The sequence below is a fragment of the Denticeps clupeoides genome, chromosome 1 (assembly GCF_900700375.1).
Source record: "Denticeps clupeoides chromosome 1, fDenClu1.1, whole genome shotgun sequence".
Taxonomy (NCBI): Eukaryota; Metazoa; Chordata; class Actinopteri; order Clupeiformes; family Denticipitidae; genus Denticeps; species Denticeps clupeoides.
In genome coordinates, this window is record NC_041707.1 from 1,053,438 (window position 1) to 1,114,385 (window position 60,948).

General features: G+C 43.7%; 11 protein-coding genes across 11 annotated transcripts; 1 reads left to right on the forward strand and 10 right to left on the reverse strand.

The window, feature by feature from the left end:
* Positions 1–8,288: 8,288 nt before the first annotated feature.
* Positions 8,289–25,784, forward strand: LOC114788610 (codanin-1-like). The gene is made up of 27 exons (XM_028977342.1): positions 8,289–8,411; positions 8,597–9,297; positions 9,370–9,573; positions 11,355–11,545; positions 13,731–13,838; positions 14,249–14,327; positions 14,394–14,514; positions 14,600–14,709; positions 15,935–16,024; positions 16,190–16,265; positions 17,344–17,549; positions 17,673–17,808; positions 17,987–18,130; positions 19,170–19,336; positions 19,416–19,494; positions 19,570–19,650; positions 20,112–20,166; positions 20,260–20,393; positions 20,491–20,594; positions 20,671–20,820; positions 21,558–21,621; positions 22,359–22,437; positions 22,594–22,769; positions 23,136–23,243; positions 24,438–24,501; positions 24,583–24,746; positions 25,129–25,784. Exons 1-27 carry the CDS (start codon positions 8,334–8,336, stop codon positions 25,294–25,296), a joined length of 3,837 nt encoding a protein of 1,278 aa, XP_028833175.1. The 5' UTR covers positions 8,289–8,333; the 3' UTR covers positions 25,297–25,784.
* Positions 25,785–26,438: 654 nt separating this feature from the next.
* Positions 26,439–27,634, reverse strand: LOC114790989 (olfactory receptor-like protein OLF3). Its single transcript, XM_028981452.1, is given in 3 exon segments — positions 26,439–26,456; positions 27,073–27,138; positions 27,140–27,634. Coding segments are annotated over 3 exon segments (579 nt in total).
* A 3,991-nt stretch (positions 27,635–31,625) lies between these two features.
* LOC114791014 (putative gustatory receptor clone PTE01) lies at positions 31,626–32,556 on the reverse strand. Its single transcript, XM_028981504.1, is given in 2 exon segments — positions 31,626–32,448; positions 32,450–32,556. Coding segments are annotated over 2 exon segments (930 nt in total).
* Positions 32,557–38,226: 5,670 nt separating this feature from the next.
* On the reverse strand, positions 38,227–39,165 carry LOC114791070 (olfactory receptor 51G2-like). The gene has a single exon (XM_028981599.1). The coding sequence runs from the start codon at positions 39,163–39,165 to the stop codon at positions 38,227–38,229; it is 939 nt and encodes a 312-aa protein (XP_028837432.1).
* Positions 39,166–41,062: 1,897 nt separating this feature from the next.
* Positions 41,063–42,010, reverse strand: LOC114791090 (olfactory receptor 52D1-like). Its single transcript, XM_028981630.1, has one exon. The coding sequence runs from the start codon at positions 42,008–42,010 to the stop codon at positions 41,063–41,065; it is 948 nt and encodes a 315-aa protein (XP_028837463.1).
* Positions 42,011–43,124: 1,114 nt separating this feature from the next.
* Positions 43,125–44,091, reverse strand: LOC114791138 (olfactory receptor 142-like). Its single transcript, XM_028981708.1, has one exon. The coding sequence runs from the start codon at positions 44,076–44,078 to the stop codon at positions 43,125–43,127; it is 954 nt and encodes a 317-aa protein (XP_028837541.1). The 5' UTR covers positions 44,079–44,091.
* A 2,624-nt stretch (positions 44,092–46,715) lies between these two features.
* Positions 46,716–47,675, reverse strand: LOC114791180 (olfactory receptor 142-like). Its single transcript, XM_028981802.1, has one exon. It carries the CDS (start codon positions 47,673–47,675, stop codon positions 46,716–46,718), a length of 960 nt encoding a protein of 319 aa, XP_028837635.1.
* Positions 47,676–50,723: 3,048 nt separating this feature from the next.
* Positions 50,724–51,672, reverse strand: LOC114791197 (olfactory receptor 10J1-like). The gene has a single exon (XM_028981841.1). It carries the CDS (start codon positions 51,651–51,653, stop codon positions 50,724–50,726), a length of 930 nt encoding a protein of 309 aa, XP_028837674.1. The 5' UTR covers positions 51,654–51,672.
* Positions 51,673–53,241: 1,569 nt separating this feature from the next.
* Positions 53,242–54,200, reverse strand: LOC114791284 (olfactory receptor 51I2-like). The gene has a single exon (XM_028981991.1). The coding sequence runs from the start codon at positions 54,184–54,186 to the stop codon at positions 53,242–53,244; it is 945 nt and encodes a 314-aa protein (XP_028837824.1). The 5' UTR covers positions 54,187–54,200.
* Positions 54,201–56,415: 2,215 nt separating this feature from the next.
* Positions 56,416–57,699, reverse strand: LOC114791309 (olfactory receptor 142-like). The gene is made up of 2 exons (XM_028982057.1): positions 57,693–57,699; positions 56,416–57,384 (listed from the first exon to the last, which is right to left on the reverse strand). Exon 2 carries the CDS (start codon positions 57,358–57,360, stop codon positions 56,416–56,418), a length of 945 nt encoding a protein of 314 aa, XP_028837890.1. The 5' UTR covers positions 57,361–57,384; positions 57,693–57,699.
* Positions 57,700–58,665: 966 nt separating this feature from the next.
* Positions 58,666–59,842, reverse strand: LOC114798154 (olfactory receptor 142-like). Its single transcript, XM_028993598.1, has one exon. The coding sequence runs from the start codon at positions 59,831–59,833 to the stop codon at positions 58,889–58,891; it is 945 nt and encodes a 314-aa protein (XP_028849431.1). The 5' UTR covers positions 59,834–59,842; the 3' UTR covers positions 58,666–58,888.
* Between the last annotated feature and the right edge of the window lie 1,106 nt (positions 59,843–60,948).

Genomic DNA, 60,948 nt, shown 5'->3' on the forward strand with positions numbered 1-60,948 from the left:
GAAACCCCGGACCTGGACGAGGCTGGTTGTCAGGGGAGACCCTGCAGACGCCGAATAAAAGAATGCAATTTTTTCCGTTCATTAGATGAGGAGAAGGTACGGAGCAGTTTCACTTCAGTTCCTCATACATATGTTCTATCCCTGCAGTGCACATTGCATTTTATTCCCCCCGGTGGGCTGACGCATCCTCTCGCTACTACACACCACACCCATTTTCACACCCACCTCCGTCAGTCGATCATTTTATCATAATTCAGGCTAGAACACCTCCTCTGCCAGTGCGGCCGCTGTTTAATTCAGCCACCGTAACAGAGAGCTCTGGGTGTGGAAATGCCGGTTAGAGCATCTAACAAGAGGGGAAAAAGCCCTTCTGTGTAATTCCAGGAAAGGGATTGCAACAACAAAACTTTATTCCTCTCCTAATTGTGTGCTGAAAGAACAGATGCATTCGGCTAACAGCTACATTACCCCAACTCTTCCATACAAATAGGGCTTGTAATGGGACACCGAGAAAAGCGCGGTAAATTGAAGCCTGCGTACGGGAGCCAATCTTCTCTGTAATGAGAACAAATTCAAAACGGCTCTGCATAGGAACATGGCACTGAGGTGCTGAGACACTCTTTCTTTAAAGCCGCTCTTACCTTTTAAAAAATCTGATAAGTATCTTTAATAAGTAAACTCTCAGATATGCAATGTTTGCCATTTGTTCTGTTTATTCGGCTTTTCCATATTCATTGGCCGTTAAGTTCAGTTCATTTGTTTCTGTTGACACCTCCGTAATTGTGTTTGGCTCCTGCGTTCGCTCTGCAAATCCAAAACACCTTAAAAAGAAAGTTGCTGTGAAAAACTCTTTCTAGTGGCATTCGAACAATTGTGATTTACTCAGCCGGATGTTACGTGCACAAGTGGAGTTCCACAGGTTTCCATTATTGGTCCAATGCATTTTCTGTCTGTGGAATATACTGTACTCTCTCACAGATGCAGGACCAGGAACATCAAAGTGATTAAGGCCAAATCACAGAGCACTCAGGACTCCAGAGCATCAGGACCAAGGCCATGACCAAGAGACTCAGGAGGAGGCCATAAGGATGCAGAGCCACACCTCACCCCTCACACCTGAAAGTTCACTGTTGTCATCTGATCATCTGTAATCACCCTGCAATCTGTTTCTGCTACACTGGTCAATTCACAATGGACTTTAGTTACCACCAGTACTATTACCATAACCACTACCCAATGCTGTCTGTGTCTTTTATTCTATTTATTCTGTTTTATTTTCCCCATTATTCTACTCCATAACTTTAATTCTTTGACTATACACAGCCATAACAGGACGGTTCAGTATGCATTTCTCTGCTTGTTGTACTATCCATGGGACAAATAGACATGTTGAATCTTGAACATATGCGAGCACCTCTGGAACATAACAAACGCACTTTATTCAATCAATTGCAATTACAAGGAAATCTACATCTTTGCAGGTTAGTTCATCCAATATGTAAAATAATTGTTAAGATTATGTAAAAACTGTATAATAGGTTTACTGACCTAAATACAACATGAGTGCTATAAATCCTCACCTGAAAAGAACATTATTCCAGATCTTTCTGAGCGAAGAAGTCAAGATTGATTTTATTTAAAGAGGCAAGATCCTTGAGGTGCTGAGGGGCATCGCCCATTTAAGGGGGCGATTTTAGTAATGCTCAGAAAACATGTTTTCCCCCTGCTATGAATGTTGTTGATTGATCCCAGCGCTGTTAGCTTTAAAATCCCCTTTATCCTACCAGCAGCCGAGAGACTCGGTCAGGCACTTAACCTTTCGGCCTGCTGATCTGCTCCATTCCATAACGCTGTAGTACTGCACTCGCATTACTACATTATGAAGTCATTTTCCGCAAAAAGAAACTGATATTCAAGCAATTTAGACCTGGTTTATCCCAGCTTTTCACACGTTGCACGGCGGTGCTGATGTTACATTGAGAGAAGCGAATTGGCTATTTAATCTTTGCTCGGTGCAAGATTGATTGCCTACAGGAATTCAATCATTTAATCCACTTAATAAGAAGATATTACTGGGTCCGCTGCGAACCTTTTCAGCAACAGGAACATACGTCCTTCTTTTAATTCTGTCATTCTGCGAACTAATGATGGGCTGAACCCAGTTCTGAGTAGCGTTAAACTGGTGAAGGGCGCAGCGGTTATTATGCTGTAAGTCTGCAGCCATTCAACATTCACGAGAGACTTAAATCATATGAAAAGGTCGTCTTGTCACTCGGATAATATCACCATTCTGCTAATGGAATGATGATTGTTTTATTTTGAGTAAAATGCAGATTGCTCGGTACGTGAGCCTGATTTGCATACGAACCGCTGCATAGCTTCTGTTTACTGTAACAGACGACGTGAAATTAAGATACCTGGTAATTAATCACTGCTGAACTTCCCAGGAAATGTGATGCCACGCTTACTATAAAGCAGTTAAGACTAAATATTTTTTGAATAGGGAGCTTCATTAAAGTACTTTGTAGTATTGGGCTTAATCCATGAACAGGAAACTCACCCTTAGTTTTGAAACTTTAGAAAGTTTGTTCTACTCTTTCCTCCCTGTTAGAACTTGATCTGTTGGATCCGATTCGTAGATCTGTGATTGGGCCTTACCAGTCCTTACCGGCCCAGGTCCGGACTGAGCCCCACAAGCAGAGCTTTTTAAAAGCCCGACATTGATTGTGGCGGCAGAAGCCAGCCAACCTGAATGTACCAGCATGCACTGCACATTCTACGAGTGCTAGACTTAGAGGTCAAGGAAATGAATGGGTCGGATGTAAATAGTTGAAATATGCATAATGAAATGTGTGTTACATGTGGATTAAACAGAGTTTAGTGAAAGTGGGAGGTTGGACACCGTCTCCATTGCTTGCGTCCAGAGAATAAGAGCAGCTGCGTTCTGGGTGTGTTGTACTTTTGACTCCCCCTACCATCAAAAATCTCTTATTCCACATTCGTGCTGATATCCTTCCGTCCGAACTGAACGTTGTAACCTGTAGTGTTTACTCCAGTTTCCTTTTCTTGAGTGCCAACTGTTTCCTCCTCTTGATTCGGCAGAGAGAAGCCTTCGTTTGACCTCCTCAGCTTCCATTTTCACATCTAAAGGTAGAAATATACTGGCTGTGAGCTACATATGTGTATCTGTACAATTGTTAAAATTTGTGCTGATATACTTCTGTGTGAACTGTACGTCGTAACCTGTAGTGTTTACTCCTCACCACCAGGTGTCAGTCTCGCACACCAAATAAATGAATGAATACCTGTATTTTAAAATAGTCATGTGTTGAGAGCCCCTAAAAAATAACGCAGGCATTGTATCCGTATCCGAGTACGTGCACAAAAACTGACGAACAGAACACAGAACATACGTACGAAGTCAACAGCAAGTATACTTCTGCCTGTACTCACGCTAATCAACCTGACGTCTCATTTACCTCGCAAGCCTCAACCCACCGGGTCCAGTCAGGTTCAGAGGTCAGGGGTCGTTTTACCGAAACATTTCACGGCTACCACATGTAACCCCAGACCAGATCTTGCAGATGGAAGCATATCGGGTACTGACACCACCACCCCCCCCGTCATTTTCTATAGTTTTGACCGTACTTCCTGGTTACGGTGCATAATACCGGTATACTATTGAAGAAACGGATACCCCTCAAGCTGTTTGGCAAAAGAAAAGAAGACCAATGGACCAAGCCGCTGCTCTGGCATCTTCTGCTCATTAGTTGACCAAATAGCTGAAGCGTCCCCCCTCCCCGGTAATCAGGTCCTCTCAGCCGAAGTCCGACTCTGTGCTCTCATTCATTCTGCGGGGCCGCCGGGCCCTGAAAGGGGGTGCCGAGTGATCTGAAGGTGGCGTGGTGCTACGGGGGGCTGCCAGGTGGCCTGACGAACGCAGACACTCATTTACCGCCCATCCCGAAGGCTGGAGGTGCGACTGGGGCCGCGTATCTTCAGATCGACTTCTGAGATTCTCGCACGAGTGTGGCTTATCACCGTGACAACACGCAGCTGCTAATTACCTGGGTTACGGCGAGATTGACAGGCCCGAGGTGGGAGGGTTGTCACCCTTCATTCCGTTACCATCTGTAATCTAACACACAAAGCGAGGACTCGTACTGTAGGTGTGTGTGTGTGTGTGTGTGTGTGTGTGCGCACTGCCTTTTCACTTCCGTCTCCCTTGAAAAAAGCCGGTGTCCTGGTGTCACCGAGTGTCTTGGCAAAGACACAGAATCTGGCAGAGCAAGTAATTAGAGAGGAATCTGCCTTCAGCACACACACACACACACTGAGAACCATGAAGCTGTTAGAAAACTAGTCCTGACTGGAGAGGATGAAGCTAAAATCCCATTAACACTCACAAGTACCACAAACACTTATGTGTTTAAAAGCATAATTTAATGCAAACGCGGGCTAATCCGAGTCAGAAAATATAAAGCCATGTGCCCCCATATCCATTAGCCAACTGAAATCAACCCAAAAGAGCATGAATTATAATGACAATATTCATATTAGCAACAATAATACCGTAACTGTTGTAAATCACGAGCTGTCTTGTCACAGTAAAATCAATTTTGAAATTTTGACACCAAATGCATACTTTGAAAGAGTAAAAATTAGTTCATAAAAAGAAACGAATTTTTGCTCTTTAAAAGTATGCATTTGGTGTCAGAATTTCAAGGGCCCAGGAATTAATTAGCCACAAATCCCTTTACTTCAATGTGATTCTGCTCAAATGCCACAGAAAATGGTTTGTTCCATTTTTTCTGAAGAGAATTGCTTTAGAATGTGTTGCATCACTTTGCATATTTCTCAAACTGGCCCATCTGCTTCCATCTCTGAGCCTGTATGAATGCATGAGCATTATACTTTATGAACACACACATTTCGTGTGGAAATGGACATGTTGTGGCTGTAGCTGGTCATGCACTGAGCGTGAAGCACGGCACACGGTGACACGGTGAAATGTGTCCTCGGAATTTAACCGTCACCCTGGGTGAGCAGTGGCGCCCGGGGAGCAGCGTGTGGGGACGGTGCCTTCATCAAGGGGACCTCGGTGGCACCTTGGCGGGTCGGGGTTCGAACCAGCAAGCTTCTGATTACGGGTACCGCTACACTGATGTCATGGCAGCTGTCATTACTGTACTGTCTATGAAGGATCGAACAAATGACGTGCAGAAACGTACACCGACCTGCCCCTAGCTAACCGAGTCTGGCTCTGCAGATACATATACACATGACCAGAATTTCAGCTGAGCTTTTTACGTTTGGTAGTAGCCTAGCGGGTAACACACCTGAAGACCCAGGTTCAAATCCCACTTACTACCATCGTGTCCCTGAGCAGGACACTTAACCCCGAGTGTCTCCAGTCGCTCTGGATAAGGGCGTCTGGTAAATGCTGGAAATGTAAATGTAGGTTTGCATGTACCATTTAGGCCAGATTGGGTCTATTTCAAGGCCTCGGACCTTTACTATACTTACCAGCTAGTATATCTGGGGCTTCAGTCGTTTTGGTGGGACTGTCCTGCTGCATGAGGGTTTCTAGTGGGGGACCTCGCAGTCACAGACGTACCCGGAGAAGCTTGCTCTACTCCCTGCGGGGCTTTGTTTGCCTTCTGACGTTTCTCTGGCATAAAATATACACGCCTTGCGAGGAGCGACTGTACTAAACACTGGCGTCCTGCCTCCTGTCCTACCTTGTCAGCTTCACTGCTGCGTCCTCAACCACTTAAGCGAGCGGGCGCAGCCAAAAAATGCGTCTTCGGCCGGCAGCTGGGATCTGTCATCCTTTTTTCATGAACCCCCGGGGGCCGGCTTTACTTTATCTCACTCCTCAGGCCAAAAAACAAAGACAAGATGCCATATATAATAATGCCCTGTTTGTTCTGTCCCATTTCTTCTCTGCTTTCCAACAAATGAAACACAGAGGGGTAAATTATCCATGCAAATAAGCGCATGGATGGAATGCATGGATGGGAGGGCGGAGGGCTTGTAGATAAGCTGTTAAATGTAATAATAAGGCCCCCTGGCCGCTGCTGCAGGAATAAATGTCTACAATGGCGAGTCCCCCCTGCATGCAGTTGCGCTCTGGCCAGAGTGGCCAAATCCTCAGATCCCCTCAAGAAGCCTGAAGGGCAGCTCTCCAGATTTGGACGCCATGCCTGAGGGCCTACAGCATGCCAGGCCGTGGCACGTGGTGCCAGCATGATGAGAGCGCTGCCCTTGATGCTGCTGATTTGGCCCCACCGTGCAGCTGCATCTCAGCCCTCGGGGGAGAAGCAGATCGGCCCACCTGTGGCTCGGCCGTTCGGGCGGAATCAGGGAAACTCTTCGCTCTGCCGCCACCCCCTCATCAGTGCCCTAAGATCTGGTGGGCACCAGCGCCCCCTGGTGGTGAGAACATGCAGCATCCTTTAATTCACGATGTGCATTTCTGTAACAGAGAGTAGGTTTTTCTTTTTATCCCTTTAAACTTGAATCACACTATGGAAAATGCTACGTGTATCTAACAACAATCCATCCTTCTTTGGTGTTATGTTCTTAAATGCACCAGCATCCATGACTACGACCGACTACGACCAACTGAGACGTACCAGCTCTTTTTTAGGGTTCCTTTCAACTAACTAATAATGTTTAGTACAGGGCGTTAGTAAAATGGTCTAAACAACAGAGGGTGATCAGCTACTTATACTAGTCATACTAGTTCTACAAGGGGGCCTGGAAGTGCTGTGATTATTTCAACATGATGAAACCCTCCGACTTGTTCAGTATTGTTGCATTTGTATGTCTCACGTAGCGAGAATTCCGCCCACTTATTATGTCGCAGCGTATCGTGGGCCTGAGGCAGCACTGTGGAAGCGAATGAAAAGCGAATGAATGGCCTTTTCGATTAAGAGGTCAGCTCAGAAACACATGCCCCAGCTCTCTATGGTCAAAAGAGCGATTGCGCAGCAAGGCAGAGACTTCAACCAGTCCTTTCCGAACCTCTTCACAAAGACCAGAGTGTCATGCACTGAGCGTCAGACACACACATTTCGACAAGTTCACACGCCATGCATGCCATTTCTCAATGGTAGAAATTATTAGCTTTAATAATTACCGTAACAGCGTGCAAGAGAAGCGCGGCTTGGAAGTGTCAGCCGTGCAACGTTGGCCTCGGCTTAGAACCTGAGAGGAGCTACAGGCCCAGGGCTGTTTTTTGGTGTTCATATTAAACATTGAAAATATTGTATGCATCTTTTTAAGCGTACAGTAAAGCAAAATACTTTCCATATGAAAAAAGGGACAAAGGCACATACAAATTTAAAATTCTAATTTTATTTGTCCCATACACAGTCGTAGACGGTATGATATGCTGTGAAATGCTTGTGCAACTGCTATTGACCTCAATATTACAAATATTGCAAGTAATTACAAGTGTTAAAAATATGCAAATATTGCAAATTTATGTTTTTAAACATAAATTATATGTAAAGAGTAAGACGAAGGTGTGCAAATGCGTAAAGTGTGTAAAGTGAAGCTGTGTAAATGACTGGGGGGATAGAGTCCAGAAGTTGTTTGAAAGTGAAAGTGCTGGAGTGTATTAGTGTTGTGGTTGAGATACTCACACGTTTAATGCTCAAACAACAAAATAAATCCATGACGTGGATTTAAAGGGTTAAAGACGTGAACTTGTAAACTTCAGAGCCCTGCCACGATCCGGAGAGTAACGACCTTCGGCGCTCTCATGAATCGTGACCTCGTGTTTCATTCTTCAACCGCGAAACTTTTCCACCAGCGGGTTGTTGCCAGATCTCGTATGAAAATTACACGTCAGTTGCAAAGATAGAATACGTGATTTGGCTGACCACAGGATTCGCTCTTTATTCTTTTGAGAATGTTTTATTTATATATATCTCCCTCTCTCTCTCTCTCTCTCTCTCTCTTTCTCTCTCTCGGAGGTCGTTCACAAACAAACCCATCAGCCCTTCTTTTTTTTTTATTATCCCCGAATATGTTGAAAAGGCATTAACGGGGGGTAAACCCGTGCTGGTTGGAGCTTAAGCTTAACCCCAAATATAAAGAGTTGGCTCGTGTTTTAGCTCCTAATTGATAACATAATCTGGCGTGACTATATATATTGTCACACCAGATTATGTTATCAGTTAGGAACTAAAACACGACTCTGGCCACGAAGCAGCCCTGGACGATTTGTTTTAAAATAAGCGAACTTGGCAACACGCACGCAGTGTTTGCCCCGCCCCTCTGGCTTTGACGCGCTGGTGCGCAGTGCGCCTGCGCGGGGCAGAATGGCGGCTCTTTTGGAATCGCTGCTGCTGGGGAAAGTGGAGGCCGGCGAGGCCGCAATCTGGCTACGAAACGCGCAGGTGGGTGCGGCGCTCGGCGCTCTGCGGCGCCGTGTGTGCGCGTAAAAAAGCGGCCGCGTTTCCCGCCAGCGGCGGAGCTCCATGCGTTCCGAGGCCCGTTTCGTGCATAGAACGTTCTCCCTCCGTCTCCGTTTTAGTGCAACCCGAGCTGTCGTAATGTCCTCATGCTTGTGCTTCATCTGCAGGACTTGACAGGCCAGACCTTCTGTAAGCCTCTGGAGTTCGTGCCGTTCCTGCTGAACTTCTTGCGGGACCAGTGCAGCCACACCCTCGCCCATGGCCCTGCCACGCCCGCCAAGATGCCCAGCTGCCCCAAGGCTTCCCTCCGCCCCTCGGGGGGCTCTGGCGGTCGCGGCCGGGGCTCGGGGCTTCGCGGCAGCAGCCGGGTGCAGCTCTTCTCACCCCCGGCTTCGCTGTCGCCCCCGGGTGCGAGCGATGTGGAGGCGTGTGAGGCTGCGGCCACGCCCACCAGGGGCGTACAGAGCCTGAGCGCCTCCAGCAGCCCCTCCTTCAGCTCAGGGTGGAGCCCCGGCCCTCGACAGGCACATCACGAACGTCGCTCCGCCCAGCGCAGTTGCCTGGGCGACTTCTTGCCCCTGTCCCCGCCGGAAGCACAGCAGTCGAGCCCCGCCCCGGCTGGAGGGCATCACCGCGGCGGCGGCCGTAAGCGCAGTGGCGGGAGTGCACCTACGTCCGGGGGGAGGCAGGGAGGGCTGCGTGGACACCAGCAGGATGGAGCTGTGGCATGCTGGGAAAATGTGGGCCAGAGAGGCAGGGGAGGAGGTGGAGCCAAAGGAGGCGAGAGGCAGTCCCCCCCAACACGGGTGCAGGTCAACAGCCTCGAGGACTTCCCGCCGATGAGTGCCACGCAGCAGGCCACGCCCGTGTAAGTAGAGCAGCACCACTCCCAAATGTATTTATTCCAGACTGATCGTTCAAAAGCAAAATGTCCTTCCAGAGCGACCAAGCCTTCTCGCCGCATCAACCCCACCCCGGTGAATGGAGAGCGGCCGCACTCCCGGCCCAAGAGCTGTTTCACCTCCACACCTCTGAGCAAGCCGTGCAGCCCGCCAGCCTTCCCAGAGTGCACTGGGGCAGCGGAGGCCAACGTTGGCAGCCCCCTCAGCCTGCGGGAGGAGAGGGAGATGCTGAAGAGAGAGAGGTAGGGAGGTGACGGGAGGTGACCGCCTGGCAGATGTGTATTTACGTCGGCCTTGTTCTGTGTCTGAGGTCACTTTGATCCAGTCCCAACAATGAGGTTTCCCAGGATGCACCATTTCTGTGTCTGTAGCTTTAAATGCTAATGAGGAGGAGAGGGGCGGAACGAGGAGGAGAGCGGCCTATAGGAGTTGAGGGGGCATTCGAAATGACATCATCAACCCCTTTCACCAAACATAATGTTTGGTATAGACAGGAAGTCTGTACCAAAAAATGAACCCGCTGGTTCAGTCTCGTGTGACGGAACTAAAACAAATTACATTTGAGCTCATTTTTACATCCAATCACCGAGCGACTTCGATGCTTCGCACGTTTGGAAGCTGTGACGGTCGGTGGAGATCATGTTTTAGGGGAGGGGCGGGTAAATCTCCGGGTGGAAAAAGCATGGGAAACAGGGAGGTAACGTTTCCCCTTATGACGTCATAAGGGGACAAATTCCACATCCGACGATCTGAGCTGCCGCTCTCTGAACGGTGAAGCAGAACGACCAAAACACTCTTTATCGCCATTTCTAGCCACTGCAGGGCAATGGACAGGCTGGGGGACCTCGTATTAATGTTACAACCCCAAATCAGAAAAACAACAACAACAACATGTATTTCTTATATAGCCCATAATCACATACAGTATGTCTCAATGGGCTTTGACAGGCCCTACAGTTGACACCCCCCACACTTGACCCTTCTGCACACAAGGAAAAACTCCACACAAAAAAACTCTAGGAGAGAGAAAAAGAGAAAGGAAGAAACGTTGGGAAGGAGTGATACAGAGAGGGACCCCCTTCCAGGGTAGAGTGAGCCTGCAAATGGTGTCAGTGCAGGGTTGGGGATGATATAATAATAAGTCCTACAGTTGTAGGGTTGGAGAAGTCCAGGATGTATTCAGTATCATGGTCTAGATTACGTGTCCATAATGATGTTACTGGTCCATTTGAAGATCCCTGGAGCTGTAGTTGTAATGGTGGTGGTGGCTGTGGTGACCCTCTGGTTTGTTTCATGTTTTGTCCTTGTTTAGCAGTTGTCAGGAACCAGGATTTATTTGCTGGTCTGATCACTGGGGTCTGCCAGTAGTCTGGGTGCTTGATTCCGTGTCTCGGAGAAAAACAAACAGAAGCAGCGGCAGACGGTTGGACTGTACGACCAATACTGAAAAAGTTGGGACAGGGTGGAAAATGTAAATAAAAAAATAAAGAAGTAATTCACAAATTTCCATTAACTTTTGTCATTGCAGACAGTATGAACATAAGATAATTGGTCAACATCATTTGATTTATAAATAAACATTCATGGGAGAAGAATGGGACAAACTAAGAGCCGAGCCTCTTTGTCACGTGATTTCTTCAGTGCCTAAACATCAAGTGTTGTTAAAAGACAGGGGAACTGTACAAAGTGGTAAATGCTGTACTGTCCCAACATTTTTTTGGAATGGATATTTATTCACAAATCAAATTATGTTGACAAGATGTTGACATTTTCCACCGTGTCCCAACTTTTTCTGATTTGCGGTTGTAAATCATCTCACAGAGTCCCTTTTTCATGACAGGGACCTTTAACGCTAGAAGTCCCAGGTTTTTCTGACCCCTCAGCTCTAGCAGAGGTAGGCCAAATGGCCCCTTCCAGTCAATTGACTGTCCTGTGGGTTTTATAGGTAGAAAAGCCAAATGGCTGCTCTCTGGGACTTCTAGTGTTAAACCTGTGTGTTGTTTCTTCACTCGTCCATCTCCAGGACCAAACTGGCACAGCAGATGGGCTCCCCTCTGAAAGCCATGCTAGATCCCTGCACGCCAACCAAAGCTGGGACTCGCCTGGACTCCAGAGTGACCCCTGACCCCCCAGCTCCCTGCCCTGACCCTGCTCAGGTGACTTTGGTGGCAGAGCTCGACTTGCTGGCTGTGATTTACTGCACCTGTATTCGAGGTGAGGAGCAGTTTTTCTTTTGCTTTGTCCATTTGCCTAAAAGGTCGTAATAATTTTGTATGTAAAGGCAGTCGTATAAACTGCTCTCACATTGCAAATAATAATGAATATTATTCACTCGTTAAATTAAATCCCTCTTTAAATATGGACGTTTGAACGGGGTTCTTTTTGGAAAAGTCATTGGAATCTTTAAGTGAAGTGATTGACACATGTGATACACAGCAGCACAGCACACGGTGCACACAGTGAAATTTGTCCTCTGTATTTAACCATCACCCTGAGTGAGCAGTGGGCACCATGACAGGCGCCCGGGGAGCAGTGTGTGGGGACGGTGCTTTGCTCAGTGGCACCTCAGTGGCACCTTGGCGGATCAGGATTCGAACCGGCAACCTTCTGATTACGGGGCCACTTCCTTAACCACTAGGCCACCACTGGCCCAGATTCTGCCCACAGAATCTGATTGACGCCTGAATGTATATTGACGTACATGGTTACGTAGCGTTTTTTCATTTCTGTATCGTTTATATCGCACTTCTCTCTTCAGTGCATTTCAACCGTCTCTTATCTTTGGTACTTGTATTCGGGTTTTCAACAAAATACATTTTCAGATATTCAGAAAATGTACTTTCGGCGTGAGCACGTGGAGGGGGGGGGCAGTAGAAATGGCAGGTAGACCCGTTGCGGGGCACAAACAGCGGTCCAGCGGATCCGTTCCAGGTGCGGCGGCCGAACAGGATTCGTGAGCAGCATGACAAATTTAGCGAAGCGTTTGAAACGCCACCACTCGGAGAGGGGGGTAAAGTTGGCGTACTGTTGAAGTAAGTATCCGCATTGTACAGTTATGAATATTTTTCTCTTCTGTGACATGAGAAGTGAGGTGTCATTTTTTTAGTTTGTTATGAATATTCTTTATTCATTAAAAAAAAATCGAGATCTTTTTGAGTGTAGTGACTAGTATAGTATTTTATTCTTTAATTGAAGTATTGCAGTGACTGTAACCCCCTTCACTGTTCACGGTTGAGCTTTGCTGTTGGGACCTGTAGTCCGGGGGGGACGTGACTGGGATGACATTTAAGCTTTACTTACTTACTGATAATTGGTGGTGATGGTGTTGGTAGTGGGCGTGGTCACGTTAGGAGTATACAGTCGTGGCCAAAGGTTTTGGGGTGGTGGTAGCCTAGCGGGTAACACATTAGTCTATGAACCAGAAGACCCAGGTTCAAACTTACTACCATCGTGTCCCTGGGCAAGACACTTAACCCTGAGTGTCTCCAGGGGGGGACTGGCTCTGTCCCTCTAAGTCGCTCTGGATAAATGCTGTAAATGAGAGTGTTTTGAGAGTGACACAAATACACGATTTCACAAAGTTTGCTGCTTCCGTTTTTATTACGGTAATTTGCATAAACTCCAGATCGTTATGAAGAGCGATCAGATCACAGGCAAGAATATTGCTGCTACTAAGATTGCATCAACCATTTATCAGATCGTCAAAAACTTCAAGGAGAGAAGTTCAAGTGTTGTGAAGAAGGCTTCAGGGAGACCAAGAATGTCCAGCAAGTGCCAGGACCGTCTCCTAAATTCAGCTGCAGGATCGGGGTGCCACCAGTACAGATCTTGCTCAGGAATGGCAGCAGGCAGGTGTGAGGGCATCTGCATGTCCTGGTGTCAAGAAGGGCAGCAAAGAAGCCCCTTCTCTCCAAGAAAAACATCACGGACGGACTGATACTCTGTAGGAAGTACAGGGACTGGACTGGAGTGAAGACATTTTCTCTGATGCAGCCCATTTACGATTTGTTTGAGGCATCTGGGGAAGAAAAGGTGACGCCACCATCAGTCCCGTCTCGTGCCGACAGTAAAGCATCCTGAGACCGTTCATGTGTGGGGCTGCTTCTCGTCCAAGGGAGTGGGGTCGCTCGCAATTTTACCCCAGAACACAGCCGTGAATAAAGAACAGTTCCAAAACTTCTTCTGACTTCTCCCAACCATCCAAGAACAGTTTGGTGAAGAACGGTGCCTTTTCCAGCAGGATGGAACTCCAAGCACGGATTATGAAGGAACAGAAGTTGGGCAGTAATGCCCACACACCCAGAACATGATTAAAGTTCATCTTCTGGTTATTAGGCAACAGAACAGTGCTGGGTGGGTAGTAGTATTTCCGTAAATCTCTTCTGTCCCCTCTGCGTAGAAAACCTGGTGCCCAGCGTGTTCCTGGAGCTGTTCTTCACGCTGCAGCTGCTGACGTCTCGCAGTCCTTCACCAGCAGAGGGAGACAGCGTGGGTGACAACGACGCAGGTCTGTCTGTCCCCGTCTTTATTCATTCACACTCAACTGTTTAATGTCATTGCACGCGTTGTAATAGACTATCTACGGTGGATGATACCTTTTGTAGGTGTTCCCTAAATGACCATTTTTTGCAGCGTTTGTTTAAGTGACTTTATACCCCTTTCACACAGAGTAAAAATTGGCAAAACCAGATATACCTATTAGGAATAGAAAATCTTAGCTTAATCAATGGGGCCAGATGGTTATTGGGGATTAAAAGGTTTTTTGTTTTTTAATGTGAGGTGATTATGTTGCTGGTGGTTAATCCGAAGGAGATCGCTGACCTCGCTCTCTTGTTCGGTTGATTTGCACGGCGCCTGGACTCCTCTCCTCACCGCTCCGCCGCCGTTCCTCCGGAACGTTTATCTCCGCTCCTGCAGACGTGCTGGAGAGGGGCTACTTCCGGAGCGTCCACAACTGTGTGTACTTCGCAGTCAAGGTTCTGGAGGACCTGTTCGAGTGAGTGCTAATTCCCTCTAAAGGGCTCCGCCCTTTCTCTGGTAATTTGACGTTCATGTCCCTCAGGCTGCTGTCCCACATGGACAAGTGCACTCTGCGTCTGCTGGCAGAAAATGAACGGGTGGGCCTGTTCGCTCCCGCGCTACGCGAGCAGCTTTTGAAGGCTCAGGACGTCAGCACAGCGAAGGTGAACGCGCCGAACATCTTGATCGAGCGCGTTGATGTGATTTGTGAATAACCGTGCGTGGTTTTCAAACTCCCTCCACATGCAGGTCTCTTCAGCGCCGCCGTCCTTCGTCCATTCTGTGTCCTTCCAGCCTGCGACTGACAATCGCTCCAACTTCAGCAGTGATAAGGCCTTCCACATTTTTAAGAAGCAGAGGTAATCTGAGCGTTAGACCGTCCCGGTGTGGGAGGGGCAGGCCTGGGGTCAGACCAGCATGTGGACAAGAGATATTGTTGAGAATGGTGTGATGGAACAGAGAGGAGAACAGTAGATAAAAGATAAAGTGAAGTGATTGTCACATGTGATACACAGCAGCACAGCACACAGTGCACACAGTAAAATTTGTCCTCTGCATTTAACCCATCACCCTGAGTGAGCAGTGGGCAGCCATGACAGGCGCCCGGGGAGCAGTGTGTGGGGACGGTGCTTTGCTCAGTGGCACCTCAGTGGTACCTTGGCGGATCGGGATTCGAACCGGCAACATTCTGATTACGGGGCCGCTTCCTTAACCGCTAGGCCACCACTGCCCAAAGTAGGGGTTGGGATGCTTTTTTAATCACTGTATAATCAGGCTGCAACTGATGACTTTTTATTTTTATATGAACAGTACGGGACAAAAGTCTGGACACATCTTCTCATTCAACGTGTTTTCTTAATTTTCATGACCATTTACGTTGGTAGAGTCTCACTGAAGGCATCAAAACTATGAATGAACACGTGTGTGTGTGTGTGTGTGTGCTGTGTGTGTGTGTGTGTGTGTGTGTGTGTGTGTGTGTGTGTGTTTTTTGTTTGTTTTTTTTGTTTAATATATATATATATAAAATCTCATCTGTCATCAAGTAGTCAGATTGATATTTGGCTCCTATTTAGCTACCAGTTTTTACATTTAGCAAAAGGTTATTTAAATTATGTGGCAAATAATAAAGAAGAAAAAATGCTTCACTCAAAAACATATTTTAATACATCTTTGCCAAGTTAAAAAAACATTTTCAAGCACATTTTATTCATTTTATGGAACGTCAGGTCAGGCTTGTTCTCTTCTGAGAGCAGATTTTTCCCTGCTGCAGACCAGATTTGCTCTGATGGGGTGCATGTTGCAGGAATTAAAAAAGATCTTACCGGGTTCAACGGTGCAAGAGAACACCATCTGAGAGGGACTTCCTTGTTGAAGAATGCTGGCTCTGTGACTAACTGCTTCACTTCTTTTAAAGTTGCACCTTTGCCTTATCTAGGGTGAAATGGTCCCAATGGTTGCTGCTGTGCTTCTACCTGTTGCTGATTTTTACTGCAGCTATTATTACACATTTTCGACTATTTATACTATTTTTTTACCATTTTATACTATTGTACAATACAAATACTTGCATTGTTTTTTGCACAGGGACATTTTTTATGAGCTCTTGAGGGACTGGGAGGACTTCCATAAGGAGCCGGGCTGGCAGTTTGAAGCTGCTCTGGGTGGCCGAGTCAGGTGAGCCACGGCATTGTCAGTATTAGCGGGCGTGGCTTCACTTTAACATTGCTGACGTGTGGCCTCTCCGGTCCCGTATACGGTTGAACTATGTCAGGGCAGCATTGCCAGGGAGCACCCCTACACTCGTCCTGTAACTAAACGTCCTGTACCTTGTGTCTGAAGGGCGATGGTCAGTCAGCTGACCGCTGCAGGGAACCACGCGCACTTCGCAAGGCTCTTCCAGAAGCAGCTTATCCAGGTGAGGTGTGGTGGTCTGGTGTGAACCTTCCTCTCCTCATATCTCGCTTCTGCTTCTTGTTAGACTTCTTTTTCTTCCCTTTGTTACTGCATTTTTACACAATTCATACATGAGTTCAAAATTAAAAATGAAATTTGGTAACAGGCCCATTAGAGGAGTTGGCTGAGGGTGAAAGCACTACACTGTACGCCAGGGGTGGGTAAACTATGGTCCGTGGGTCACATCCTGCCCGCCAAAGGTTGGTACCGAATTGCCCAAATAATGGGTGTTAGTAGCCTAGTGGGTAACACACTCAGACCCAGGTTCAAACCCCACTTACTACCATCATGTCCCTGAGCAAGACACTTAACCCTGAGTGTCTCCAGGGGGAGACTGTCCCTGTAACTACTGGATAAGGGCGTCTGATAAATGCTGTAAATGTAAATGACCCGTAATTATAACTGCATGCCTGGCGTTACAGCAGGTGGAGCTGAAGATCTTCGCCCAAAATCCAACGGCAGCCATGTATGGCAAGCAGTCGTGACTCGTTTTTATAGGTTACAACAGAACGGCGCGTATAAAACACCATCTGGTGCCGGCCCGGCCCGACAATGTGGCCCCCGAGCTAAAACGTTTGCCCACCCCTGCTGTAGGTGATGCCATGATCGAGAAGACCAGAAGGAAACAATGCTGCGGATCGAAGAATTGAGCCAAGTCCTGTCCAGTGAAGCTCCTCGTTTGTCTGCTGCTTTTCCATCGCTGTGGTTGCAGCCGTGGTTATAAGTTAACTATCGCGAATTCATTCATCTTACCGCGAGGAAGAGGCTTTTTTTTGTTTTTTGATGCATTGAACGTTGCTTGTTTGTTGCTCATGTAGAAATATCACAAGGAACAGTTAAAAAATGCACGACAACGACTACTTCTTGAGCCCAAGACACGGAGCATTTGGTTTTTTTTATCAGTGATTCAGCGTCCGATTATTTTTAGCTTTGATCCATGAAGACATGAATCTGAAAAGGACGCAGTGCGTCTTATCCATGTAAAATACAGTGAAGGGTCGGTGAGACGCATGATTCGCTATAATCGCTCTCGGCCTCAGATGTGCAAGGACCCTCGCGGCGTGGCGTCTCACGGCGACGCCCCAGACGCGGATCTGCTCGGCATGCTGGGAGCTGACAGCTTGGGGCGCCTGAAACGCCTGCAGGAGCGTCTGATCCAGCCCCAGGGCCTGATGGGACCCTGCCCTCCGCCGTCCTTCCCTGGACACCAGGAGTTCTTCAGGGATTTCCTGCAGACGGCCAGCTGGTGAGAGTGAGCTGACCAAGAAGCATCAGCGCATTTATATGAATTATGGTGCCAAATCGGGTTCACATGTTCATGCGCTTCTCCCCCTGTTCCCCATGGCCGCCTTGGTCCTTCTGGTTGCAGCTGCCAGCTGAACCAGCACCTGAAGGACAGCCTGTGGCAGGAGCTGCTGCAGCTGGATGAGGTGTCCATCCTGGGGCCTGCAGCTGGGACGGGAGGTGAAGGACAGGAAGAGGCGGAGGGAGATCTGGAGCAGCAGGTCCGTTAGATGCCAGGGTAGCAGACATGCTGGAGACACAAGGTCTTGTACTGAAATTTACCGGACTGCTGCAACCAAAAACATCTGTAGTTTTGCAAAGGTTTTTTTTTTCTAAAATACCACTAGTTTTACTCTTCACTCTGTTCTCATTATACTCCGTGTTCTCCATCTTTATCAGGATGAGAAGCAGAGGTTCTCCTCGGTTTTGCTCCTGGCCCGGCTCTTGGCGAAATTCCTGGGATTCATCTCCTTTTTGCCCTACCAGACGTCACAACCTCCATCCAGAGAGATCCAGGAGGCGGCGATAGCAGTCCGCAGCAGGGTGTGTGTGTGTGTGTGTGTCTGCCCGCCCGCCCGTGTCTGCTGCGTGTGTTGCTTCCATATTCCAGAACTTTCTTAGCCGTGTGTCTTCGTTTAAAAGCCATGTAAATTTCAGCTGATGATCTATGCCGGAACATGACTGCGCCAACGTGGAAGAAGTTCAGCTTTTCAGGGCTATCATAAGTTGCCGTAGAGTAATTTAAAAGTCATGGAAATTCTTTTCTAAAAATGTGTGTGTGTGTATGTGAGCGATATCGCAACAGTATTTAACGGCCTGATCGGTCAGATCAGCTTTCTGGTGTCATAAGTAATCATTTTGGGTCAGTTCATGCATTTTATGCTCCACTGAGCTCAACGTAATGGTGTCAAAAGGGCAAGTTGGATCGACCCACTACATCAAGTAAAAGTTAAATATTAAGAACAAGCACAGATCGCATTAAACAATTAAGAATATCCCATAACACACACACAGACAGGAAGACATAAGCTGCATTACAGGTGTAACGTTTACTGTTACATGTTAAAACACAGCCAACATGAATGCCAGGAGCATGGCAGCATCAACCAATCACCAACAGCAGCTTCACGATTAGATTTAAATATGATTATCAAAGCACCAATTGTCGATGCAGCACGATGCATCCCATGAATGTTTCTACTTTGCATGATGTTTTAAATACGTCAGTGAGATGAGAGTTGAACCAGCCGCTTGTCTAGCGTTCGTGGCGACAGGTGAGAGCAGCAGTCCACACAGCCGTTCAGCTCCAGCATTCGTATGCCGTCAAAAAAAACGCAGATTTCTTGCCATCAATTTCTGTTAATTTGGCTGCCGCTGTGCTCAGATCAGGCCGCCAGTCACTACCGACAATTCTTTTTAACTAGAAAATCACGAAGCAACGTCATATTTGATATAATCGATTATGTTCTGCACCATGCATCGCGATGCATTGACTATGAGATTCATTTCGACGCCTCTTCTCGTGTGTATTCCTCTAGAAATACTTATCTCCTGTCTTTAATCTGTGTCCCGGCCGGTGAAGAGCGTCCCCGTGCTGGACGTCTGCTCCGTGCTGCACGGCTGCGTGCGCAGGCGCAGGATGGTGCTGACGGTGCCGTGGCTGGTGGAGTTTCTGTCTATGCTGGACTTCACTGGGCCGTACCTGCCCTGCTACAGAACCGCCCTGGGTCTTCTGCTGCACCTCTACAGGTTGGTACGAGCACAGTAAGTGTAGTAGATGAGCAGTAAAAGATGTCTGTTGGTTTGTAACTCAGTGTGTGTGTGTTAGGCGGATGGTGCTGGGTCGAGGTGAGGTCTGCTACCTGAACCAGATGCTTCTTGTGGCTGTTCTGGGTTGGCTTTTTCAGGTGAGAGCACCTACAGACTGAACATGTATGATGGTTTGCTGTTGCATGAGAGCGTCCCTCTTTCATCTCTTACAGATTCCCATGTTTCCTGAAGATATGATTTTCAGAGAGCAGCTGGATCTGAGCGAGGATTTTCACGCCAGCTCACAGGGACTGGTCTGTTCACTGCTCGCATTTTAAATGCTCTTTACCAGACGTTCCAAAAATGGTCCCCTGACAGGAAAGTTTGGGGCTTTTTATATCGGTCTTATTGCTCCCCTAATACTCTTTCCGAAATTTAGCCTTGGTGCAAAATTGCCATGGAAGCCATGAGGGTCGGTGGAGATAATGTTTTAGGGGAGGGGCGGGAAATTCTCTTTTCCCCCTATGAGGTCATAAGGGGACAAATTCCAGATCAGACTGTCTGAGCTGCCGCTCTCTGAACGGTGAAGCAGAATGACCGAAACACTCTTTACACCGACCACCATTTGTAGCCACTGCAGGACCATAGACCGGCTGGGGGACTTGTTAAATCATCTGACAAAGTCACATTTTCATGATAGGGGACCTTTAGCATTTTTATTACAGTTTTGCTGAGCTATGAGCCATGAGCAGGTTTCTTCATGTTGTTTCTACAGGACAGTCTTCCCCTGGTTGACCAGGAGCTACTGTACACCTGCTGTCCATATTTGGGTCAGTAAAGCTTCTTCAGTGTGCTCTCATTTAAGAATCTGCTATGTTCTTGCTTGTTCTGTGGATCAAGTTCTGCTGATTGATGATTGGCAGGTGAGTTTCGGAAGCTGCTGGCAGCATTCGTGTCAGGAAGCACGGCTAAGAGCGGGGGTCTGGTCCGAAAAATCACGCCCACCTCCGCAGAGCCCAGAGGACCTCCATCTACACGATCCCAGCAGAAGCTGGAGGTGCTTCCAGCGAGCAGGAACCTTCCTGAAGTTCATGTTCCAGTCTGTCTCTGGCCCTTGTCCGTTTGATCGTTCCTTTTTTCTGGTCTTGGTGCAGGTGGAGTTGGAGCAGGCCTTCTTCCACAACCAGCCTCCGTCTCTCAGACGCACCGTGGAGTTTGTGGCAGAGCGGGTCGGCTCCAACTCTGTCAAACACATCAAGTGAGCGCCGCTGGAATTCTTTCTCGCGGCTGGATTCTCTTATTGCTTGTAAAAATATCTATATGTGTGCACACAGGGCTACGCTAGTTTCCGAGCTGGTCCGGGGCGGAGAACGAAGCCTCCGGGAGGCAGTTGCTGGTGATGGAGCGAGCGTCCCCAAGATAAATGATGTCATCTGTGCCCGGTTGTGTGATGCAGGGATGCAGGCGCTTGAGGAAGCCACCAGGTGAGCATCTACCTCCGCTTCACGTCTGCTCCACATAACTAGACTGCTTCCCAACATGGCCAGAAATTATACGTCCATTGGAAATTGGATGTTTAAAATAATACTTTTATTAAAGTGTAGTATTATATTATATAATTGGGCACATTATTATTTTAAACATTCTCCAAGGAAAAAAATTCATCTTTAATGTTTTAAAAGTTATACATAATAATGCGAACCTTTAATAATGTAAGCAAAAAGTTGTAATTAGACATGTTGGTTAGTGGCAGCAGGGCGGTAAAATATGTTGCTGCTCATTGGCCAAAATTAATCAAAGAGCTTAAAGTCGGTCAAAACCGACATATGCAGATTATTATAAAGTGTAGGTGCATCCCTAATTAAAATATTAATACAAGAACATGAATAATTCACCAAACGTCATTATTTCCATTTACAGCATTTACCAGGCGCCCTTATCCAGCGTGACTTACAATCAGTAGTTACAGGGACAGTCCCCCCCTGGAGCAACTTATGGTTAAGTGTCTTGCTCAGGGACACGATGGTAGTAAGTGGGGTTTGAACCTGGGACTTCTGGTTCACAGGCAAGTGTCTTACCCACTAGGCTACTACCACACTGGGCGTCCAGTGTCAGTGTCTCATCACCCAAAGACAGTATACAGGATGTTGTTAAGTTTATTTCTTTTTGTCTTTTGTTTTATTTATTTATTTATTGCAAATTTGTCTTTGTGTCCCTGCAGGTTCTGCAGTGAGAAAGGTCCAGTGGCTTTGAAGGTATTACTGCCAGAGGAAACGTCTCCTGCTGTGAGTCTCCCTTATCCTGCCACAACACAACAGATAGGGACAGTCCCCCAGGTCACACTCAGGCTTAAGTATCCTCAGGGACATGATGGTAGTAAGTGGGGTTTGAACCTGGGACTTTGTGGCCTTTTGGTTTATAGGCGAGTTTTTTACCTACTAACAAAATCAGCATGACACCATGACCGAAATGGTTCTAGAAATGGCTTGACTCCTAAAGAATTATTTCTATTATTTACTTGTTATATGTTACATTAATTTTTAAATGGAATCAATTGTTCTTTTTTTTTTTTTTTGGCAAGTAATTGAGGAAACATTATCTAATAAATGATTAAAAATGCAACATGGTATTAAATATATTTTGTTTCATGTTTAGCTGTAAATTTCTGCGGTTGGCAGTTAAATGGGAGGGTGGGGTCTTTAGTCCGTTCCCACAGGAGCTCCGCGCTGCACGCCATGCTGTGTTCTTCTCTTTCCCGACTTGTCACGTCAGCTAATTATACATCCGTGGCGAGTTAGATCAGGCGCGAGCTCATTAGGGGACCAGAAAGCCCCGCTGCATCCTGGCTCGTCTGGGGATACAGCATCCAGCCTCATTATATACTGACGCTTCAAAATGACAGATGAAGCGACGTGGTTTAAATTGGCAACAGTTCACGCTTCTTCCACTCTGAATGACAAATATAATATATATATATATATATTTTATATCACTGCATCACTGAAATATTTTTAATTTGCAGGTCCTCAGCACTGCGGAGAGGATCACCAAACGTCTGGCTACAGAGAAGGCCTGTACCTGGCTGTCAGCAAACATCACAGGTACAGCAGGACCCGGTGCATTTACCAAAATCCCCATGTAACTTCGGGTGCCGGAACTGGCCACTTTACGAACCTGCCGTGGTGGTGGACCCCTCTGTGACGGTGACATTGATCTGCAGTGGTCTGAATTCTGAGTATTTTCTTCTTTTATTCCAGTGCTGATCAAGCGTGAGTGGAAAAGCACCTTTGAACGTGTGATGAAGTCGCTCCCAAACTCAGAAGAGGCAAAGGAAAAAGTGGCACAAAGCTGCAACCTGGACCCATGTGGCACCTGCGCCCCCCACTGCACCCATCAAGCCCCCAGGGCGTCCAGTGTCATCAATGAGATGAAGGTAGAGATCAGGCCATTAAAAACTGATGATACTGTGATACGGGTGATACGCATTTTTACATTTACAGTATTTACCAGACGCCCTTATCCAGAGCGACTTACAATCAGTAGTTACAGGGACAGTCCCCCCCTGGAGACACTCAGGGCTACGTGTCTTGCTCAGGGACATGATGGTAGTAAGTGGGATTCGAACTCGGGTCTTCTGGTTCACAGACGAGTGTGTTACCCACTAGGCTACTACCACCCTTATATACGCCCTTCAACGGAAGCCTTTGAGCGGGTCTTATCTCGTCTGTGACGTCCCACTCTTGTCCCCGATCAGCAGTGGGTTTGACCTGACTGACCGACGGCTGCATTGTTCCTACAGGAGGTGCTGAGCGTTGCTGCTGGCCCCCGGGATTCAGACGAGACGTTCACCGTTCCGCAGCTACAGGTCCTGTTGGAGAGAGTTGGGCGGACGCTGGCATGTCGGAAGGTGAATTTAGCCCCACACGCACTACTCTACAAAGTCCTCATCACACGCTTTCATGTGTTCAATCATCTGCTTCTGCGTGGTGGTGACGTTTCGGTTCACTAGAGGCGTTGATGCTTCACGGTGCATCCCATCAATTTTTCTACTTTACCTCACATTACGTTTTAAATCCCACAGTGAGACGAACGTCTGAAACGGGCGTTTTTCTGCCGTTCGTTCGATCGGCACCGGCATTCGGTCGGCTGCGTGTTCAGATGGTGTCAAATAAACACCAAATGCAATGATTTCTTGCCATCAATTTCCATAAAAATCCCAACAAATTAAACAGCAGCGAGCGTTAAATAGCGAACACCAGAGAAACACCAAACCAGTGCGTTCATTTTGTAAGAATGGACATCGCGGGAGCCTGCTTTTGCCTTGCATAACAGCTGTCTGCAGGGGGAGGTGTGGCATTCCTGTGTCGATGGTTGTGCGTGAAGATTCGGCACCACCCCTGTACATGCCTTTTGTCTGACGGCAACGTGTGAGGTATCAGCCGTCAGGACCGCCCACCCTCTTTGTCTTCCCCAAATGGGAGGCACCGGGGGGCGTGACATCAGAAACAACAGGTTCTGATTGGTCAGTGACAACTTCCTGTAGGCCAGTGACAACTTCCTGTAGGCCAGTGACAACTTCCTGTGGGCCAGGGGTATAAAGGTCTGCTCACATGTGGAAAAAGGGGCTCTGAGCTTTCTTGCTCAGGGGGTTTTCCATCGGAAGCCGGAATGCTCCTGAGTCTTTCTCTCCCCCTCCTTTTCTCTTCTCCCTCTTTACTCTTTCTTCTCATGTTTATTTTCTCTGTAACATTGGTACCTTTTTACATTCAATTTTCACATGTAACTACAATAATTATTTACCGGTGTTAATAAATTAGAAACTGTTCATTTTTAACCTCTATTGTGCCATGCCTCTTTCTGCCAGTTAACATCAAATTGGAGTGGTTGAATACAGTGCTTTGTGTGGAGGGAGAAAGAGTTTTTCTACACACTCTATTCTCTTCTCCCACACCACATGGTCTTTTTTACAATTTCGAACGTCCGTGCGGACGTTGCCCAACTTACGTATAACTAGAGAATGACCAGGCCGCGACATGAACATGGCGACGTGTCGATTATGAGATGGATTTGATCTACTCATTACTCTTGTCTCTCTGTTTAGTTCATGTCTGCGGTTCCTGAGCAGATGTTGCTGCACTGCACGGTGCTGCTGGCCTGCAGGCTGGGTAAGGTGCACACACACACACACACACACGGCTCATGGCGGCGGGGAACGCAGCAGTCTGACTCCGCCCGTGTGTGTTCAGTGTCAGGTGAGCTGCCGCTGCGTTGCCCGGCGGGCGGTGACGGCGTCAGGACGCTGCTGGGGCAGCTGGCTGCGCTGCTGGGCAGCTGTTCCTCACCAGGCCCTCTGCAAATGCTGTTCAGCTCCCCCACTCTCGCCGCCATTTCCGCCACCACAGACTGGGAGGTGAGCAGGAAATGAAACATTCGGACCAATCCAAATATGGTCAATCATTCCCTCAATCATTATCCATACTGTAAAGTATAATAAAGACTTGTCAGAATCCCAGCCACAGTGTTGCCAGATTGTCCAAAAAGGGTTCGGCTGCTACGATATCTAAATTGCCCTGTGAGTCTGAAGACATCAGTGCAGACTGAAGCTTAGCTAAACATTTTTTATTGTACATGTAGAACTAATAAGTGTAATACATATGCAAAAATGAGCCAAATTAGAAATTACCACCTATTAACACTTTTTTTTTTTTTTTTTGCAATTTGCTGCTTCAACCAACACAATTTCAAATACCAATGCTGACCTTTATTTTCTTCCCCCTCTCTCGCCACCCCAGCGGAACAACTTCCTGTTCTTGGTGCAGCTCCTACTGGACAAAGGACTTGTGCGTGTGGAGCAGGTGCTGTCTCTCACGCAGGCCAGCAGAGGGAGCCCTCACACCGCCCAGCTCTGCGCTTCACTCTCCAACAGCCTGGACTCACTAAACATCGACCTGGACAACTGATGTCCGAGCTGATCATACGTGATTTAAAATGAAAGCAGATTTTGGGGTGTCAGGAATAGCAGAGTCATGTTTGTTGGGCGCCCTGCACGTTAGTTTATCTGTTTTATTGCATAGGCATAATCCCACATTTTAGCAAGAGTTTAGAAACGCTTTGTAATATTTTATGATGCCATTTTAAAGTACCCATGCACTTGGGTTTTGATTTTTCTCCGCGCTTTGCCATTGTTTATCTGCATAGACTCGGTAGCATGAATTGACATGTAAAAGACAGTAAATTATCTGTCTTGTCTAAGATCCGGTGATTGCATTCCAGAATGGGAATTTTTAAATGCAATACACTTTTCACTTGGTACTGACTGTCCTGCTTGAGGACAGGTCGATTTTTTTAATAAATGTATTTTGGTATGCATTTGTCAGATTTTTAGTTCACGTTGGACTTTTATAATTGAAATCTGTTGCTTTTACGACTGTGTTGTTGAGGCCTTTGAAAAATTATTAAATGAATAAAGCAATTTTTCAGCTCAGCTGGATTCAACGTGTCATATTTCATCAGCATTCTGGTCATGTCCCATTAAAGGATATCTGTGGCATCTTCTTTTCTGTCGATGGGTTGGTTTATGGTGTACACGTCCTACACATGTGCAGGTTCCAGGGCCAGCTGTTCTAATCCAGCTATGGATAATATTGTTATTGATATTAATAAGGGCATGACGATTCTGATAAATCATAGTTCAGTTTTTCTCATTTGAGTTTGAGTTCACCTGGAAAAAAAAAGTGACGTAGTGAAGAGCCTGAGTTCTGAAAAGGTTCATCTTACAGTTTATTCTCATAAAAGCATTGAACAAATTCAGAAAATATTTGAACTTTGTTTAATTGCATGCATATTGATGATGTTGTGTACAGTATTCATGACATTTACATTTTACATCTTCAGCATTTACCAGACGCCCTTATCCAGAGCGACTTACAATCAGTAGTTACAGGGACAGTCCCCCCTGGAGACACTTAGGGTTAAGTGTCCTGCTCAGGGACACAATGGTAGTAAGTGGGGTTTGAACCTGGGTCTTCTGGTTCATGACCAGGGCAGTTTTCTTCTCAATCCCGGTCCTGGAGAGCCACTTTTTACAAACCCCTCCCAGTGTTCAGGAGCCACCACCAGCCTGCAAGGTGCAGAGGTCACGTTCTTCACAACGACAGATAAACACTTTAATTTCCAAGGCCCTGTACCCAACCCTACTGATGGAATCAAACGGAGAGAAATAAGACCATTTCTGCATGAAAAATAAATTACACCATATTTACATTTCTAGCATTTACCAGAGTGCCTTACAGTCTTTAGATATAGGGACAGTCCCCCCTGGAGACACTCTGGGTTAAGTGTCAGGGACACGATGGTAGTAAGTGGGGTTCGAACCCAGAGATATTAACATATCAAGAGTTAAAAAATGATGTGGGCTTGGTTTTCTGCAGAGCTTGTTTAATCCCTCTGCGCACGACGGGAAAATTCATGCCGTAAATAACGGGGTTTAAAACGGGAGGAATTACAACAAATTCAAGGGACAAGACCACGGCCACAATTCCGGGCAGCTCCCCCTCGTAGCGGCTGAAGGTGATTTCGCAGAAAATGGCAATCGAATACGTAACAAAAGAGACGATGTGAGGAACGCACGTGTAGAAGGCCTTTCTTTTAAACTCTGTCGATCTTTTACGGCAAATGACCAGAATTTTGACATATGTGAACAAAATATACGTGAAGGGAACGAAAACCGTCGTCACGGCAATGAAAATCCCGTACGCGTTGTTCGCGGCGGTGGAGACGCAGGACAAGCGGACGACGGCCCCAGTTGCTGCAGTACAGTTTGCCGACCTCGTTACCGCACAGCGGCAGCCTGACCGCCGCCACCGTCCCCATGCTGATGGTGAGCGCGGGGTACAGCCAGGCCATCGCCACCATCAGCGCGACGGCCTTCGCGGTCATGATGCTGTGGTACCGCAGGGGCCGACATATCGCCACGTACCGGTCGTGAGCCATTACCGTCAGAATGGTGAATTCGCACGAGGCGTAGGTGAACATGGCGAAGGCCTGCAGGATGCAGGCGGAGTAGGACACGGCGGGTCGGGCCGAGAGGAGGTCTCTCAGGAGTCGTGGGAACAGGGCGTTGGTGCCGTAAAGGCCGTTGATGGACAGGCAGGAGATGAATATGTACATGGGCTGGTGCAGCTCGCTCTCGCGCAGTATTACCAGCAGGATGACCACATTGAGCAACACCGTACTGCCGTACGTTATTAATGCAACACCAAAATACACAAAGCTTAAGTAGCCCAGATCTTTAAACATAGTCAGGTAAAAGTATGGCGGCGTCGTCTGATTTTCCATTGACCTTCAAACATAGAAAAGAACATGAATTAAGGAATCATGCAGAATTCCGGAATAATACTAAACTGTTCAGTAAGAATATAAGACCCACGTATATTTGCGTGGAAACCCGTCCAAGTAAAAGGAGCTACCTGACGTACCAGCGCCTTGCCCACAATAACCAAGAGCAGCGTTCCTCTCTGCTTATGTTATCTCATCCCCCCGATGCTAAGATCACGTGTTCAGCCTACAAATCGGTCACCAAAACCACCTCGAGTTGCATCATCATTTTTCCACACAGCATCTACTGCAGTATATTAATAGCTCTTTATTTACTACAATATTGAAGAAACTACGGATTTTTTGGCTTACAAACGAGTCGACGTCACTTTTAAATGTAGTTGTTTATTGTGATAATGACGATAATGACAATCTAAAAAAAATACAGAAAATCAGAATGTATTTAAAATATATTTTATTGTATGAGATGAATATTTAATAAAAAAAATATTATAGAAAGGACAGATGGGAAGGGAACCCCGAAGTAGAAGAAGATGGGGGCAAGCGGATGCTGCTCGCTCATCGTTTTGTGAAGGCTTTTTGCCTTTTGGTGACATTTTTTTCACCCCCTGGACTGAGAGCGAATGCTGCCGACTCCTTCGTCCACCCCAGACACCAGACACCATTATGTATGGCCCTCACCTCCGGATAGGGTTGCCGACTGTCTCACCCCTGAATGAGGGACACTTTCTTGCATGCACAAACAGAGCAGCTGACCAAAAATAATGGAAATAAATTGTAGGCTAATACGCCGCCTCGCCTAGTATCTCTCCGACTGCAGCACAGCAGCACCTCACCATAGATAAAGATGTCGCATTCAGCATCTCAGCATGCGTCACTACCGCCGCCATATTTGGACGGGGTTCCAAGCTTATTCAACATGCTTCTCTGATGGTACAAGAAGAAGATGTGGGAATTTTGCGCCGCATAGCGCTGTAATAACACAGGATCAAGGCATAACATTTCATCATCTTTTATGTTACATCATTTTGTGTTCGACAAGTAACATTATTCATGTTACAGACCAGAGCAGTGTTTCCAAACCGTGGTCCTGGAGGAGTGTCTGCCAGGCAGTGGTGGCCTAGCGGTTAAGGAAGCGGCCCCGTAATCAGAAGGTTGCCGATTTGAATCCCGATCCGCCAAGGTGCCACCGAGGTGCCACTGAGCAAAGCACCGTCCCCACACACTGCTCCCCGGGCGCCTGTCATGGTGCCCACTGCTCACTCAGGGTGATGGTTAAATGCAGAGGACAAATTTCACTGTGTGCACCGTGTGCTGTGCTGCTGTGTATCACATGTGACAATCACTTCACTTCACTTCAGAGCATGGAGATGCTACCAGGAGACAGGCTGGATGTGGAGGAGGCCGTAGGAGGGCAAGAACCCAGCAGCAGCAGAGCAAGCAGGAACAGGAGGATCCCTGCTAAGGCCCTGCAAAATGACCTCCAGCAGGCCACAAATGTGCATGTGTCTCCTCAAACAGTCAGAAACAGACTCCATGAGGGTGGTATGAGGGTCCAACAGCCCAACACTGTGCAGCACATTTGGCATTTGCCAGAGAACACCAAGATTGGAAAACTCGCCACTGGCACCCTGTGGTCTTCACAGATGAAAGCAGGTTCACACTGAGCACATGTAGCAGACGTAAGAGTCTGGAGACTCTGCACGTGTGTTGTGACTATGTGCGGGGAATCCATGACAAACTTTGGCTTCATGGAAACAGTATGTAGCTTCCAATCTTTTTTTTTCTTGCCTTACTATCAAGTCACCAATAACAATGGTGGAGGAGACACAGGTTGGGGTGGTGGTGGAAGTTGTTTTGTTTGCAGTTGTAAGATGGAAAGTCGCAGGTCCATGACGTTCTGCACTTTTGTCTTGCATAGAGGTTCCTCCATGTCTTTGTCAAATGAGCAAGAGGTGTGAAGGCCAGCCATTTGTTTAGGATCCCCCGCTTTGTCTTTGTCAGACTATGACACCCCCAAACAGGAGACACCAAGGGCGTGATAACAAATTCTGATTAGTCTGTGGCAACTTCCTGGGAGCCAAATGTATAATATCTCATGTGGATACTGGGCACTTCTTTTTCCTTTCCATCGGGAACTGGTGGTCTTTCCCTGTTTCTCCTGGATCAAGCGAGCTCCTTTCTTTTATTTTTCTGTAACTTTGGTACCTTTTTTACATACAATATTTACATGTAACTGCAATCGTAATCTACTGGTTGTCATGGTCCACGGAACCAGAACGTGAGCACGTGTGGGAGGAGACGAGGAATCTCGGTGGGACGCAAGGGGGCAGGTAAGTTCCCTCCGACTTAATATGCGAATGCATATTAAGTCTGAGCGAACGTGGTCTTCAGTTTTGCCACGAAGGCTGGATACGTCAGCGACACGGAAGTGGGGGCCTCCTGCGACAAACAGCTCCTCGTCCAGACAATAGTCATCTCTAAACTGGACTATTGTAACTCTCTCCTGGCTGGAGCCTCTGCGGTCACCATAAAACCCCTCCAGATGGTCCAAAACGTGGCAGCCCGTTTCATCTTCAACCAGCCAAAACACACCCACGTCCCGCCTCTTCTCACCTCTCTCCACCGGCTCCTGGTAGCTGCTCGCATCGAGTTTAAATCCTTGATGGTGCGAGTTTTAAATCCATCGATGTTCCAGGATTATTTTTTTTAGCAACTAACCAGGCAGCAGCCATCTTGGATCGATGCCACCTTTCAATGACATGTGATCCGTCAGGAGACCATCCGCCACCTCCTCAGGAGCTTGAACAGGCGTTGTAGGGAGCTCATACAGTCACGTGGAGGCCACACAGACTACTGAGCTTCATTTCAACTTGTTTTAAAGTTGGATCAGACTGTAGTGTGTTTTTCCACTTCAATATTTAGTGTAACTCCAAATCCAGACCTCCATGGGTTGATAAATTTTCCAGGGATACTTTTGGTGTGATTTAGTTGTCAGCAAATTATTTAATATGAATATTTCATTCAGATCTAGGATGTCTTATTTTTGTGTTCCCTTATGTGTAAATGTATTAGTGGTTATGCTACAGGGCTTATCGTGAAGTTTGCCAGGGTCTTTCTGCTAACATTGCTGGACTTTTCAGTGGTCTTTGCAAGTAGGAGAATAGTTTACGTTTATTTCAAATGTAAAAAGTACCTATATGCAGATCCCATCTGACAGCTGCTAAATGTGATATTTATCCCTTGTGTGGAGTTCATATTTTTGGTTGGATGAGGCATTGTGTACCGTGTGAAGTCATCGAAAATGTGTTCTGTTAGATGTTCTTCATAGAAAATGAGCCAAGTTCAACGTATTATAGTAATTTTTATTATGGTACTGATATAACTCCTATAAGTCCTGAACACCACACAAGTGAAACAAGGGAGCAAGAAAGACAAATTGAGGAAAACATTTTAAAAGACATTTCAACTGCACATATCAACCATGACAAAGTAGAAGTGGACAATATGTGGAGGAAATGACGTCTGGAGAGATAATAGTGCTGGAAGAAGGGATAAAGTGTAAGATCCCGAGGAGAATCTGCATTTTTACAGAAACAGTAGACTTGAAGTATCCACGGGCCTTTGCAGGTCACAGAAAAAAGCCCTCTTCATGATGGACATTATGAAATATGTGTCTACTGACTGATGTTGAATAGTGACGTTGATGCCCTTGGGCCTGCCAGCCCTGCCAGTTCTGCAGTCCATACGTACACGAGCACGTACAACAGGCAATATGAATTTGCTGGGAATATTTCTCAGATTCACACACATGCTGATAGTTTGTCTCAACGTATCTTCATTGTCCCAGGTGGACGTTTGATGACCTCATCAGCAGTAAACAAATTGCATTAATTTTATGGCCAGTCAGACTGGCATTACTACAGGTATGTAGTGACAGTAGGACTTAGCGTCATTTATGTGGATTTGAAGCATTTTTTAATCTGTTGATAATTTTTTTTCTGATTTCTGGTAGGGCAAGACCATAAATGAGAGGGTTTAAAATGGGAGGCACCAGAAGAACCTCCACTGAAAAAAGAAGTGTCACAATGTTCAGAGCCTGGCCGAGTTCAAAACGGCTGAGTAGAATATCACAGAAAGAGGACAACGAGTAGGTGACAACGGTCACAATGTGAGGCAGGCTTGTCTGCAGAGCTTTACCTCGGAACTCAGACGAGCTTCTCCTACACACGAGAAGAATCCTGATGTACGTGTACAGTATAAAAGCCACGAGCAGAAATATTGTTACGACGGTGAAAAATAATCCCATGGCGTTGTTACCCGCGGTGGACACACAAGAGAGCCGCGCCACCGACCAGGTGGAGCAGTAAAGCCGAGTTATTTCTCTGCCACACAGAGGCAGCCGGGCCGTGAAGTAGGTGACTATACTCTTACAGACTATTGGCCAGGAAACCCCTGCTGCAATAAGGAGGCCTGTTGTCCTCGGGGTCATGATGCTGTGGTAGCGTAACGGGTAACATATTGCCACACATCGGTCGTACGCCATTATAGTCAACATGGTGAATTCGCAAATTCCGTAGGTGTAGATGACGAAGATTTGGGAAGAGCACGCGTCATACGATATGCTGTGAGAGTCTGAAAGAACATCGATGAAAAGCCGCGGGAAAAACCCGCTGCTGCCGTAGATAGCGTTGACAGACAGACAAGCAATGAATAAATACATCGGTTCATGCAGAGACCTTTCCTTATAGACCATCCATATAATACTGACATTCAAGAGCAAGATACACAATGATCAGCAGCAGGAAGAAGAGATATTTTAAACCCCCATAGTCCTTGTATAAGGTGAAATGAAAATAGAATGGAAACGATTCGTTTTCCATTTGGTCGAGGATTTGTTCGCTTCCTGCAAAAAAGAAAACAAAAAATGATGCAATATCAATGCATGGCTGTTTTCAAGAAGGCCACAAACTTAAAGTATTTTAACCTATTACAGATTTAAAATGATCACATTCAATGTTAACATTCTGCTTTGCAGGGTGTCATAATCTCAGGGAAGGACTGTTACCTTCAGTCGCTGTAAGAGTTGTGCTCGTTATCGGGATCTTCTCATGGCTTTTATCAGTCCCACATTTCTCCAGCGTGACGTTCTCCAGTGTGCTCCTTGGTTACAAAGCTCAGCGGTGTTCCTGTGATGAAGGAAACAGATTTTCATGCAGAATTGTAGAATATTATACATGTTTGCATGCAAGATAATGATATGGACATGAGGATTGTGAACCTTTTTAACAATGCACACAGAATAGAGAACAAACAAGAGCAGCATAACTCAGTACTTCTATTTCAAAGAAAGAGATTCAGAGGGAGTTGCCTTTGCAGTATATTAAAATTAGAAAAGTGTTTTATATTTCAGCGGTGGGTGGGGTGAAATTGTCATCAATGTCTTTCCAAATCCGGGTTAATTTCATGTGGCCAAGCCACCTATGAATTATAGCTGCACAAGTATTAGTAATTGGCGATGTTTACCTTTATATAGCAGTACTAAACATGACTACTGTCAAACATTTACATTTAAGCCATTTAGCAGACACCCTTATCCAGGGCGACTTACAACATGTAACTCCTCACAATATATGAATTAACATCGTTGTAATTTATCAATTGAATAAAGATATACTGTGGGGCAAAATGTATTTAGTCAGCCACCAATTGTGCAAGTTCTACCACTTAAAAAGATGAGAGAGGCCTGTAATCATAGGTATACCTCAACTATGAGAGACAAAATTAGAAAAAAAATCCAGAAAATCACATCCTCTGGTTTTTAAAGAATTTATTTGCAAACTATGGTGGAAAGTTACTTTTTGGTCACTAACAAACAAGCAAGATTTCTGACTCTCACAGACCTATAACTTCTTCTGTAAAAGGCTCCTCTGTCCTGAACTCATTATCAGTATAAAAGACACCTGTCCACAACCTCAAACAGTCACACTCCAAACTCCACTATGGCCAAGACCAAAGAGCTGTGTAAGGACACCAGTCCTGCACAAGGCTGGGAAGACTGGATCTGCAATAGGAAAGCAGCTTGGTGTGAAGAAATCAACTGTGGGAGCAATTATTAGAAAATTGAAGACATACTGGTCCACTGTTAATCTCCCTCGATCTGGGGCTCCACGCAAGATCTCACCCCGTGGGGTCAAAATGATTACAAGAACGGTGATCAAAAATCCCAGAACCACACGGGGGGACCTAGTGAATGACCTGCAGAGAGCTGGGACCAAAGTAACAAAGACTACCATCAATAACACACTACGCCACCAGGGACTCAAATCCTGCAGTGCCAGACGTGCTCCCATGCTTAAGCCAGTACATGTACGGGCCCGTCTGAAATTTGCTAGAGAGCATCTGGATGATCCAGAAGAGGATTATGAGAATGTCTTATGGTCCGATGAAACCAAAATAGAACTTTTTGGTAAAAACTCTACTTGTCGTGTTTGGAGGTGAAAGAATGAATGTATCATGTATCGTGAATGTATCGTGTATCGTGAGATTTTGAGTGAAAACCTCCTTCCATCAGTAAGGGCATTGAAGATGAAATGTGGCTGGGTCTTTCAGCATGACAATGATCCCAAACACACCGCCCGGGCAACGAAAGAGTGGCTTCGTAAGAAGTATTTCAAGGTTCTGGAGTGGCCTAGCCAGTCTCCAGATCTCAACCTCATAGAAAATCTTTGGAGGGAGTTGAAAGTCCGTGTTACCCAGCGACAGCCCCAAAACATCACTGCTCTAGAGGAGATCTGCATGGAAGAATGGGCCAAAATACCAGCAACAGTGTGTGAAAACCTGGTGAAGACTTACAGAAAACGTTTGACCTCCATCATTTCCAACAAAGGGTATATAACAAAGTATTGAGATGAACTTTTGTTAGTGACCAAATAGTAATTTTCCACCATAATGTGCAAATAAATTCTGTAAAAATCAGAGGATGTGATTTTCTGAATTTTTTGTCTAATTTGTCTCTCATAGTTGAGGTATACCTATGATGAAAATTACAGGCCTCTCTCATCTTTTTAAGTGGGAGAACTTGCACAATTGGTGGCTGTCACGTTCCCCTCTAGCTCAGGTGATGAATGGAGGACGCAGGTTGAAAAATGAGAATGGCGTATTTATTTTCAACTTTCAACTTATTTTCAAAAAAATTTAACAACAAACAATGTCCTTTCTTGTAGTGCCACGCCTCTCCTCAAGAGGTCTTGTTGTAGGATCCTCAGCGAGGCCCTCAGTATGAAGATCGCCCTTGTCCTTCACAGGCCTCGAACCGGTGTCTCCGGGAGCTGCGGCGTGGCGGAGCTGTAGTGAGACTAGTTCCTGTCCTACCGTGGGGTTCACAGTCACTGCCATTTAAGGACAGCATGCGGTGCAGCAAGGAACTCTGGTTGTGTGGGGGAGACCGAACGCAGGACTAGAGGGACCGGCTGGTTATAAAGAGGAGTGGACAGACCCATTACCGCTAAACTAACCAATCACCGATCAGAAGTCATTACCCCACTAAGCACCCGTGATTACCACCACTTACCTGTGATGAAGAACAGGTGGGAATAATCAGGGTGCTAGTGAGCCCCGGAAGAACACACACTAATACATGGGAGAGGTCGACTGCTGGGGGCGTGGCAGAGGTGGCACGAACGTTACAGTGGCTGACTAAATACTTTTTTGCCCCACTGTAATTACAGTCATACTTATTCTACTGTAAGCTCATTCAGTTGTAAACCACTGCTCAATCAAATATTTAACAGTAAAAAGTATTGATGTGATTTGAGGAAGTTCATGATTGGTCCTCTGCCCATTTCACCAACGTCCAGGCAAACCAGCAGCCCTTGTGGTAAGATGATAAAGACGATACGGTTTAACTAAATTACTGTAATCAACTTATAGTCACTCCTATAATAGGTTTTAGAGGCGTTTTTGCTTACAATGTGTAACTCCTCACAATATATGAATTAACATTGTTGTAATTAATTGAATAAAGATATACAGATATACAGATATAAAGATATATATTCGACTTATAGTCACTCCTATATTCAACCTCTCGTCCATATTGGCTTTAGAGCCGATTCAATGCTTTTTTCTATCTGGTTGTGCGACAACCAGAATGTCTATAAACCAATATTTTTTACATTTATTTGGAGTGTTTTTCTTTCTTTTTCTGACATCTTGTTACTTTATAATGGTGGGCACTGACTCTTAAAAGAAATACTGTCAAATGTCCCTTAACGTACGTAACTTGCCTACCAGGCCACCGCAGAGCCCCCCTCCGCCCCCTCTTACATCTACAGGGCTCTCAAGTGTTGTAATGAATTCACAACATGCTTGACATGAACAATGCCAACTTGACTGCAGTTAGAGTACGTTGCCCAGATAAATAGTATCAATGCTGGAGTGTCTGTGTCCTAAACTTTTACAGCCTGTTCCCTGACATCACCTGTTCAGGACAGGTTGTCATAACCGTTTGACATGACGAGGCAGGTGATCTGAGATGAGGACAAGACTTGACGATGAAGAAGGACGCATTCGCACAATGTCACGAAACAGGGGTTTAATATGTGATGAACAGGACAGGGGAGACATCTGGTAACAGGTGAACAGGTAACATGTAATAATGAACCGATGGTGAACAGACACAAACAGGGCAGCTTTATACGATCAGACACAGGTGAACATGATCAGGAAACATTACACAGGACGAACGTGAAACTCCGGTCCGGATCCCGGACTGGATCATGAGACATATGTCGTTATCCCAGGATGACATATTCTCGCATTTTAATCATCTCTCTCTCCAGTCAGGCTAAATCATTTTATTGAATTAAAAGAATGTCTAAGACAAAGCTACTCAGTTTCTTGTGAGTAAATCTACACTAGTAGTGAAATTTACTGCGATGCTAGGGGGTGCCACCCAAAATCTTGCCTATAGGACTCCAAATTTGCCTGCAATGGACCTCACATCAAACGTCCAAACACAATTCAGCAAGGCTAAAACTAAAGATTCTTGCACTGAGCTGGCACCACATTTGTAGGTTTGGCCGATGAGGAGGACTGGGCTGACTTTTCCTGTGCAATCACGTGAACAGGCGTACATCAATAAAATCAGGAAGAAACGGCATTTATCAAACTAAATCTCCTTCCCTCTTGCAAATCCGGCAAACATTTTGGCAATACACAAATTGGCATGCAAAAGCGCCACTTTCACAGGATCATTCTACAGCCCCACCGGTAATGGCAGTGAGGAGCAGTCCTCCCATGTCTGCCCTATCAGCTTTCTCTGGAGCAGTAGGACTAGACCACACTAGTCCCAATGCAGGGTGGTGCTGATGTCCTCAAATATGAAAGAAGCACGTGTCCAACGCAGTCTCTCTGTACAAATGAGTATCGTGAAGAAAAGAGGACACACATAAAACACACACACATGACCCAGGGGTGGAATGACACTAGACAGAACAAGGGCGGGACACAGCACGGATAAATTTAGTCGACTGTGTCCTGATTTTGGGTGTGTCCATCTGTCTCAGAACATGCGGTGGAGAGAAAGGAGGACACGTATGCTCAACTCAAACAGCAGGTTTTAATAAAGTAACGTGGCACGTGGGTCCACACAAAGACAAAAAGACACAAAGCACGACACTGAATATCATGTCCCTTAATAACAGAGCAGACACAGCGATTAGATGGGCATAAAGGACAGATGATATTCAGACACATGTACAGTTATTCAGCTCTGTTTTTTAATGATGTCCAGGAAATAGCCAAGATGTGCGCGACCATTAAAATTTTATTTATGCCCATCTGTGTTTCAGTAAGTATGTATTCAGTTAAATTAGTCAAATATAAGGTGTTTTAGCTTTAAATGATAGTAATTGGCAGACCCGAACTGGGTTCATGATCGTTCGTGCATGAATGAAGAGGTGTGTGGTAATTAAGGTTCTGGGCTTGATGGTATATATAGTTATAAATAGCTCTGCACCGATCCAGAAGGTTACACAATACAACAGTTATAAAGCTGTAAAGAAGAAGAATAACCCCAGTTATTACATTTACTTTACTTTACTTTACTTTATTTAGCAGACGCTTTTATCCAAAGCGACTTACAAGAGGAAGACACCAGCAATTCTCGTTCCATTTCTATAGAATATTGAGTTTACAAACTAAGAGCCCTGATAAGGCTCAGACTTGTCAGTGAAGAGCATGCTCAGAGATTGTTAGGTGCTAGATGAAGAAAAATTATAATGTATTACATTACATATTTTTATACATTATATAAAGACATTATACATTACATAAAGACACGGTTGACATATTAACCCATATTGTCTGCAGTATAAAATATGTCCCTACTGATGTTGAAGGCCTGCCCTGCCAGTTCTGCAGTCAGAAAATCTGAAAAATCTGATGCTGCTGAGAATAAAAAGTCTTTCTCAAATAATTTGACCTTTGATGTTTTCATTTGCAAATTTGACAGAGCACCTCCTTTTATGGTCGTTCAGAATTTAGTTGTGTCATTTATGTGGTTTTGAAGCATTTTTTAATCTGTTGATAATTTTTTTTCTGATTTCTGGTAGGGCAAGACCATAAATGAGCGGGTTTAAAATGGGAGGCACCAGAAGAACTTCCAAAGAAAAAAGAAGGGCCACGACAGTCATAGTCTGGCCGAGTTCAAAACGGCTGAGTAGAATATCACAGAAAGAGGACAACGAGTAAGTGACAACGGTCACAATGTGAGGCAGGCTTGTCTGCAGAGCTTTACCTCGGAACTCAGACGAGCTTCTCCTACACACGAGAAGAATCCTGATGTACGTGTACAGTATAAAAGCCGCGAGCACAAACACTGTTACGACGGTGAAAAATAATCCCATGGCGTTGTTACCCGCGGTGGACACACAAGAGAGCCGCGCCACCGACCAGGTGGAGCAGTAAAGCCGAGTTATTTCTCTGCCACACAGAGGCAGCCGGGCCGTGAAGTAGGTAATAACGCTCATGCAAAATACCGGCCAGGAAACCCCTGCTGCAATAAGGAGGCCTGTTGTCCTCGGGGTCATGATGCTGTGGTAGCGTAACGGGTAACATATTGCCACACATCGGTCGTACGCCATTATAGTCAACATGCTGAATTCACAAATTCCGTAGCTGTAGAGGATGAAGATTTGGGAAAAGCACGCGTCGTGGGATATGCTGTGAGAGTTTGAAAGAACATCGGTGAGAAGCCACGGGAAAAACCCGCTGCTGCCGTAGATAGCGTTGGCAGACAGACAAGCAATGAATAAATACATCGGTTCATGCAGAGACCTTTCCTTATAGACCATCCATATAATACTGACATTCAAGAGCAGAATGGCAAGATACACAATGATCAGCAGCAGGAAGAAGAGATATTTTAAACCTCCATAGTCCTTGTATAAGGTGAAATGAAAATAGAATGGAAACGATTCGTTTTCCATTTGGTCGAGGATTTGTTCGCTTCCTGCAAAAAAGAAAAACGATGCAATATTAATATAGTGTCAGTTAATTAATAGTGTCATAACTATTTTCATGCAGTTTGCAACGTAAGTTCACCTCATTACAGAATTATTCATAATCTATTTAATATCATATAAAATATATTGTGTTAAATGTCTCTTAAATCCTCGCAACCCAAAATGTACGAAGTCACATTGTCAGTGAAGGACTGTTACCTTCAGCCGTTGTTAGGAGTTATGCTCCTCATCTCCTCTGGGCTTTTATCCCTCCCGCATTTCTCTGGTGTGACGTTCTCCAGAATGCTGCTGAGTTACAAAACTCGGGGGTGGTGCAGTGATGGAGAAACTCCATTTTACATTCAGGATTTCTAGATCCTGCAGAGCAGTACATGTTTGCATGCAAGATGTATCAGGCTTTCCGACGATCCTTAAAAAGCCTTAAATTGGGTTTTTGAAAATTAAGGCCTTAAATATCATGAAAAAATGACTAGTAATCCTTAAATATACATTTATAGGTCTTAAAAATACTGCACAACCAATAAATGTATTTAGTGGTATCCTCTGGGTATTCTCCTTGTATTAAATATTGGTCTGATATTTCTGATTCTTGACTAGTGAGGAATGGAAATTAGGAAGCCTTCAATCTGACAGTAATCCCAGTTGATCACGATGTCCGATCATGTGAATACATGAACACAAAATGATGCGATTTATGGACTTAAGTACATGGACTGAAGCGACAATATATTATGTTGTAATGAAATTAATTACTATCATTTCAGTCGGGTCGCGGTCGCATGGTAAATGATCAGTCAGCAAATACAAACTTCTGGTCTATAGTACCTATGCTTTCCCCATGATTCGCTCCTTGTACATTTGTTTTGGTGATTGGATAGGTGTAAATAAATGCATTAAATTGATCAAATGTTTGTTTGATTCGTCGTCAGGTATATAGAACTCTGGGTCTAACTCCTGTTCTTCCGTGGCAGGTTGATGACATTTTTGTCCGCACAGAATTTCATGTTCACACGTTTCGTGTGACGTCACCATGACAGCTCAGGTGGGAGTGGATATGGAGTCGGGCGACGGTGAACTTGTACTGAAAAATGCAGCACAAGGCAAAGCACCAAATTTGTATCAGCAACCAAAAAAACCCAAACCTATACTACTCATATGCAGCAGTTTGTATATACTACTATATATATGTAGCACAGCTTTGGTAAAATGTACCTGTTTTTGAAAATATTCTTATAGATTTGTTTGTTTTTTATTTTTATGAAGCTGCAGTATTGAGAAAATATTTGCAGTGATGTAAGGATTTAGTAGCTTTTAATTTTATGTGATTTTTATTTATCTTATTACATATCGTAAAATTACTCTCAGTAATCACAATATCACTTTTTCCCCCGAATCGTGCAGCTATCAAGTAAGAAACAAAAAAAAATCTCAGTTGTCCCCTTTCTAACATCAGTGCACCAAAGCACACAGGATAGAGAACAAAGAAAAGAGCCAGTGACAGAGCATCAGTTAATGAACATTAAAGCAATTCAGAGGGAGTTTAAATTTCAATCTGCGTATTCTGTAGAACTGCTTTTATCCTTCAAACCAGTTATCAAACCATTTTCCCCTCAATCCCATAAAAATGTTCCTGTTATATTTCAAGACATAATGGTGAGATGTACCATACGAAAGAAACAATTAAGACACATTTGCATTCTGTAAATGTCAGTTTAAATACAGTCATATTGTTCAAGCTCACATAGAATTTTTTTTATTATTCACCCTTGTTGCACATAGAGATTTCTGCCAAATAATACTAATCAATCTGTAAATATTAATCAATCAAACTGATGCATTTAAGTTTACTGCAAATTTCATTTTAATGTTTTGAAATAACAGCAATTTTGGATGAGTAGGACAAGATCATATTCTTTTTTCGTATCTCTGGTAAAGTGAGGCCATAAATTAGAGGGTTTAAAATTGGAGGAATGACAAGAAACTCCAGTGAAAATATGAAAGCCAAAACATTGAGAACTCGGTCAAGTTCGTGGCGACTGAGAACAATGTCGCAAAATGAAGCCGTCACGTAGTTGACAAAAGTGACAATGTGGGGTAGACACGTCTGGAGCGCTTTCCCTCTGAATTCAGGCGAGCTCCTTCGGCACACTATCAATATTCTCACGTACGTGTACAGTATGAAAGCTGAAGGCAGAACAAGGTTGGTTGTGGCGATGAACAACCCCAAGATGCTGTTGCTCGACGTGGGAACGCAGGAGAGCCTGGCGACCGCCCAGGTGGCGCAGTAGATCCGCGTGATCTGTGTGCCACACAGCGGCAGTCTCGCGGTGAGGAAGGTCACGACCGCCATGCACAGCAGTGGCCAGAGCAACGCAGCGGCTATGAGCCAGGAGGTCGTCCTCGGGGTCATGACGCTGTGATAACGCAGCGGGTGGCATATCGCCACATATCTGTCATACGCCATTATGCTCAGAATGGTCAGTTCACATATCGCATACGTGTAAATGATGAAAATTTGCGTGAAGCAGGCGGCATGGGAAATGGCATGCGATTCGGAAAGGAGGTCCACGGAGAGCCGCGGGAATAGTCCAGCGCTGCCGTAAAGAGAATTGAAGGACAGGCAGCATATGAAAATGTACATGGGCGCGTGGAGGGATTTCTCCCGGATTATAACAAGTATGATACTGAAGTTAAAAAGCAGAACGACAAAGTACACGGCTACGGTCAGCAGAAAAAAGGGGTATCGCAGGGGTCCCACGCCACTAAACAAGGTGAGATAAAAATGAGCTGGCAGCGTGGCATTTTCCATTTTAGGAATCTCTGGAATAAAACAGACAGCAACAGTCTGAGGTTATATCACACATCCCATATTTTAGCAGAATACTCATAACATTAGCACTTTTATCTTGATACTTGAAAAAAATATTCAAAATGCATGACATTACCAAAACTGGTCCAGATAATAACTCACATTTATTTAGTCACATTAATAAGTCACATTTATTCTACTCAGCATGCACTTTCATGTATGGCTGGTGTACTTGTCACTAGAACGCACCTTTAAATAATGTTCCCTGTGATGGCGTCAGGTTTCTCTACATCATCTGAATTTCCCTGGACTTTTATCTCCTCCACACACGTTCCTCCTGAGCTATAAAACTCAAGGGTACGTTGATGGGGAAAGAGAAATGTGTCATTCGTGGTTGTGGAACCATTGTCACACACTATAGGCCAGCAGGTTCAGATCCAGTGAGGTCATTGAGGGCGTTGACCTCTCGCTGGCAACTCCCATGACCTCCGTTACACGTGCACAACTTTCTCTAACTATCACACGTGTGCACCTTCAGGCTGATGACAAGGGGGACGTTCCTCATTTCCACTTTTATTAAGATATATCTTGAAAATTTCTAACGGATGTCATGTTTGACAATCTTTTCTTTCCTACAACTTTTATTTCCTTTGTTCATGATAAACATTAACATAATGCATACTGCACTGACATCATGACTATTGCATTATTACATGATGTTAATTCACATTTTTAACACAAGCTTAGCATATAGAGCTTAAAACCACCATCACCAGAAAGCATTTGGTTTTCTTTATTTTTAGTTTTAATACAAATGTTAGACTAATTCATTTTCTGTGTGTTAAAGGAAAATACAATTTCTATACGTTTAAGCAGCAGAAAAACTCAGTTTTTATGTTTCAGCTCTAACATCATGTTGCATATTTAAATATGATTCATGTTAGTAATTATACTAGATAGTGATACTAAACCTCAGATGTACGGATGGCTTTAAAATGACATCACAATTTTTATTAAAACAGTTCACAGATGATTTTCTTACACTTTAAAAATGTAATTACATATGACTACATGCATATATATAAAATATTTCAATTGTTTATTGCACTCATAATCATTTTGAGGGTTTTGAAATCGCTGCGATTTTTGCTGTGCACCTAAACAGAGGATTTTTGCGCCGTATTTCAGGCAAAGTAAGGCCATAAATGAGAGGATTTAGAAGAGGAGGAATCACAATGAATTCCAGAGAAAAGAAATAAGACACGATTTTCATGGCCAGATTAAGGTCGAAGCGACTGAGAACAATGTCACAAAAAAAAGATAAAGAGTACAAGACAAAAGTTATGATGTGGGGCAGGCAGGTCTGGAGAGCTTTCCCTCGGATTTCAGACGAGCTCCTTTTACACACGATCAGAATGCGGACGTACGAGAAGAGGGTGAAGCCTACACAGAGACCAATGGTCATTACTACCACAGACAAGCCCATGGCGTTGTTAAAGCCCGTTGGCACACAAGACAGCCTCACCACCGACCAGGTGGAGCAGTAAACCCGTATGATTCCATTTCCACACAAAGGCAGCCTGACCGTGATGTACACGATGATGGCCTTCCAGAAGAAGGCCCAGGAGAAGGACGCGGTTATGAGGGCGGCGGTCATCCTCATGGTCATGATGTTGTGGTAGTGTAGCGGCTGACAGATTGCCGTGTATCGATCGTACGCCATGGTAGCTAGGACGGTCAGCTCCGACAGCGTATACGTGTAAATGACGTAAATTTGTGTGAAGCAGGCAGGATAGGTAATAAGGTGATAGTCCGAGAGCAGATCGATGGAAAGTCGCGGAAAGAGTCCGCTGCTGCCATACAGAGAGTTCAAACATAGGCAAGATATAAATATGTACATTGGTTCATGGAGAGACTTCTCCTTGATGACAACCACAATGATGCTGGTATTAAAGATTAAAATGGCCAAATACACAATGATCGTGAACAGAAAATAGACATATCTTATGCTTCCTTGGTCCTTGTACAGGGTCATGTCAAAATGTGTCGGAACAGTTACATTTTCCATTTGGTTGATCTCCTTTTGGTGGATTCTGGAAAATGAGAAAAACACATTTTCAGTTCAGTTACGTTTGACAAAGCAGTTCAGCGCATTTCTATCTATTTCAGCGAAACCTTTATTATGAAGACGAAACAATCAAAACATTCAGCATCTCACAACTCAAGCCAATTTTACCCCACAACATCATGCAGAATAAACTGAATCAAATAAAAATATACGCATGACAAATATATGCATTAACAATAACAAAAAAAAACACATTAGATGTAATGACAGCCAATCAATAAATCATGAGGCACAGTGTTACCTTCACTCAAAGCCTAATTCCCCCCGTCCAAATCTTCCCGAACCTTTTATCTCCATCAAACAGTCCTTGGCAGTGACGTTTCACAAATTCCCAACGGGAGATGCTTTTCGACCAGTAAAAAATATTACACAACATGACCCTTTATTTGGCAGATGTGAGTTCGCATCTGGCCACTGTGCCTCTATATCACATGTCTGGTTTTTAGTTCACCGCTATGGCTGTTATAACACTGTTATTATGTCAAATAATTAATTTAATTATGACTTATTTTGAGTCTGGAGAGAACTCTGCATCCTCGCCTTATACGAGGTGTAATGAACTAAATATGTGGATTCAGATTTTTTGGTTTGGTTACTTGCTGGCCTGATGACTTTATTTAGGTATTTTAAATTGTTCTCTTTCTAATAAAAATTGTACAGTTAATATGTGAAAGATTTGTACCATGCGTTTCATCTCTTTAGTTCATATTTTCATATCTCGATAACTAACTATTCAGGACAAATCTGAATTTAAAAATATGTTCAAAGAGCAACCCAATCTCCCCAAATAATTTTTAATGGACTTCTGCTTCACCAATTTTCATGTGAATTTATATGAACCCAAAAGCCACAGTGTATTTTTATGAAAAAATACATAATATAACCAAAAAATTCACACTTGTCAAATAATCTTAAGAACACATACTTGGACTATATAATGAATAATGTTTTGGGTGTGGGTAACTGTTTCCTTCTACTAAGTTGTGTTTACAGTGCGTTTCCACCACAAGATCTCCCCTGGTGATGGCCCTGTTTACAGTAATGGCCTCCTAATCGGCCCTTTGTGTCTCCACAAAGGGCCACTCACAGTCACCTAACGGTCATAGCAACTATGACATAAACAAGCTAGGACATGTCAAAGTGTACAGCAGCACATATGACATGCAAAATTATTAAAGACAAAATATCTCTGACCACCGTTAGTTGATTTTTTTAGTCAGTCCCAGGGGGAAAACTATGATATAATTTACTTACATTTTCTGAATTTATCTTTTAAATCAGCCTCAATCAAAACTTGTAAATTGACAGAGACCAGTGATAAGTTATTAGAAAGTGAAGTGAAGTGATTGTCACATGTGATACACAGCAGCACAGCACACGGTGCACACAGTGAAATTTGTCCTCTGCATTTAACCCATCACCCTGAGTGAGCAGTGGGCAGCCATGACAGGCGCCCGGGGAGCAGTGTGTGGGGACGGTGCTTTGCTCAGTGGCACCTCAGTGGCACCTTGGTGGATCGGGATTCGAACCGGCAACCTTCTGATTTCGGGTCCGCTACCTTAACCGCTAGGCCACCACTGCCCAGAACCACAATTAAGTGGGTACGGCAGTGTGGTACCACAGGGTTCAATATTAGGACCTCTGTCATCAGTAATGGGAATAACGGCATTACTTTGGTGAAGGTAAAGATAACATCATAATTGGTGATGATTGACTAAGGTTGAGTTAAACTTCATGGTAAGGCAATCGAGGTGGGCGGGTCAAAACACAAACACACACGAGCAGGAGACACAGCAATATGGAGTTTTTACAATGAAAATACAAACATTATTATTCCTTGAAATTAAATTAATTATCATGTATTAAATGAACATGTATTTTTAAAAATGACATTATGTCCTGGAACTCTGCTGAGCTAACAAAGGAGAAGACAGACCCATTTTTAAAAAAAATTAAGTTACTTTCAGTGGTAACTATTACTTTTACAATGCTGCCACTCAGTTAATGTTTGAAAGAAGTAACTATCTAGCAGTCTAATGCATAATTCATGCTGTCTAATCAGCAACTTGATATGCCACACCTATGACTTGAGATGGATCATCTCGTCATAGGAGACATGGTCACAATGTGCTCAGATTTAGACAGATTCGTCAACAATATTTGAGAGTAATGGGTCTTTTGCGTATGTAGAAAATGTTCTGCTCAAGACAAATGCAGGGTGCATAAATATAATTTGATTGCATTAAGATGGTATAAGGTTAGAAGAGATTAATTTGTTTACCCTTAGATACAGAAGGCTAAATTGAAATAAGAAACAGGTCTACATGCACATAACCAGCATTTTATTAAAAAAAAAAAAAAAAAAAGCTTTTTCTGAGAATTTGAAATTTTATTCCTAATTCCTAACATTTGTATTAAATAAACAATGAATATTAAATTAAATTAAATTAGGTTTCAAATAGATTCATATAAAAAATCTACATTTCTTCAACAATGTCTGGATTACAATGATTCACAGATTCGAACAGACTCAAACTCAAACAGTTTGTTGCATTCAAATATATGCCACCTGCTTAACTACTTTGCAATAGATGATTTGAGAATCACAGCGATTTTTGCTGACTTCATAAATATGGGATTTTTCCGCCGCATTTCTGGCAATGTTAGCCCATAAATGAGTGGATTAAAGATGGGCGGAATTACAAGAAATTCCAGTGAAAAGAAAAGAGCTAAGCCCTTCATGACAGGGTCCAGTTCAAACCTGCTTAGAATTATATCACAAAAAAAAGATAAGGAGTAGGTCACAAACGTAATGATGTGGGGCAGGCACGTCTGTAGAGCTTTACCTCGGATCTCAGAAGAGCTTCGTCTACAGACAACAAGTATTCTTGTGTACGTGTAGAGCGTGAAACCTACACATAGAATGATGTCTGTAGTTACGACAAATAATCCAAAAGCGTTGTTAATTCCTGTTGGCACACAGGAGAGCCGCACAACCGACCAGGTAGAGCAGTAAAGCCTCATAATCAGATTTCCACACAGCGGCAGCCGCACGGCCAGGTAAAGAACCAGAGCCTTCCAAAACAGGGACCAGGAAAATGCCCCGGTTACGAGGAGGGCCGTCATCTTCGGGGTCATGATGTTGTGATAGTGTAATGGGTGACATATGGCCACGTATCTGTCATACGCCATCGTAGCCAAAATGGTCAGTTCTGACACCGAATACGTGTAAATAACGTAAATCTGGGTGAAGCAGGCTGGCCGGGATATCACGTGAGAGTCGGAGAGGAGGTCGATGGAGAGGCGCGGGAAGAGTCCAGCGCTGCCGTACAGAGAGTTGAAACATAGACAGGATATGAAAATGTACATGGGCTCATGCAGAGACTTCTCCTTCGTGACAACGACTATGGTGCTGACGTTAAAGACTAAAATTGCAAAATATACAATCAGCATTATTAGAAAAAGGACATATTTGATATCCCCTTGGTCCTTGTACTGGGTGAAGTAAAAGTGGGAAGGAAGAGTTTCATTTTCCATTTGGTAGAACTTCTTCACAAGCTTCTGAAAATTAGAAAACGTATAGATTTTAGATTTTAGGAAAGTTTAACAAAGAAGAAGGATAATTAAACCTCATTACCTTATTCATATGCATCATGTTACAAGAGATATTTAGTGTTAAAATAATTATTTTCAGGGCTTTTATTATGTCTGCACAGTAGTTATAGCTATGGGACAAATAAAAAATTATAAATAGAAGTACAGTAGCATAATGTGCTTTACAAGCAAATTATCATACTTTTACAAGACATACAATAATGCACTGAAGTAAAATACATGCATGAAAATGGAATAGCAGTGTGTATGCAATGATACGTTAAAGCTCCATATTTACCTGTCAGCAGCGAACGTTTACTGCTCCTCATCAGTCTTCTCCGATCTTTTATATGCTTGCACATGCCTCTGGTATAACGTTTCGCAAATACTCTAGAGTTTCAAAGCTCTAAGGTTTTGCACGGGGAATCATTTTTTTGGTTTGTTGTTTGCTTAAAAAAATTATGTATAATAATAACTGTTTTATTTTAGTCTAATATTTAACTTGTGTGTCATTGATCAGGAAATTATATAGAAAATGACCTAGAAAATTACAGTAAAGTAATTTACTGTAATCCCCACCAATTACTCTCACTCTCTCTCTCTCTCTCTCTATATATATATATATATATACACACACACACACACACACACACACACACACATCTAAAATTAAACTCGATTTTAAAAAATATATATATATATATATATATATTTTTTTTTTTTTTTTTTTTTTTTTTTTTTTTTATTTTAGATGAGTTTAATTTTAGATGAGTTTAATTTGAGTTTCTGGTCTTCCCCAAGGGACCTGCAACTGAATGGGTTTAAGTATGCATGTTGCTGGGAGTTTTTTGTAAAATGTACCCGTGGCCCAGTAATGTAACTCAGAAAGGAGACAATGTTCGACTCTGTTCTCCTTCGTTGTCCCTGGCTGGTGGGACAACTTGTCCTGCTCCATTCGACTAGCCGAGACTACCACCACCTTTAAGAAGCAGCTGAAAACCTGCTTTTTCAAAAGGTTTTTCAGACGAGTCCAACACTAACACACACACACACACACACACACACACACACTGGACATAATAAAAAAAATTATAATAATTTTTGTCTAGCACTTAACAATTCCCAGCACGTTCTATTCCTGACAAGCTCGGCCTTATCAGAGCTCTTAGTTTTGTAACTCAAAATCTATAGAAACCGAATGAGAATTGCTGGTGTCGTCCTCTTGTAAGTCGTTTGTAAGTCGTTGTAAGTAAAGTAAAGTAAAGTAAAGAAGGTCTATAAACAGCAGTATTTTGAGCACAGCAGGCCATGCATTTCATGCAGCAGCCTTGATGAAAGCAATATTCTTCTTAAAGAAGTGAGACATTTTGCATCAGTGTTGCTGATCCTTGCCCAACAGCTGCTGAGGTTGCACTTATGTTCTTAATGGCACATGTTTTTCAGTGCATGATTGCTTAGGAATAATTTCAAAGCAGTGCAACAGCACCCTGACATAATGATTGACATCTGCCCTGACATGATTGCATGGCCACCGTTTGAGGGGAGTAAGGGCGCCCTCATTTTTTGAGGTGCGCCTGCTGCTTCGACTGGCTGGAGCGGCTTGTCTGGCCCAAGATTGCTTTCACGGAACATTTCACATGGGAACTGTGCATTGGATCGATGGGGCAGTGGTGGCCTAGCGGGTACAGAGGCGGTCCCGTAATCGGAAGGTGCCACTGAGCAAAGCACCGTCCCCACACACTGCTCCCCGGGTGCCTGTCATGGCTGCCCACTGCTCACCAAGGGTGATGGCTAAATGCAGAGGACACATTTCACCGTGTCACCGTGTGCTGTGCTTGCTGTGCATCATAATGACAATCACTCCACTTTCACTCTGGGGTACTTGTAAAGTGTAAAATAGGATGTGTAGAAATAGTATGAACTAATACCTTTCTGGCCCAAAACATTTTTCACTGTAAAACTGACCTGGGAACTCTGCTCATGTGCTCACAGAGCTTTATGATGAATATAGACGTTTCCATGCAAAAGAACTAGTATTGCAGCCTGCAGTATTTCAGGTGGAACAGGGACGAGAGTGTGAGGTCCTCGGTGTGCCTGCTTACTGCTGCTGTGTAATGGGGAGGGATGGGCTGCTTCCAAATAAAGCACATTTCATTCATTCATTCATAAGATTGTAAAACTGAGCTCATTATGTCACAATTAATTTTTCCTGGGTTTTCTAATGTGTGCATGTATGTGTCTCATTCATTTGCATTGGGGTGATCCTCGGTTTGGAGGATGGATGTTGATACTGGAGTGCAAAATCAACACCGATGGGAGATGGACAAGAAAAGCACAAGGCCCTATATATGTTTACCTGGTTAAATTCAGTATGGTTCCTGCAACAGATGTTATAAAAAAAACATTTTAAAGCAGAATTCGTAATGTCTTATGATGTGTGTGTGTGTCGTGTGAGGTGGGGCTCCAGAGAGGGTATTCACCGAGGGCACCAAACAGGCGAGGACCGCCCCTGCCCCCTCGACCCCAAGACATGACAGTGAAGCAGATAGTGACGTGCAATGGAGATCATTTAACTCTCAGATGAATTTTGTGAGGAAAAATCTGAATGTTGATGTCATTTTTGCGGGGTTTATTAAAGAACAGAACCTTTCCTCGCTGTTAGGATGTTTGGTGGGGACTGTATTATATGGGATTTTCAGTGTTCACAGTCTGATTCTGATTAATGATTTGATCCAACTTTTAGTTTTAGAATAAAGACAAAGTCCTCACATTGAGGTGGGATTAGGGCTTTTGCATTTTAACATACAGTGTTGTGGGGTTTTTTTTATTAAAACTAGCCATCGTAAATTAATCTTCCAATTTAATCTTTCAATTTATCACATTCCAGAAATGAGCAAGAAAAAAATATCCCATTGGTCACCACAATTAGAAAACGATAAATGAAAAGTATACAACAAAGAAGCAGCAAAACATCTGCGTCTGTTAAACATCTTATTTCAAGACTGCGTGCGAGAACACCTGATTCCTTTTCCGTATTTCTGGTAAAGTCAAGCCATAAATGAGAGGGTTTAAAACAGGGGGAACCACAAGAAATTCCAGTGAGAAGATAAGAGCCAAAATGCTGGTAATCTGGTCAAGTTCAAAACGGTTCATTACAATATCACAAAAGACTGTTATTGAGTATGTCACAAATGTCACAATGTGGGGCAGGCAGGTCTGTAGAGCTTTACCCCGGAACTCAGCCGAGCTTCGCTGACACACCACCAATATTCTGATATATGTATAGAGGATGAAACCTGAAGGCAGAAAGTTACTTGTTACTAAAACAAACCAACCCAAAGCGTTGTTACTTACGGTCGGCACGCAGGACAGCCGCACCACTGACCAGTTGGAGCAGTAAAGTCGCGTGATCGCTCGTCCACACAGAGGCAGTCTGGCTGACAGGGTGATCACAAGAGCGATGGAAAAGAACGGCCACGTGAAGGCCCCGACTATCAGGAGGACCCTGGTCCTCACCGTCATGATGCTGTGATAGCGTAACGGCTGACATATGGCCACGTACCGGTCGTACGCCATCACTGCCAGTATGGTTAGTTCCGATACCGAGTAGGTGTAAATAACGTAAATCTGGGTGAAGCAGGCAGGGCGGGATATCATGTGAGAGTCGGAAAGAATGTCGATGGAAAGGCGCGGGAAGAGTCCAGCGGTGCCGTACAGAGAGTTGAAGGATAAACAGGATATGAAAATGTACATGGGCTCATGCAGAGACTTCTCCTTCATCACAACCACAATAATGCTGACATTAAAGACTATAATTGCAGAATATACGGTGAGCATAACTAGGAAATAGACATATTTCAAATGCCCTTGGTCTTTGTAGAGAGAGAAATAAAAATAAAATGGAAGAGTTTCATTTTCCATTTCCAAGGCCTGCTGTGTTGCTCCTGCAAGTGAAGATCATAAAAACGGTTCAGTTCAGTCATATCTGTAGCAATAGATATTGAGTTATTCCAATTATAATAGTTATTTTGCTCCAGGTTTACATTTTAAGAATAAATATTAAACATTCTATTAGAAAAAACATACATTTATTAGTGTATTTCCAAAAGGGCAGCACACAGAAACAAAATGTATAAGCAACAAATATGAATATTTAAATGTAAAAAGTAGCCTTTTTTTTGGAAGCTATGAACAAATATTGTATCAAGTAGCAGCTTCGCTGTTTACCTTCAGAGGCTGTGAGATTTCTGTTGTTCACCAGGATCTTTCTGGCTTTTTATCTCTTTCAGAGCTCTCTGGCGTGATGTTTCTAAATGCTCTAGAGTTGCAAAGCTCAGGGGTAGGGGCAGTAAAACCACATGGTAGTAAAAACAAGTGTATACGTTTATCTGTACTTAACAGTCACTCATGCTGTATCAAATTAGTGCTGCAAAATAGGGCCCATGGGAATTATTGGTGGAAATTTATGGGAATAACAGACTGTTTCAAAATTGAAGGTTTGGGATTATGTGTACTGCATGCTAATCTTGAATAAAACAACCAGATATGGAGCAAATATAATAATCATTATTATTAATAATAATAATAATAATAATGATAATGATAATAATGACTGCACAATCTGCAGACCAAAGAAGGTTATTAAATACACAAAGATCAGTTGTCTGTCTCAGTGCTGTGCTGTGGACAAAGGCTCATATATTGCATTGTGATTTGGTGTTCATTTCAGCATCGTGCACTGATTAGGACTGTGAGTTCTGAATATTTAATTATCATTAGCATTGTGCTCACAACTAAATAATTTATATTTTTCTTTCATTAACACCATGCAGCTCTAAATTGCCTCAATATCAGTGACATCAGACTGTCTGGCCACCTGGGTATTATGAAGTAGTGTGAATTGCTGCCATCGTGGGATTTTTCGATATTCTTTATTTACTGCTTATTTATGTTCACGTATTACATAAAACTGTTAAAATTAAAATGTTAAAATGATTTTTTTTCTGCAAAGATCGATTAGCTCTACTTTCTTTGAGTCTCTTTCTAACAATAACTTTTACTTTCACTATCCTCTAAAGCAGTCTGTGGCCTTCAGTGTGGAGTGTGAAATCACTGCAATATCTTCCACTTACGACTATTCCGGTATTTTCAGGTAGCGCTTGAGATACAACACCTCCAAACTACAAGCTAGTTTTCTATCTATGATGCTGCAGTTCCTAGTAAATCCAATGTGCTGGTAAATCACATCATAGCCCTTGTTTTTATTTCCAGTGCAGTTCTGTCTCTCAAAAAAAATATTCCATAATGTCTCAGTGAACAATTCTTCTAGTTATACACTAGAATCCATAACTTCATGACAACAGTAGTGCATCACAACAGAATGGAATATGGACATTTTCAGTTTATTTAGAATCATTCTTGTCACTTGATCACTAGAATTAGAATCCCGCTGATGATGACATTAAAAACCACATGAGATTAATCTCGGTTTAAGAAATATAGAAAACGACTATTTTGAGATCACAGAGATTTTTGTTGCACGTGCAAACAATTGATTTCTTTTTCGAATTTCTGGTAAAGTCAGGCCGTAAATAAGTGGGTTCAAAACAGGTGGGACAATAAGAAGCTCTATAGAAAAAACAAGAGCGAAAATACTTGTAATTCTGTCAAGTTCAAAACGATTCATTAAAATGTCACAGAAAATGGCAATGGAATATGTCACAAATGTCACAATGTGGGGCAGGCAGGTCTGCAGGGCCTTACCCCGAAATTCAGCCGAGCTTCGCTGGCACACGATAAGTATTCTGATGTAGGTGTAGAGGATGAAGCATAAAGGCAGAAAATCACTGGCTATTAAAACGAACAAGCCGACCGCGTTGTTACTCGCCGTCGGCACGCAGGACAGCCGCACTATTGACCAGTTGGAGCAGTAAAGTCGCGTGATCGCTCGTCCACACAGGGGCAGTCTGGCTGACAGGGTGATAACCACGGACATCCAGAAGATGGGGCAGGAAATGGCTCCTGTTATGAGAAGAATCATGGTCCTCGCCGTCATGATGCTGTGATAGCGTAACGGCTGACATATGGCCACGTACCGGTCGTACGCCATCACTGCCAATATGTCGAATTCTAATATAGTGTAGGTGTAAATAACGAAAATCTGGGTGAAGCAGGCAGGGCGGGATATCATGTGAGAGTCGGAAAGAATGTCGATGGAAAGGCGCGGGAAGAGTCCGGCGGTGCCGTACAGAGAGTTGAAACATAGACAGGATATGAAAATGTACATGGGCTCATGCAGAGACTTCTCCTTCATCACAACCACAATAATGCTGACATTAAAGACTATAATTGCAGAATATATAGTGAGCGTAACTAGGAAATAGACATATTTCAAATCCCCTTGGTCTTTGTAGAGAGAGAAATAAAAATAAAATGGAAGAGTTTCATTTTCCATTTCCAAGGCCTGCTGTGTTGCTCCTGCAAGTAAAGATTATAATAAAAAAAAGAGTGCAGAATTATTTCAGAACTCATTTAAGAAAAGACCACCATTACTGGAATTCAAAAAAGACATTTAAATGATCTCTAGCTATTCCAAGATATTAATATCCAGAAATATTAGTAATATTAAATTATAATATTCAATATAATATAATAAGATAAGATAAACCTTTATTAGTCCCACAAGTGGGAAATTGCACTAATTGCACTAATATTGAAAGCAAGTAAGTAAAAATTCAGTTTTTATCAGTTTAAACATGAAGTTATTCCATCAGATCAATAACTGAGGCAGTTAACTGTATCAGAAAACAATTCTGTGCCGCTGTTACCTTCGGTGGCGCTGAGATTTCTCGTCTTGAGCAGGACCTTCGCTGGCCTTTTATTTGTCCCAGAGATCTCTGGTGTGATGTTCTGTAAATGCTCTGGAGGGGTAGTGCCGAGTCGAATCATATGACATCAACCTCAGAACAAAAAGCTGGCTTTTCACTACTGCGTGTCTGTCAGTGGTTACGTCAAATAATGCAGCTGCGCCTATTTATTTTATTGACAGACAACTACGTCTTAAATGGTGAAATATTAACAACACACATTATCATTTAAAATATTTATTGATTCCGTTACATTAAAATAATATAGCAATTAAATGTGTCATAAACCTGACTTTCTTGGTCTTCCTGAATTTTGTGTTTGTCTGATATTGTGATATCTGTGTTCATGTGTATAAATGTATCCTGATGTGTCGTGTCCCGTCATTGACGTTTTAACTCTGTTCTGTACCACTGCGGCACTACGGTTACGTCTGTGTATCTATAAATCCTACCGTCCTTGACCCTCCAGCCTTGATGGATTCCTGACAGAATGACGGCACCACATATTCGACACAGCTGACGTAGGCCCAACGCTGACTAAACATCTGGATTTTTTTCTGCATGTTGAAGGACATCGCCAGTCCCTTCCCAGGCCAAATATTTTCTACTAAGTTCCCATGACTTACTCCGGTGGGGTCATGGATACCTGAACCATGGTTCCCTAGCCGGGTCGTTGGAATTGTGTACGCCCGATAAGTATGGCAGAACCTGGTAGTAGGGGTGGTAGTAGCCCAGTTGTTAACATGATCCAGAAGACCCAGGTCTTCAAACCCCACTTCCTACCACTTACTGTCCCTGTAACTACTGATTGTAAGGTGCTCTGGATAAAGGCTTCTGATAAATGCCGTAAATGTAAATGTATTTGGGCTGTATATACTGTTATGAACACAACTTGATTTTTAGAGGATCACGGTGATCCTCTATTGGTGCATGCACAACTTGTTTTTTCACATATTTCTAGTCAAGTGAGGCCATAAATAAGATGATTCACAACAGGGGTAATTTCTAACATATGGCTACATATATGTCACTATAGATTATGTCTTTGTACTAAATGTAAACATTCACAATCACAAAAGAATGCATTCAAATGACGCAACTTTTGAAATGAGGTTTAAAGTAATATGGCAATAAAATTGTTGCATACAGTGTTTTTGCTTCAGACACAATGTACCACAATGCAGTGCTATACTGTGAACAATGTCTTATGATTATATACACACACTCACATACACATATACACAAATTGTGTCTGAAGCAAAAACATTGTACATAACAAATTTATTGCCATATTACTTTAAACCTCATGTCAAGTTGCGTCATTTGAATGCATTCTTTTGTGATTGTGAAGGTTTACATTTAGCACAAAGACACTATCTATAGTGACATATACTCTATGTATCACTCGGATTATCATTATTGTTGTTTAAAAGTATGGACACTTTATTGATATGATCACTATTAAATATCTAAATATCTATGATCACTATAAAATTGTATTTCCAGAGCACCGGCATAATCTATTATATAAATAAGAATAGAATAATGATTTAACTTCAACAAAAAATGTTTGAAAGCTTGAGACACATCCACCAAATCCCATAATGCAATGGTTAGGTAAAATTACAACCATTTTTCTGATTAAACTAAACATTACAAAGATTGTAGTTACATGAACTAAATAGAGTACACAAAGTATACTAATATATCATTAGTTCTTAACAGTTTGTTCACATTTTTCAGACGTATGTCAGCTCATGCAATCACTTGAACCTGACAGTAAGGTCAAGGACAGCAGAAGAAGAAACATGCATGTGTTATTTCGAAACTGCAGAGATTCTGGTTGCATGCGAAAACAGTTGATTCCTTTTCCGTATTTCTGGTAAAGTCAGCCCATAAATGAGAGGATTCAACACTGGGGGGACCACGAGAAATTCCACTGAAAAGACGAGAGTCACAATATTCATAATCTGATCAAGTTCGAAACGGTTCAGCAAAACGTCACAGAAAATTGCGATTGAATATGTCACAAATGTCACCATGTGGGGCAGACACGTTTGCAGAGCTTTACTCCGAAATTCCGCTGATCTTTTATGACACAAGACTAATATTCTAATGTATGTGAAGAGTATGAAACCTGAAGGCAGAAAAACGCTGGATGTTAACACAAAGAGTCCCAGTGCGTTGTTACTCGCCGTCGACACGCAGGACAGCTTCACGACTGACCAGTTGGAGCAGTACAGTCGAGTGATCGCTCGTCCACACAGAGGCAGGCGGGATGCGAGTGAAACCACCATGGCGATCCAGAAGAAAGGCCACGTGAAGGCTCCTGCTATCAGCAGGGCCGTCGTCCTCATGGTCATGATGCTGTGATAGCGTAACGGCTGACAAATGGCCACGTACCGGTCGTACGCCATCACTGCCAGTATCGGTAATTCTGATAGCGAATACGTGTAAATAACGTAAATCTGGGTGAAGCAGGCAGGGCGGGATATCACGTGAGAGTCGGACAGAATGTCGATGGAAAGCCGCGGGAAGAGTCCGGCGGTGCCGTACAGAGAGTTGACGGATAAACAGGATATGAAAATGTACATGGGCTCATGCAGAGACTTCTCCTTCATCACCACGAGGATGATGCTGGCGTTTAGCAGTAAAATGGCGAGGTACACAATAAGTATGATAAGAAAATAAACATATTTGACATGCCCTTGGTCTCTGTACAGCGTGAGGTGGAAGGACACCGGGAAAGTATCATTTTCCATTTCCCAGGCTGTGCGGAGAGATTCCTGGAAATGGGAGTTACAAAATACTGGTGAACATCACTATCTATACTATAACCTGTCAATGTACAACAATAAACTATACTAAAACCACTGGGGAAAAAAATGCATTTTAAGAACAAACATTGAAATACAAGATGTGTATATGAACATAAAAAGCTCGATAATATAGTCATAGGCTAAACTTTTTTAAATGACAAAAGTAAAAAATATTAATATAATTGAAAGAGTAAATATAACGCAGTGCTGTAGATGTAGCACTACAACAACGGTTCTGCAACTACGGCACAGTAGTAATAATGTCTCATGGTTACCTTTAAGTTGCAGTAAGATCTCTGCTTCTCATCAGAACATTCCAGGGCCTTTTATCTCCACCAGATTGCTCTGGTGTGAGGTTTAAACAAAACCGGGCTCATGGGACGTCGATTGCATGAGATTTTTTTCTCCTCTACGTCCTCTACTTCCTCCACTGCCACACCGACCTCACCTCTGACTGGGTCTGAGCTGGTTGTCATGGGTTTCGCAGTTAGTGGTGCAACGGGTCAATCCGGGGATGTCACACTTTTCTTGTTAAATACTATTTCATGAATCCAGCAGGTGTGGATTAAAGGAGAACTGTGCACATTTCTCCTCTAATCCACAGCTTGCCCGGTCCTATTATCACCATACATAAAATCAATTCATGTAATTATGGCAATAAGAGATCATTTTGCTTTTGGTTATTGGTTCAGGTGCCGTATTCAGGCCCCACATTCTATTTTAAAAATGTTATACCTGCTCACTGGTGAGAGCTTGTGGCTCAAAACATCAACTGTTCAGTCTTACATAATATACACGTTTTTTAACTCAGTAGTATTTATTTCGCAGTGTATTATTTACTAATGTTACAATAAAAAACATTTATTGATTGAGTTATTTACTCACAATCATGATTTTTTTTCAAGTCAGTCAGGCTGGCAACAAGGTGAGTTTTATATAAATATATATTAAATACACTTAAAGGTTTTTGGAAAAATGGATTACAGATGTCAGTGTTAAATTGTTTTACAATAGTAAACAATTTAACATGGTTGATAATAATATTTCCAATTATATTTTTCTACCTTATGCTAATTTCACAGAATTTTCAGTTTGGATAATATTTCAAAGGATACAACTACAGAGATATAGTCATGTTAAGTATCAGAATATAATGGATCACCTAAAAACAACAGAGCTGGGACGAAGCAGAAGGCTGTCACTCTTCAAAGTCTTAATGTGTCTGTCTTTGTTTTGACAATCAGCATCTTCCAACATATTTGAGTGCATCTCATTATTGAGTACATAACATTATTCTTATGAATTATAGAACCACACAAGAAGAATGGTACTGGATTTTCTTTTTTTAAATTCAATTCTTCACCACACACATAAAGAACGGCTTAATATCTTGGGTTATACCTTTTCACTTCAAATCCATCATTATATAAAAGGAACATAGTTTTGTTTAAAATTCTGAAATTCCTATTTCCTATTTAGACATTATGGAGATTTTGCTTGAGTGTGTAAAAATAGGATTCTTCTTTCGGATTTCCGGTAAAGTCAGACCATAAATGAGAGGATTTATAACAGGAGAAACAACAAGAAATTCCAGGGAAAAGACTAGAGCCACAATGGTCATAATCTGGTCAAGTTGAAATCGATTTAGCAAAACATCACAGAAAAGAGCCACTGAATATGTCACAAATGTGACAATGTGGGGCAGACACGTTTGCAGGGCTTTCCCCCGGAATTCCGAGGAGCTTCTCTGACACACGATAAGTATTCTGATGTAGCTGTAGAGGATGAAGCCTGATGGAAGGAACACACTGGTTGTTAAAACGAACAAGCCTAAAGCATTGTTGCTCGCCGTCGACACACAGGACAGCCTCGCAATCGACCAGTTGGAGCAGTAAAGTCGTGAAATTGTCCTTCCACACAGAGGCAGTCTGGTAGCAGGGATCACGACCAAGGCGATGGACAAGAAGGCCCAGAAAAATGCTCCTGCTATCAAGAGAGCTGTGGTCCTCACCGTCATGATGCTGTGATAGTGCAACGGTTGACATATGGCCACGTACCGGTCGTACGCCATCACTGCCAATATGGTTAGTTCTGAGTGTGAATAGCTGTAAATAACGTAAATCTGGGTGAAGCAGGCAGGGCGGGATATCACGTGAGAGTCGGAAAGAATGTCGATGGAAAGGCGCGGGAAGAGTCCGGCGGTGCCGTACAGAGAGTTGACGGATAAACAGGATATGAAAATGTACATGGGCTCATGCAGAGACTTCTCCTTCATCACCACGAGGATGATGCTGGCATTAAATATTAAAATGGCGGCGTACACAGAAAGCATGATGAGAAAGTAGAGATATTTCAAATGCCCTTGGTCTCTGTACAGAGTGAAATAAAAATAGAGCGGAAAAGTGTCGTTTTCCATTTCACAAGACTTTGGTATTATTCCTGAAAATGAAGAATGTAACATTCATCACTCTCAAATAACAGAATATCTATAAAGCATGCAAATAGAATTACACGAAATTGACGAATTTTATAAAAATATACATTATAGGCTAAATATGCATATTTCAGTGCCATATCAATAGAAAATGTTGCACTGTTACCTTCAGTACTGATCTGATTTCTGTGCTCAGTCAGAATCTTCTCTGTGCTTTTATCCCTCCAACATTTCTCTGGAGTGACAAAATGACATGACATCAGAGATGTGGGAGTGTTCTACTCCTTTTTTCATTGGTTGAAGAGTGCAAGATTTTAGCCCTGCTTGTAGGAAAGGAGATGAACTCCTGGCAAAAAGTAATTACATTTAAATAAAGCTTACTAATCAGTTATAGTGCCATAGCAGCTTCCCCAAGCAGCTCCCCCTACTGTGTTTGAAATTGACTGTATAGCACCAGATTCAGCCTGAAAACAATGTTCCAATAATCATAAACTTACACTAACACACAATTTATATTAGAATTATTGATCCTTTTCAGGGCCAGCATTGTGAGGTGCTGGAAGAGCGGGGATGAAGGTGGAAGCGGGAGAAGCAGTGCGAAGTTGTGGAAGGTGGCGTTTAGCGCTGCAGAATGAGACGGGCCAGAGAGAAAGATAATTAATGTGTGTAATTCCTGGAGAGGAGCGTGTAGGAGAGGAGAGTCGAAGCCTGGTTCTTCAGCAGTCATGCCTGGGAACCAGGTCAGACGCCCAGGTACAGGTACAGGTACTGGGTTCAATTGCTTGGTTTGTCCATTTAGGGTTGTGAAAGGGAAAGTGAAGTGATTGTCATTGTGATATACACTGCAGCACAGCACATCGGGCAACCTCGATCCAGCAACCTCCTTAACAGCTTGGCCACCACTGCCCAGCATACGGTGACACAACGAAATGTGTCCTCTGCTTTTAACCATCACCTTTGGTGACAGTGGGCAGCCATGACAGGCGCCCGGGCAGCAGTGTGTGGGGACAGTACCTTGCTCAGTGGCACCTCAGCAGCACCTTGGCGGATCAGGATTCCAACCCACAACCTTCTGAGTACTGGTCCACTTCCTTAAC

Bases quoted from the DNA above. Each gene is read 5' to 3' on its own strand.
- LOC114791309 (XM_028982057.1), bottom strand. From the start codon at position 57,360: ATGGAAAATGATACTTTCCCGGTGTCCTTCCACCTCACGCTGTACAGA.
- LOC114788610 (XM_028977342.1), top strand. From the start codon at position 8,334: ATGGCGGCTCTTTTGGAATCGCTGCTGCTGGGGAAAGTGGAGGCCGGC. The intron at 9,574-11,354 runs GTAGGGAGGTGA...GTCCATCTCCAG, and splicing joins GAGATGCTGAAGAGAGAGAG to GACCAAACTGGCACAGCAGA. The intron at 17,809-17,986 runs GTCCGTTAGATG...CATCTTTATCAG, and splicing joins AGGGAGATCTGGAGCAGCAG to GATGAGAAGCAGAGGTTCTC.
- LOC114798154 (XM_028993598.1), bottom strand. From the start codon at position 59,833: ATGGAAAACGACACTTTTCCGCTCTATTTTTATTTCACTCTGTACAGA.
- LOC114791284 (XM_028981991.1), bottom strand. From the start codon at position 54,186: ATGGAAAATGAAACTCTTCCATTTTATTTTTATTTCTCTCTCTACAAA.
- LOC114791138 (XM_028981708.1), bottom strand. From the start codon at position 44,078: ATGGAAAATGTAACTGTTCCGACACATTTTGACATGACCCTGTACAAG.
- LOC114791197 (XM_028981841.1), bottom strand. From the start codon at position 51,653: ATGGAAAATGAAACTCTTCCATTTTATTTTTATTTCTCTCTCTACAAA.
- LOC114791090 (XM_028981630.1), bottom strand. From the start codon at position 42,010: ATGGAAAATGCCACGCTGCCAGCTCATTTTTATCTCACCTTGTTTAGT.
- LOC114791070 (XM_028981599.1), bottom strand. From the start codon at position 39,165: ATGGAAAACGAATCGTTTCCATTCTATTTTCATTTCACCTTATACAAG.
- LOC114791180 (XM_028981802.1), bottom strand. From the start codon at position 47,675: ATGGAAAATGAAACTCTTCCTTCCCACTTTTACTTCACCCAGTACAAG.